At 39.4% G+C, this 70,100-nt stretch overlaps 7 protein-coding genes across 10 annotated transcripts; 2 read left to right on the forward strand and 5 right to left on the reverse strand.

The window, feature by feature from the left end:
• Positions 1-5,960: 5,960 nt before the first annotated feature.
• LOC121805580 (light-harvesting complex-like protein 3 isotype 1, chloroplastic) lies at positions 5,961-7,663 on the forward strand. Its single transcript, XM_042205491.1, has 3 exons — positions 5,961-6,432; positions 7,040-7,177; positions 7,258-7,663. Exons 1-3 carry the CDS (start codon positions 6,090-6,092, stop codon positions 7,497-7,499), a joined length of 723 nt encoding a protein of 240 aa, XP_042061425.1. The 5' UTR covers positions 5,961-6,089; the 3' UTR covers positions 7,500-7,663.
• Positions 7,664-8,463: 800 nt separating this feature from the next.
• Positions 8,464-14,292, forward strand: LOC121805084 (HBS1-like protein). 2 transcript variants are annotated; one of them, XM_042204861.1, is made up of 13 exons: positions 8,464-8,641; positions 8,755-8,916; positions 9,022-9,135; positions 9,687-9,851; positions 10,169-10,387; positions 10,628-10,705; positions 10,826-11,130; positions 11,211-11,321; positions 11,414-11,898; positions 12,409-12,574; positions 13,416-13,655; positions 13,735-13,869; positions 13,956-14,292. In XM_042204861.1, the coding sequence occupies exons 3-13, from the start codon at positions 9,033-9,035 to the stop codon at positions 14,085-14,087; spliced, it is 2,139 nt and encodes a 712-aa protein (XP_042060795.1). In that variant the 5' UTR covers positions 8,464-8,641; positions 8,755-8,916; positions 9,022-9,032; the 3' UTR covers positions 14,088-14,292. The 2 variants fall into 2 exon arrangements, with proteins under 2 accessions (XP_042060795.1, XP_042060796.1); XM_042204862.1 differs by lacking the exon at positions 10,169-10,387 and having other exon boundaries at positions 8,468-8,641.
• A 291-nt stretch (positions 14,293-14,583) lies between these two features.
• Positions 14,584-17,067, reverse strand: LOC121805085 (coiled-coil domain-containing protein 12-like). Its single transcript, XM_042204863.1, has 4 exons — positions 16,800-17,067; positions 16,413-16,545; positions 16,194-16,308; positions 14,584-14,840 (listed from the first exon to the last, which is right to left on the reverse strand). Exons 1-4 carry the CDS (start codon positions 16,943-16,945, stop codon positions 14,785-14,787), a joined length of 450 nt encoding a protein of 149 aa, XP_042060797.1. The 5' UTR covers positions 16,946-17,067; the 3' UTR covers positions 14,584-14,784.
• Positions 17,068-19,754: 2,687 nt separating this feature from the next.
• LOC121804678 lies at positions 19,755-24,306 on the reverse strand. The gene is made up of 3 exons (XM_042204309.1): positions 24,202-24,306; positions 22,540-22,897; positions 19,755-22,278 (listed from the first exon to the last, which is right to left on the reverse strand). The coding sequence occupies exons 2-3, from the start codon at positions 22,884-22,886 to the stop codon at positions 20,022-20,024; spliced, it is 2,604 nt and encodes an 867-aa protein (XP_042060243.1). The 5' UTR covers positions 22,887-22,897; positions 24,202-24,306; the 3' UTR covers positions 19,755-20,021.
• A 1,955-nt stretch (positions 24,307-26,261) lies between these two features.
• LOC121804679 (phytochrome-associated serine/threonine-protein phosphatase 3) lies at positions 26,262-32,614 on the reverse strand. Of its 2 annotated transcripts, none has more exons than XM_042204310.1 (10): positions 32,321-32,614; positions 31,825-31,971; positions 31,682-31,749; positions 31,227-31,284; positions 27,794-27,904; positions 27,506-27,556; positions 27,001-27,144; positions 26,778-26,873; positions 26,627-26,698; positions 26,262-26,545 (listed from the first exon to the last, which is right to left on the reverse strand). In XM_042204310.1, exons 1-10 carry the CDS (start codon positions 32,399-32,401, stop codon positions 26,462-26,464), a joined length of 912 nt encoding a protein of 303 aa, XP_042060244.1. In that variant the 5' UTR covers positions 32,402-32,614; the 3' UTR covers positions 26,262-26,461. The 2 variants fall into 2 exon arrangements, with proteins under 2 accessions (XP_042060244.1, XP_042060245.1); XM_042204311.1 differs by lacking the exon at positions 32,321-32,614 and adding an exon at positions 32,066-32,210.
• Positions 32,615-35,569: 2,955 nt separating this feature from the next.
• On the reverse strand, positions 35,570-40,671 carry LOC121802596 (ubiquitin-conjugating enzyme E2 2-like). Of its 2 annotated transcripts, none has more exons than XM_042202282.1 (6): positions 40,479-40,671; positions 39,964-40,093; positions 39,844-39,869; positions 39,259-39,348; positions 36,775-36,863; positions 35,570-36,076 (listed from the first exon to the last, which is right to left on the reverse strand). In XM_042202282.1, the coding sequence occupies exons 2-6, from the start codon at positions 40,086-40,088 to the stop codon at positions 35,948-35,950; spliced, it is 459 nt and encodes a 152-aa protein (XP_042058216.1). In that variant the 5' UTR covers positions 40,089-40,093; positions 40,479-40,671; the 3' UTR covers positions 35,570-35,947. The 2 variants fall into 2 exon arrangements, with proteins under 2 accessions (XP_042058216.1, XP_042058214.1); XM_042202280.1 differs by having other exon boundaries at positions 39,964-40,097; positions 40,479-40,669.
• A 14,059-nt stretch (positions 40,672-54,730) lies between these two features.
• LOC121802685 (probable pectate lyase P59) lies at positions 54,731-56,569 on the reverse strand. The gene is made up of 4 exons (XM_042202362.1): positions 56,276-56,569; positions 55,514-56,189; positions 55,179-55,418; positions 54,731-55,054 (listed from the first exon to the last, which is right to left on the reverse strand). Exons 1-4 carry the CDS (start codon positions 56,473-56,475, stop codon positions 54,827-54,829), a joined length of 1,344 nt encoding a protein of 447 aa, XP_042058296.1. The 5' UTR covers positions 56,476-56,569; the 3' UTR covers positions 54,731-54,826.
• Positions 56,570-70,100: the final 13,531 nt, after the last annotated feature.

Raw genomic sequence — 70,100 nt, forward strand, 5'->3', positions numbered from 1 at the left:
GACTAGTTTAAAAACTGTTGCCTCTTCCAACATGTAATCAGACCGAATAGCCCCCACCATCTCTTCAAAATTCCCTGCTCAACACTTCTGAAAAACTTAGCAGCGGGAAACGAAATCTCAAATTTGAGTCCACTCCCACCCAATTATTTTGGGCAAAAAGGTTGGATGTAATAAAAAATGAACCACAGTCTTTACTTCTACAAAACCTCATTGAGCGGCGAAAGGTACGACCGAATCTCCCTGAGGTGCGAGCGGGAACCTCCCCGTGCGGAGAGACGTTCTTGAATCTCGATTTAAGTTGTATCGTGGTGAGCTGTTGAAATTCAAGACACCCATGTGTGAGGAAACAACAACCAAAATTAACGGAGCAGATGCTATGAGCTGTGAGTCGATTGGGATTTTTTTATTCTAAAAAGATGTGTATGATTTGGTTAAGCAATGGAGTGATGTATGTAACAGAGGTAATTTTCGCGCCCGGTCGTGGCGGCCACTCCTCCGGCGTCGATCGCAGAGAGGCGTGCGAGAGAGAGAGAGTTAGGGATGGATTGAGGGGGTGACGATGATAATTTGGGGGAATTCAAATTTGGGGGAAATCAAGTTTGGTGGGGTAAAGTAGTCAAATGCTGAAATAATCTGAAGGAGTCAGAAATTAATAACACCTTCTGTGGAAGATTTACATCCAGTCAAATGCTGGTGAACAGTGACAGGCCATGTTGTTAATAGAGGGCTGACATGTTTAAAAACATGTCCACTGAACAATACGAAATATTTGGATTTGGGCTGTTAACACACTATATCTGCCAGACTGAAGCGTGATAACTCAGTCACTCAAATTTGCAGTGATTTTACACTGTTTTTTCCATGATACCCACAAATGCCCCTTCTCTCACCTCTCTCCTCTCACCCTACCACCTCATTTCTCTTTCCTTCATCTCTCTTCTGATGCTATATCTCTCTTCTGATGCTATGCAACCCAAGTTCACCTCTCCCATGGCGGGAGTGGTGCGGTGATACAAGCATATCTTCAATAATATCCTCATATCTTTATTAATTAGTTATTGATTTACCATATCTTTTCATATTTATTAGGATTATTTTCTTGTTCCTTAGGGTATCCATTATTATAAATAGTGAACATTGTTATTCATTTCGATCATTCAAGAATTATCAAATTATCTTATTTTTCTTTTATCGTGTTTTACTTTCTTTTACAACCCTAAATCTTGGTTTGATCGACGGGCAAAGCTCCCGCGACTATCGTTTATCGTGTTAAGGGAACTTCACCCTTAACAGCCGGTGACAACCACCGTTGCACCATGAGTGTTGCCACCGAGCTGGATATGATGAGGCGGTGATGAGACCAAATACAACATTTTTCGATTCTCTGATTTCATTAATTTTTGTGGGGCTGTGATTATTGCAATCGAGAATTTAAGCCTCTTGCTTCATCAACTCTTCCCTCTCCACGACTGAAAATCTGGGTTCATGTGATTTGGAACTTTCATGTACGCTTTTCAATTTCCTGTTTGATTTTGATCATGGTTCATGTAATTTGGAGATCTGGGTAATGTAATTTAGAAATCTTCGTCAGCCTATTGCAATTTTATGTTCGATTTTGTGTTTCATGGTTTTTGCTTCATTTTGTGTTTTATGGTTTCCATTTTGTCTCTTGAGACCATAGAAATTTGGAGTTGGATTTTGTGGCCAAATTTCTATCAAATTTCGCTATTGGATTCTTGGGAAAAAAAATTGGGTAATGAATCCTTAAGGGCATAGAAATTTGGATATGAAGCTGCTGGATTCTTGAAAATTTTCTATCGAATTTTGATTTTATGGCTTTTTTTTATTGACACTTGTTTATACAAAATATGATTATTGAACTAATAATAATTTATAGTAAAAAAATTCGATTATAAACATTATCTTAGTTCATTATACAAAAATTGATTATTGACCTAATACACCTTTTTTATCAAAATCCTAGGTCATATACTTGTTTGATTAAAAATTAGATACCGTATTTAAGATCCAAAAATGAAATAAATAAAGAGTATTTTTGTCCTTACAATTCATTATCTACAAAACTAATTTGTGTATCAAACAACATTTTAAAAAGATTATCTTCATACTATCTTACTTTCGGCCCGAAAATCCTATCTCTATCTAGTTTTCTTGCACTATACTATCATGACAATCAAACGAGCCTTATAGGCCGTCTCATTATAAGTGAGATATTTACTTTTATGACAAAAAAACAACACTCTATCCATTTTGTTTACTTTATTTCACTCCTAAAAGTCATAGACAAAAAAAATACTACTCCTTCCGTTTCTTCATAGTTGAGTCATTTTTTCATTTCGGGAAGCTCCTTCATAGTTGAGTCATTTTCATATATAGTACTAACATTTTTCTCTTTCTTACTTTGCTCTCTTTTACTTTATTCTTTTTACTTTATTCAATTTTTACGCTATTCTCTCTACTTTTTTCTTTTTTTCTACGTTTTTTATCTATTTATTTAACACACTCAACATTTTTTTAAACTATGTGTCGAAAAGTTTCGCCTCAATTATGAAGGAGCGAAGAGAAGAGAGTACTATGTCACGCGCTATTCATTGACGCAATGAATATTTAACACTCAAGTAGTAGTAAGGTATAATGATGAGGCTAAAATGAGGATTATTTAAGTAGCTAAGTGATTGACTAAGTGTTTACACAAACAATGAGGATTTAAGCTTAAAGTGGCTTCTAGGAGATCATTTGTTGGACTAGGCATGTGATCATTTGGCCATGGAGTTCATCCTAATGCCTTATCCTCCCATATCATTAACACAAATGAATGCAAGCACGCAACTCGATAAAGCAAATCAATCCAGGATAGTTTCCACAAGACATGTGACTTTCATACTCTCCTCAACTCAAGAAATCGGTTGTAATCACAACATACTCTTTCAAATAAATCATGCACAAATTTCATCAATCCTAAGCTTCAAAGATCAAGTAAAATCAAGCAAGATTTCCCAACCAGAAAGCCGAAGATCTAGCATGCACCCGTCAATTACATTGATTCAAAACACCTTAGCATACAATACACCCAAGAAACATGCATGAAAATCATTTAAACTCAAACAACCCCCCCAAACTTGAATGTTTCATTGTCCTCAATGCATGCAAAGAAGAACATAAAAAGTAAAGGGATAGAGTACTCCCTCAAACTTGACATGATATCCATAGTGCATTCGGGTGGGAGGGCGGGTGTATCTTCAATTGTAGGTGTACTCTCTCATAAGCTCCAATGTAATTGTTATCTCCATGTTGCTCCTACACGAACAAAAAATTAAAACAACATAAAAAGAAAAATACTCAATTCATTAAAATACATCGAAGGAAAGAATTGAGCAAACAAAACCCTCGATTTATTAAGAGAAAATAAAAAACTAAAAACTCATTGGGTTGCCTCCCAACTAACGCCTTTGTTTAAAGTCGTTGGCTCGACTTAGTCTTCTAGCTACAACTCTGAAACAAGAAAATAAAATGTTAGAAAACTATACAAAAATAAAAACAAAAAGAATCCTAATTAAATAACCAGTTGCCTCCCCGACAACGGCGCCAAAACTTGATGTGTAATTTTCGAGCTTTTATATCAATGGACTAAGAACACACAAGTTTAATTAAATAACTCTAAAATTAAAACCTTTATGCAAGAGTACAGATGCAATTGTAGTAAAAGAGTGTCGAACCATATGGAGGCGTAGGTTATTTAATTTGAGATTGATAACACAAAAATTAATAAAGAGATGATAAAACACACAACGATAAACAAAACACAAACTTTAGAAAATAAGATAAGAAGAAAGCATTGCTCCTATATGTCTCGGGCATATGAATTGGGATACTTCGATGGACTACTGCGATCAAGACTATGCATAAGAGGATTAAGTTTGTTTTACGCTCCATATCCGTTGAACACTTCAAGGGAATTGTATACCTAGGATTAACTGAACACGTCTCCAAGTTCTACTCACTAACCTATCACCACTACTAGGTCGCGTAACAAGCTTTAGATTAGTTTCTCCAATTGTCAAACACGATAATGAGATCATATTAACTTAATGCCCACACGAAAGCGCAGTAGACACCAAACTAAATTTACAGATAAAAACTGTCGATCCACTCGAGACTATCTCTCTGAACAAGTATCAAATCTCTAGTTCCTTGTATATGAGTATCGACCAAAATCTATGCTAAAGAGGCAATAGAATAATGGCTACAAAATTCTACCTATCTAGACGTCTCAAGATTAGTAGAATAATTAAACAATTCATAAACAAGAATCACACATAAATTAAACCGTAAAAATCATCAAAGTATCCACAATTCACCCTACAACATATTCGGAGCAACGAAGGAAATCTAGCCAAACATACTAAAATGAATTACACCAAAAGAACCGTGAACCGTGAACTCCATGGTGTTCTCCAACTCTAGATGATGGATGATCTCCCCCGAGATGGAGTTTGGATCGTTCCTTCCTTTTCTCTCCTCTTGCTTCTTTTGCCAATTTTTCGTCCAAAACCGTCTCCTTTTCCCCCATTTTCTTCTCTTTTCCCAAGTAAAACTGCCGACAAACTGCCATTTCGCAGTTGGAATTGATCCACCCGGCCGGGTGGATTTTTACGACAGAAAAATCACCTGGTTGGGTGATTGAAATACCACCCGATCTGACCTCCTTACACGCCTTCTGAATTTCACCCTGGCGGGTGGATTTTTTTTACACCCACAATTCCACCCGGCCGGGTGATGGACTCTGGAGTCTTGCGAAAATCGCCCGACCAGGCGTTTCGAGACTTAAATGCGCCCGGCCGGGCGTTATGCTTCTAGGCTCTTTCTGCTTTGCAGATTTCACCCGGCCGGGTGTTTTATTGAAACAAAATCACCCGACCGGGTGTAGCTTCAGGAATCCTCACGGAACAATGAACTTCCAGCTTTTTTACTTCCTAAACAATGATGAAAACACCATTTGATGAGTCGTAGCTTGTATAAATATATGAAGAACGAAGGGGAAAAATATGGAAAAATGTTTCGCATCAGGAGTACTATAATTATAAGTCGAAAAGAAAGGGGCTCATTTCGACGTAACAAATGAAATGTTTAAAGTTTAAAGGAAAAAGTGAAATGCCATGCTTTTATGGGATTAAAAGATAGATGGAACATCTTTTTTGGTCCACGAACTTTGACAAAGTATCATTTTAGGTCCGTGAACTTTGAAAATATCATTTGAGGTCCACCAACTATAGATTAATATCATGTGAAGTACTTTTTACTATTTCCAAGTTTTTTTGAACGAAAATACCCTAAATACCTTAAAGTGTATATATTTTTAATAAATTTATCATATACTCATATTTTTTTTAAATATCTTTACAATATATTTTTTACAAATTTTCTAAATATAATTTGACCTTAAATATTATCACTTAATTTTGTGACATGCAAGTAAAATTGTTTCTTCAATTTTTTATATTAATTTTTTAAAAATTGAATAAAGAAAGAACTTTTCTTTAATAATAAAAAATTGAATAATGACCTTTTCTTGCATGTCACAAAATTAAATGATAATATTGAAGGTCAAATTATATTTAGAAAATTTGTCAAAAATATATTGTAAAGATATTTATAAAAAAATATGAGTGTATGATAAATTTATTAAAAATATACACCATTTAAGGTATTGAGGGTATTTTCATTAAAAAAACTTTGAAATAATAAAAAGTATTTCAAATGATATTAACTCATAGTTGGTGGACCTTAAATGATATTTTCAAAGTTCACGGATCTAAAATGATACTTTGATAAAGTTTATATACCAAAAAAATATTCCCTCTAAAAGATATAGTACAGGGGTAGCTCGGGAATTGCCATTTATAAGGAGACAAGCAAAAGCTTCTCCGATAGCTATAATAAATAATGCTTCTCTCTTTCTGCGGCTCAAATTCTCCTAGAAACATCATTCCACATAATCTCAAAATCCCAGCTCCCATTTTGGCTTTCGCTTTCTTTCTCTCTCTCTGGTAAATCCCAATTTCTCAGAAATGTCGATGGCAATTTTCTCCCCAAAGCTTCCATCTTTCACCCCTCACTCTCATGCCAAAACCCATCTAGGTTTGAGGCCTAGTTATCTCCCCCTCAGACACCTCGAGAAGCTTCAATCCCCCTTGGTCTTGAGCTCCGATAGCGCCTCTGGTGTGGCTCCTACTGCTCCGGAGGAGACTTCTTCTGTGGAGTCTCTTGGCTCCAACGGCTCTGCAACACCGCCGCCGGTGGCAGTGGAGTCTGTCAATGGTTTTCAGGATGCTAGGTGGGTTGGGGGAACTTGGGACTTGAAGCAGTTTGAGAAAGATGGCAACACTAACTGGGATGCTGTCATTGATGCTGGTCCACTTCTCTCTCTCTCCAAATACACTCGGTTTATCTTAATTGTATCAGCTCTTGCTCTATTATTGTCTTTTCTACGTATCAAAAATCGAATCTTTAAAATGTGGGGATGAATAGGAGAAGGTAACCTCTCTTTGTCTTCAATTTCTTTGTGGTATTTAGTAATTATAGTTCTATTGCAATACAAGTTGATTTATCTAGTAAAGGTGGGATTAGTGAGCCAATGTATACACTTCAAATAAAGTAAAGATCGTATCTTGATTGCTAAAGAACTTTGAAGACAGACCTTCAACCCAATTGTTGTCTCGGCTTCAAATTTTGGAATTTTTGTCAGAAATGATAAAGTGATGAAATTCCCTTTTACATATGTTTGGCTTGTTGCCGTTTCAGTCCAACCATAATGTAACCATTCACTTCCACTTCTTTGAGCTCAGCTTAATCGCACAAGGAAGTATATTCAAAATTCCAAGTCATATGTTACTTCCCTTTTAAATGGTATCTGAAAAGCAAAATACTTGTGTCGGATTTAAATTACTCTAATAAGTTGGTCCCTCATTGATCAGCTGGTGATTAGACTCACCTCTTTCTGTCTCTTTGTGTATTGCAGAGGTGAAGAGGAGGAAGTGGATGGAAGACAGCCCGCAATCATCAAACAATGAAGAGCCTGTTGTTTTCGACACTTCCATTATTCCTTGGTGGGCATGGATGAAAAGGTTCCATCTTCCCGAAGCCGAGCTGCTAAATGGTTGGTTTGCACATTCATTTTCTCTACCTCAGGTTGTAAGAATCACTATAGGCTGAGCAAGTTGGTTGGCTTTTATGCAGGTCGTGCTGCAATGGTCGGATTCTTCATGGCCTACTTTGTGGACAGCCTCACCGGGGTAGGTCTGGTTGATCAAATGGGCAACTTCTTCTGTAAAACGCTGTTGTTTGTAGCTGTAGCAGGTGTGCTCCTTGTAAGAAAGAATGAGGACTTTGAAACCATCAAGAAATTGGTGGACGAGACGACATTCTACGATAAGCAGTGGCAAGCTGCCTGGCAGGATGAGACATCAGAGAAGAAGTAGTAGTTACTAGGGAGATTTTGCAGATCAATTCTCTTGCAATTGTGCCTTTGTTTACAAGTGCTTTTTCTTCTTGAATCGCAAGATTATGATTGTTATCCACTCATCTTATTTTGATTGCTCAAAGCTTCACTCCAAGAGTGTCTAACTTGTTTGAGCTTTGCTAAGATTCTCCCTATAATCTCTTTAAAGCATCCATCGAATTAAAGATGTTATGTTTTGTTCATGCTTTTTGAAAGCAAGAACTATAGGTTTCATAGTTTTTGGCTTTTTGCTCAAGTTCAAAAATCAAGCAAGATAAGTTAGAAATGTAAATCATGTTGTTTGTTGGATTGACTACTCATCAAGCTAAGTTTCAGCAGTGTTGTAAACTAATCGAGCTGAGTTTAATACTAAATGACTCATTTAAATAATCTAGTGTTCGAGTTCGCCTTCAACTCGAGCTTATGTCTAGTTGTTTGAACTCAGTTCGCCACCTAGTTACTGAGATTAGGCTTGCTAGTATCGGATTCGACCTTGAGCTCAAGCTCAAGCTCGAGCTCGACTTGTTTGATATTCGTAAATATGATGTTCAAGCTCGAGCTCATTAAAAGTTCGTGCGAAGCTTGGAAAGATATTCAAAATGCTCTCTTGATCATCATGTTACTAGCTTCTGGCCTACTGGAATTGAAAAGACTTAAAATTGAATGTTTGATTAGTAACTAGTGTATTGACTCGATTAACAAGATCACAAATTTAATTTCGTATTATCAGTTATGTGCTCATAGCATAAATTCTAATCAAAATATGGTAAGAATTTTAATTGTATTAGGATTCAGACTCTGAAAAAATTATAATCAAAATATGGTAAGAATTTTAATTGTATTAGGATTCGTACTTATTAGGAGTTTTCACTTATTATAAATATATATTCATATTACAAATTTATTGGAAGTTCGCTATTAGTAGAAAGATAGATTCTGGGAACAATCCATAAAGATAAAGTTTTATTAATATTTTTATTACTATTTCTTTATCATAAATTCGCATCATATTACTGCATTATTTCGTATTTGCAATATCAATTCTGAGTAAAATTGAGACAAAGAGGGTGGGGTGCAGAAGTGAACCGGAAAGCTTACTTCACCGCCGGCGAATTCGTCTCGGTTAGTTTCCATTTATCACCAATTGCAATTGCAGATTCACTTTTCTCAACAATCCTTTTGTTGCGTGATTTCAATTTATGGCGGATGACATTTTACCCTTTTCCCCCTTGCAGCGGTGTTACAACGATTGGCCACATTTTAGGAAAACTTCTTCTTTTGGAGGAAGAAGATGCCATTCAGCTCTAACTAATTTCTTGCTCAACTTGTTATATATTTTTAACTCATACCGCACAGACTTCAAATACTCTCCCTTTGCAATTTCTTCATAAAAATCGGTATGTTGGGAGCAGCTTTAAATCATATAAACCAATCATTCTTTTCTTGTTGTCTAATTCTGAATTCCTTGATGCCGGATTAACTTTTTGTTACTCATGTGGCAGGATTTGCGAACATGCCTCGCAAAGTGAACTATGGAGTTGATTACGATGATGATTATGAAGATGACTATAATGATGACTATGATTATGATTATGATGAAGAGGTTGAAGAAAACGGTGAGTCTTTTTTTTTTCTACTTTTTCTATGTTGGCTTATAAAAGTTTGGTGTTGGACTAATAATAGAGCATGTGAAGATAAGAGAGCTTGTTTCTACTCAACTAACTTCCAATTACAAATTTTGCTTTCTTTGTATCACCTGTCTTGCCCTTTGTTGTACACTGTAATAGGAAGGTGCAAGACCTGGTAGTAAAAGTTGTGCTCTAATGGAATTCAGTAATTAACTAAGCAGCAGTCATATATTGAAGGGTAGAGGCCATATGCATAAGTATTAGCAATTTTCTTTCAAGTTTTTACCCTGTGAAAGGAAATAAAAAACATGTTGCATCATTAGCAGTTGGTTCCTCTAGATTTTTCGAGTAAAGGTTGCATCTTGTGATCCAGGAATGCTGGTTTTGCTCCTAATGTTAGAAAACTATTTTTATTCTTTGAAGACATCTAATTATGTAGTTCATCTGAATTTCAATGATGGTATTCAGGTGCTTCTAAATTGATATAAGGTTCAATATTACTTTTTCGATTAAATATCCTCTTATTTGTTTCCTGATAGGTATCACAGCTAAGACGATGCCTGCAAAAGAAGTCGGGACGGCTAAGGTCTGGCGATGCCCAATTTGTACTTACGATAATGAAGATAGTATGTCTGCATGTGATATATGTGGGATCTTACGTAACCCTTTGGTCAAGAGCAATATCCAAATCAATGATGTTGCAGGTAGAACTGTTTGTAACATGTATTTCTCGATTTATATTTTATTTTTTTTAATTGTAATTGATTGTTTCGTAACTGAATCACATGCAATAAGGGAAGTGGGGCTGCCTTCTGGACTTTATCCTTTCCTCTTTTCAGTGCCAGTAGATCGTCAAAGTTTCATTGAAATCTGTTATGAGAAATTACTGATGCCACTTAATCTTTCTTCTTTTTAAATTTGACCATAGGCTAGTGTGGATAATAGTGCATCTAGTCTCTTTTCACCATAGGTGCTTATTATTTTCGTCAAATCCTTCATAGAGTAGATACTTTCCATGCAGTGGGCGGCAAATGCAAAGATTCTGGAGTATCTGTGATGGCCAAGTCTCTTTTTGCATCATTGCCGCAACATAGGGTCCAACCATTCATCTTTGAAGTGCAGGATGATGTTTCTTCCACAGATAACCACCTTAACTTCCACAAATTCAGAAATATGCGCAGCACTTTTTCGGAATTCAGTAGTGCTTTTAGTAATCAAAATCATAAAAGAGTTAATATAGGTTCGGAACATTTTGAGTCAGTTATCATCACTCGATAATCATATTTTTATGAAAATTATTCTACACACCGTTAGATGATTATCTGTACCGCAAAGATGAGGACTCACATCTTTTTAATCTGCTTCTTCTTCTTCTTCTTCTCTTTCTTTTCTTTTCTTTTCTTTTCTTTTCTTTTCTTTTCTTTTCTTTTCTTTTCTCCATCTGTTCTCACTCCCCTAATATTTCACTTGTTGTTGGCAGCCCCTTTCAAGTTTAATGTTCCTTCTCCGGATGATTTGGTGTCAAGTGGACTGCAATCACTGAAAATGAAATCCAAAGGTATATCTCTAGTAGTTAGGCTCTATAGTTGACACTCTTTTTGGCAAATAAACTGGCAGATTTTTTTTTCCGGACTAGCCTGTTTCATACAATAACCAAAATTTAATAAATCTTCCTCAGATAATCAGAGGGACACAACTATTCCCGTTGAACTGGAGTTGTCTGCTAAGGATCAAGAGTCCACTTCAGCATCAGTAACAAGGCAGAGAGGTAATGGAGTTAATGAGAAAGATTATGCTCCAACCAGTGGAAGCATACCTGGGATGCCTCATAGCAATGTGAATACTGAGGCTATGTCTTCCAAAACTGGAAAAGTAGAAAAGACTATTGAGAGAAAAACAGCATCAATTTCTGACTTCACTCCTGAGACATGGATGATCCCGGAAACAGTTGATGGTGAACTGAGCCAGCTAAATCTTGCGATTGTAAGCATCTGATATTATGTCGGAAGTCATAGCAAAACAATTTATTTGCGCCCAAAACTAACGATTTCTTGTGTACTCAGGTTGGCCATGTTGATTCTGGGAAGTCAACACTTTCAGGAAGGTTGCTTCATTTATCGGGACGGATATCACAGAAATTGATGCACAAATATGAAAAAGAAGCTAAACAACAGGTAATAGCATTACCAACTTTATATGTTCCAATGTCTCTATATTATATTTGTGGATATATAATTATTTTATATGCCCATTGTTATTTGACCAGGGAAAAGGATCTTTTGCTTATGCATGGGCATTAGATGAAAGTGCTGAAGAAAGGGAAAGGGGTATAACAATGACAGTGGGTGTTGCTTTCTTCACTTCCAAAAAATATCACATTGTGCTGCTTGACTCCCCTGGACATAGAGATTTTGTTCCAAACATGATCTCAGGAGCAACGCAAGCAGATGCTGCAATTTTAGTTGTTGATGCTTCAATGGGTTCATTTGAAGCTGGCATAGATGCTACTGGGGGGCAAACAAGGGAACATGCACAGCTGATTAGAAGCTTCGGAGTTGATCAGATTATTGTTCTTGTCAACAAAATGGATGTGGTGGGATACTCAAAGGAAAGATTTGATTTTGTGAAGCAGAAACTTGGGACATTTCTCCGCACTTGTGGTTTTAAAGAATCTTCTATTTCATGGGTTCCAGCAAGTGTCATGGAAAATCAGAACTTAGTTGCAAACTCTTCTGATTCACGGCTGTCGTGGTTAGTAGCTGCATTTGCTGTTACTTTGTCTCTCTTTTCCCAAGATTTCTTTGCGTCATCTGTCATGCTATGTATGCCTCTGAAATTATAAATCATTCTTTCACCTTTTTATTTAACATATTGTTTCTTGATACATCTATTTTACTCAAACTATTTTCGGGTTTCATCTCATGTGTATAAACCGAAGTAATAATACGTTGGACAGCTTGAATTCGTTATTTGGTATAAATCTTTTATCCATAACATGCATAATTTCTGAGCGTCGGTTGAGCCTAGAATCTACAGAGCTTCAGAGCATGGTATAACTGCTGCGTTTTCTATCTGTTGCTGGGAAAATAGCTTTTATTTATATAGTGGGTGGTGTTGTTAGATTTTTTAATTGCTGTACGACACTATATTATTCTGGAAATGTACTAGATCAGATGACTATTAAAATATTTGATATTCTGGTTGACTATATTGGATTGTTATTTAGAGCTGAGGCAACCTTCCTCTTATTTTGCTATGCAGGTATAGAGGACCTTTTTTGATGGATGCAATAGATTCTCTGCAACTTCCTGCAAGAGATTACTCCAAACCACTACAAATTCCTATATGTGATGTTAAGTCACAATCCCAAAGTCAGGTGTCTGCATGTGGGAAACTGGAAACTGGAGCTATTAGACCAGGACTTAAGGTAAGAGTGTTTTGTTTTTCTTTACATTTTGATGAAACTAAATCTTTCGTTTAGGGTGAGATATGATCCATTCAGAATTATGACAGCATTCTTCTTGAGTAACTCTATACTTCTCAATCCAGTGACATTTTGCACCATATTTAGGAGTGATGTTGTAATTTGACAATTACCTGTCTTGGTTAAAGTTAGACTGGAATAGGATAGGTTTCATTGTAATGGCACTTGTAATTCCATATCATGATTGGTAATATTAGAGATTGTTCATAGTAGAATGAAGGCAGTAAGAAACTTCAAAATGAAGTAGTTTAAAGTTTGGGACTCTAGGATTTTGATCTTTATGTCTGCTTTTAAGATATACTACTATAAAGTTAAAGATCCACCTATCCTGCTCCTAGGATGTTTTATTGAAGTGCTTAGAATATGTTATTAGGACCATACTTCCACTCTGCACTGGTTTAACCTCTTACCATTATAGTTGATTTGTAAGTTGGTCCGTGTTTTTTAAAATAGAAAATATATGATGAGATTGTTGATGGCTTCATTCATTAAGGGCTGGCATCATGTAGCTTTTTCAGTATTTTTCTTCTTTGCAGTATATGTAAGCTGTAAATTAGCACTGCCCTCGTTTCTGCTTTGCTTTGTGGCTTTTTATGTTTGCAATTTTTATTCTCTCTTCAGTTTTTTGTTCAGATGATATATCAAGTAATGGGAGGATATATGTGTTGTCAGTTCTTAGTATTTTGTTCCCTGCAATGAAAAGGAAACTTCTGTACTTGCATCTGTTTTTAGATACTTTGGTGAATGCAGATTTGCAATTTCCAATAATACATTTTGCCTACAGGTATTGGTTATGCCTTCAAAAGAAATAGCCACAGTTCGCTCGTTGGAACGTGACTCTCAGCCATGTAGTATTGCAAGAGCTGGTGACAACGTAACAGTGAATTTGCAAGGCATTGAGGGCAATCGTGTAACAGCTGGAAGTGTGATATGTCACCCTGACTACCCAGTTCAAGTTGCCAGCCAGTTGGAAATGAAGATTCTGGTCCTTGAAATTTCAACTCCGATTGTTATTGGTTCTCAGGTTAACATCAACAAACACTAAAATATACTATAATTTTGTAGTTTATATTGTTAAATGAGTTGACCACGATGTTTTTCAGTTGGAGTTTCACATACACCACGCGAAAGAGGCTGCAAAAATTGTGAAGATATTGTCTCTGCTTGATCCAAAGACAGGAAACGTAACAAAGAAGTCCCCAAGATGCTTGTTGTCCAAGCAGAATGCCATGGTTGAGGTTGGTGCAAAATTTTCTTTCTGTGACTTTGTGTCTCGTTTTGTTGGGAAGGGTGTGTTTTGATGTTTTGCACCTCGCCGTGGCAGGTGGCTTTGCAAGGTCCGGTATGTGTAGAGGAGTACAGCAGCTGCAGAGCTCTGGGAAGAGTGTTCCTTAGAGCTTCAGGAAGGACTATTGGTCTTGGTGTTGTGACTCAAATCATTAAGAGAGAAAACTAGCTTATGGAGCAGTAGTATTTTGTGACTAGTGTTGTGTTAGCTCACCACTTTTAAGCATTGGTGGGAAATTTTTGCACTCGGTTTCATTTTATAGTTTCTTGCATAAGTTGTTATTTCTTGTGAAATGAAATGAAGTGAAAGCGTTTTTGTTTGTTTCAACATTCACCAAAACTGTATTGAAATGAAAGAGTTTTTGTTTCTTAAATGCTGGTTTCAACATTCACCAAAACTATAGCTTGAGACTTCAGATTCATGTATAATTGAAAATGTTGAATTCTGCGGCACAATACATGATTAATTATTGTGTGGCATTCCACATTCCCTAAACATAGCATCAGCTGTATTTTAATTGCAGGTAACATGAGATGTTTGTATTTCCTAATCAAATTCTTGTACATTTATCATATTTCACAACGGAAACAGCACCAACATTGCAGACTTTGCTTTGGTCCTCAAACCCAACGATTGGGAGGAAGAACCACTTAAACAACAATCATAGCTAAAACCCCAACACCAAATTCTACTTCTTCTATTCCTAAGCTTCTTTCTTTGATCACAAACAAGCTTGGATGCAATCCACCAGAATCAAAAGTTACAAAATCTTCCCTTTTCATAATAAAAAATGTCTATTACACGAGGCTAGTTAAGTTTTTTCACAGTTAAATTTCAAAAAAACAAGGATAATGATGTCACTACATCAATCTTCTCCACCATTTTCTGTGGCTTCTGACCTCCTGTTTGCTTCCTCCCGTTCTGCACAAGCCACAATCAATAATGAGCATAAACATGCAATTGACAAGTAATACGATGATTATCATCTTCATGTTTTATTTTGCACAACAATGGTTGTGTTGACAGATGTACTAAAGGAGAGTGGCTGGGGTTCAACCAAAGTCTGTTGTGTTGCCAAAGGCACAACAAATGCTCAACAATGAATAGTCAAGGTTTTAAATGTGTTTTATGCCCAGAGGCATTTTCCAATGGCTCCACAAGGCAGTGCTGTACACCAAGGAGTAAATAATAAAAACACATGGAAATTATATCTAATGTAATCCTAGAAAGCTATTTTTCACTGATTTACTTTCTCCTAAGTCCAAGATACAGACGGAGCCTTATTTCCTTAATGCCAACGGTGAGAGAACTAGCCATGTTTTGGGCTGGAATGAATCATATCCAATCATCAGACCAATCAGACACTGTTTAGATATGATTATAAACCAAAATCTTAGAAGTTTTCCCAACCAAAGACATGGCCATATGTTTGGCTAAACAACTCAAGTGTTGCAAGCATGCTTCATTAATTATGTATGTATAGTAAGAGACTCAAAATCATGCTTTACCAAAAGTCAGCCATAGTCCATATGCAAAATTATCCCAAATAAATCTGCTTGTCATAATTATCTATCATGATAAAGTTGCATAGAGGCGATCTACAATGCCTTTCAGCAGTTCAACCATATATAATAATCTTACTGCTTACACACACACAACTAATTTGGATTATATTAATGTACACATGAGGCAGCTACACCAGAGAGGTCCTTTAACATAAGCTGATACCGCTTGCCTTTACTCCATAACATAAGCTAAAGCTACTAAATACAAACTCTGTGCCAGCTGAGTTGAATAATTTCCTCAAATCCTCCAAAACTCAACACCTAAAAATTTACTGCATTTTTCAAGTCACCATATCACTACTTAACTTAACTTCTTCTCCCTTTCCCTTTAGGAATAAATCATCATCCTCAAAAGTAAATCTAAGTCAGTCGATTCTGAAGCAATCAAACCACAAGCTCTGTCTGAGCACAGTTTCGTAACTTTTCTCAATAGTCCGATACCTAATCCTCTCAGCAAGCTTAAATCACAGCATTTTCTACAGCTAAAAAATTTAAATCACAAATCACAACACAAACAATACTAGTTTTAATGTTTTATTAATGAAGAAGCTAGTTGAGAAGTAAAAGAGACTTTTAGGAGAAAACTACGTAAATCCAAATGCACTTGGGGCATGAGACATGAAAATGTTAACAAGAACAAGAGAAACCATCTCAAATAACCAGTAAATTGGACAACCAAGGTCAAATGTCTAGGAAAAAGATAGCATACCCATGAGTATTAACATAGCCTTCTGAGTGCGCCTTTCGAGCTTGTCAAGCCGCTTCTGCACATCCCTTCTCAAATCCCAATTTGGTTTCTTTGGTGCTATGTTGAGGAAAGGATCCTATTTTATTTAAATCACAACAGTTAATATCAAAGGATAGTATATTTGAGAGGGAGCAAGATAGGGGATGGTGAGGAGTGATAAACTCCGTGAAAAACTACTACCTCTTTATTTTCCTCTGGTGGAGGAGCTGCCAGTACTGGGTCTACGAATTTAGGTAACACGGGCGGGGCAAGTTTACCCTCTTGCAATTGCTTGTCGTGAGGAAGGTAATTCCGAAATTTCATATTAACATTGCTAGGAGAAACAGAGATAAGCAGTCAGGAACATAGTCCAAACAAATTCTAGCAAAATACTAGTAGAAAATAGCAATGAATGGCTTCTAAGGAAAATTATATGAACTCATTCGTGGAATAAAATAAAGAGATAGACGAAATAGATCTAAATGAAAAAAAATATATGGCCATTGCGGTATTCGTCCTTCAAGGGAAGTGCACAAACCCTAATCATAAACTGTGAGCAGCAGAATTGAAGATTAGAAGGAATCTTACTCATTTTCTTCCTCCCCGGGATGATTCTCAGAAGCAGCATCGTCGTCGGGAGTGTTGAGGAGTTCCTGAGCAGCCCTAAGGGCTCTCAGCCTCTCTCTGCGAGCCGCCGCCGCAGCATCGAGCGATTCATCGTCTCCACCGCCCATTTTCACCGATCAAGTAGTATGCTATTAGGATTTAGGGGGGAAATTATGCACTCTTTCACTCAAAAACTTGGATTTATCAATTCCAATACCTCAATCCTAAAATCTAAAATCTAAGGCGTCCGCAATACAATCACTTATCTGTCCCTTAATTACTATTCATAGACTTCACTGTACTTTTTTACTTCATCTCTTAACTAAGAGATGAAACCTGCATCCCTTCGTCCCTTAAATTACTATTCATTTAATTTTATTTTTTATTTTTATTTCCAACTAAATTCAATTAAAAAAACACCCTTCATTAACAATAAAATAAATTACAACATAAAATAAAAATATAACTTAAAATTCAAAAAAATAAAAAAACCACTTAATTAAAATCTTAAAAAATAAAAATGACATAATTTAAAATACAATTTTAAAGAAAATAAAAAAACTACTCCGCCGGCGAATCATCCCCCGAAGGCAGTGGAGGTGCACTGAAGCAGTGAGGAGGCGGAATGCCAAGTTGTGCTGCCATAAACTCAATTCCGTTAAGATAGGCTTGGTATTGGGAGACGTCATGCGGGAAGTGTCCTCCATTGTGGCGGCCATGTACATGGACATAAGGGAGTTCGAGGATCCCCCGAGCCCGAGCCCACCTGGCTTGATTCGGCTCCGCCCCTCCTCCCTCTAGCCGCCTTCGCCGCATTTCTCCCTTGCGGCCGACGGCGCCCACGGGAGGACCCCTCAGCATCGTCTGCCGGGGCCTCAACCTCCTGCGAGGCAAACTCTTGTGGGGCGCTGCCCGAACCGCCCTCACTAGACGAGTATTGGCCACCTGCCGTGTGCTTCGTGCGCTTCGAGCCCGAGCTGGACTGGACACCGCCAGCCCACCTTTCCTCGTCTTTGACGACCTCCAAAACATCGACATATTTGAATTGTTTGCCGGTGTCGTCGAAGTAGACTCGCAAAGCCGACCTCAGAATGTCGGCTCCCGTGGCTCTGCTTTAGTAATGTACCGCTTCATTCTTGTGGATGGCGCAGAATCTTTTGACCTCTCTGTCGACTCGGTCAAAGTGAGCGCGGAGCATCTTATATGTGCGGCGGCTGGACCCCTTCGGCTTAATCTCGTGGTAGGCCTCGGTGACCTTTTCCCAGAAGCACTTCCAGGGTTGTTGATTCCCGACGATGGGATTGTACGAGACGCTGATCCAGGTGTTGTACACCGCCAGCGTTTCTTTGGGGCCGTACGGATGCCGGCCTAGATCCTCCTCCTCCTCCGCCTCCGCCCTGGAGCTTCCACCGCCTCCGCCTCCTCCCTCGCCTCGGCCTCCTCCACCACCTCGGCCTTCTTCCGGAGTGGGATCAACGGAATAATCCTCCCGAATCTGGGATAATCCCTGCGAATACCTCGGGGCGGAGCGTATGCATCCACATCAAAATGGGGTGGTTGGTACCCCCGGCGTCAATGAACCCTGGGTGCCCGGCGTCGACTAACCGGAACCACCACCGAGGACATTGTACATGCCCCCAGTCGTCGAACACGTTGATGTCGAACCAGCCGGAGCCGCCACCGCCAGAGTTTCCGTCGCCGGACATTTTGTGATGAGAGGTTAGATGAAAATTTGAGAGGAAATGAAGACAATTTGGGAAGAATAGATGTATATTTGTGTGTGAAATGAGGATGAATTAGGAGTATTTATAGAGTAAAAAAAATTTAAAAAATTGATAAAACGGTAATATTACCGGTTTTCATTTTTTATTTAATTCAAATTTAAAAAAAAAATGAATTATTGCGTCAGCGTGACGATGCCCACTCGCGGGCGAACGGAGAGTGGGCAGAAGAGAACGAGGTCCTCATATGGAGTCGAGTGGGCGTCACGCATGGCGCCGGAGCGCGCCACGTCGCCTCGTCGCGTGGCGAGACGTCTCGCCATTCGTCACGGCGGGACGGAACGCGAAACGGGCTGGGAACGAGACGGGGCACTGCAACGCGTCACGCCGCCGTCTCGTCCCTTCGTGACGGAATACCGGCCACCCGCGTGACGCGTTGCGGGTGGCCAAAATACTCCCAACTTTATTTTACTCCTTTTATTACAATGAGTACCAATGTTTCTTCTCTTTTCTTTTTTTATCATTATTTTTGGTAAGTGCAAAATTAATTCACGGAAAATTAAATTCTAACATTTGCACCTTTGAAAACATTATTTTTCTCATTATGAATAATCTTTCAAGATAATATAAATAATTACATTTAAGATACTTTTGTAATTTAATAACATTATTATTCTTTTTCACTTTTTGGGGTGATTACACCTTATTAATAATAATAGGGGTGAGCAAAAAATTTGAAAACCGAACATCCGAACAGAAATTTTGAAATTTAGTTCATTTTTTTTATTTTTTTGTTCAGTTGGGTCGGTTTAAAAATACAAAAAAATTCGATTTTTTGATTTAGGCAAAAAAAAACTGAATTATATTTTTAATAGTATAATATTATATATAGTCTATTAATTTAATACAAACCTATAAATATATACAGAATATATTATATTATATTATTGTTTTGTATGTTTATTTTTTTGGATTTTCAGTTTTTTAAAATCTCATATAGGAGTAATTTCGATTTTTTCGTTATATCTTTTTCTCTTAAAACTTTTCAGCTATATCTGTCACCATGTTTCCTCCTACAATATTAGATGAAAATACACTATACAACTCCACTATTTAGGTGAAGAATGATCATGGTTGGTTATTTACAGAATAACTAAAACTCGTCATTCGTAAATCTACATGATGCTTTAGTAGTTTGCCATCGGTAGACATTCCATTCCACTCAACAACATCATATCGAATTATCGATCCATCAACAATCATTTTTATCGATCATGTCAATGCCCTCAGCAACTAAACCACTAATGACAATATTCCTGCTTATACTTTCCATATAAATAAGATACCAATTGTCATACATGGTGAGGATCAAAGCAAGCCTAGCACACTTTATCAACCATGTCAATTACTTCTCATAATCAAGCTGTATAGGATATATATATAGGATGTACAAGATGTACAACATCTACACATAACAATAGTTCTATAAAGTGGCCTTGCATGAAGCCTTGTTGTGTCCAGGTTCTTTACATTTAGAACAAGTCACTGTTCTCCTATCCGGATCATCCATTTTACTCCGCTCCTTTAATTGATTTGGAGAGCAGGGTACCGGAGGAAGCACCTTCTCATCGTCATCTTCTTCTGCCATAGGCGAACCAATCCCAGGAATAGGATTTATGGACTTGGAATATATTGAGCGGTAACTATCTGAGGTGAAGTATTGTGAACAGAAGTCGTAGACGGACTTCCCCGAGCAGCTGAAAGCTGCAATAGCATGCCGACAGGGTAAGCCACTAGCTTTCCATTCTAGGCAAGTACAGTCCCAGTTCTGAATATTGACAACATGTGTAGAATCATCATGAACTTCAAATAGAACATCTGAGGAGATGAACACTCGAAGACAATGTGCGTCAAGAGCTGCTGCTTGTATCTTTTCTTCTTTTGATGGAGTCAGTCTTGTGGCCCATGTGCTCGACTCCATTTGTCGGCTATCTATTAGTTGGCTTATCATGTATACAAGTGCTTCTATCTTCTGCATTATAGTTGATTCTCTAATTTCTTCCATCAGCTTGCCATAGGGTTCTGCTACATTCTGTACAATATAGTTATATCGCTCACCTTTAAAACTCAAACACGTCCAATGTTCTGGCTCAATATGCATTACCCAATCGTATGCAATTGAAGATATCTGCCTGATTTCTTCTGTGATTCTTTTGAAACCACCTGGTCGAACAGCATGTGCAGCAGCCAAAAGTTTTCCAGGTAAAACACCCCTTCCTTCTCCTTGGAATGGACCCTTCAAGTTTCTCTTGAAACTTTCCAAAAGGTGATGAATGGAATAACCATGGTAAGCATTTTCAAATACCTCATGCACAGACTTTTCTAGGCCCTTTTCCCTATCTGAGACAAAGGTCAAGGGTAAAGAAGTTGATATGGCAGATTTTAACTGCTCAAGAAACCAATGCCAGTTGTCATCATTTTCACTATCAACTATGCTAAATGCAACTGGAAAGAATCCATCATCTGCATCCACTGCAGTGGCTGTTAACAAGCTCTCTTGGTATTTTGATCTTAGAGAAGTAGCATTGAGGAAAAGAATGGGACGGCAAACATTCTGGAAGCTTTCTACACAGGAAAGAAATGAGACAAAAAGGCGCTGGAGGATTTTCTCTTCATTAGTCTCCAGCTTGACAAAACTACCAGCATTTGTCTCGACTACCTTTTTGCAGAACCAAGGCAAGCGATTGTATGATTCTTTATATGAACCCTGAAGTTGCTCCCGGGCACCCTCTATCCCACGCCTTACTTGTGTATACTTCAACTGAATCCCCAAGTCTTGAGAAATGCTTTTAGCGATTTCTCGGGGTTTGTGATGTGGAGAATCTCGCAATTTGTCCTTGATAACACTTACCAGCAACTTCTTTGCTGGAAGGGCGTTCTTCCAAGATTCTCCCCCACAAGTATGTGATTTATTGAACTTCTTAATTCTAAATGACTGAGAAGCAGGAACCCAAGATGCAAGGATACTCCATGAACAGCCTTCCTCAACACATTTGCCACTAGCACGATTTGAGTCATTTTTCTTCAACTTGTAGACAAAGCGGTGAGCTATAGCATACTTTTGAAGGGCCTCTCTAAACTCTCTCACACTTATAAAGTCCTGTCCTACACCAGTGATGCAATCCTTCCCCGAATCAACTAAATTTTCTGGCATACCATCACCAGGTAAAGTGACTGTAGGTGAGCTGTCAAGATCATTTGTCACTCCAGCAATATCTCCGGAGTGTTCCAAGTCATCAATGGCAGCTAAAATATCATCTCCTTGGTTATTTTTTTTCTGCTTTCTCCTGTTCACATCAATATAACTAGCAGCAACACCAGTTGGATCATGAGCACCAATCATCCAGGAGGCAGTGCGCCTCCTCTTTTTGACAGTATCTGCTGGACTATCACTCATGTCTAAACCTACTGGACTATGACGAATATCAGAATTGGCATCTAACTGTGGCTGATAATCACAATCATGGTCTGCACAATGTCCAGAAGACACAGGTGAAGTTGTATCTGTTTGACCTGGACTTGAGCTTTCTGCATCCTTATCAGCTGCTGCAGCATCAGGTGAAGTTTTAGCATCACAAGCCACATTAGCCACATTTTTAAGGTTACTGACATTGGGAGAAGCAGGAGCTAAGGGTCCAGGATTATGGTTTACTGTCTCAGCGAGTTTCACACCACTGTCCCTGCAGTTATCATTCATATATATACTGTAAGCTTATTCAAGAATACTTTTACCAGCAAGGTGAAGTGTACGATTGCTAAATTGTAAATTGAAGCCAAAGAATTCAAACACTAGAAAATGAAGGATGCATAAATATCGACATGCATGATCTCTACAGACATCAACTTCATAGGATATTGCAGTTCAAGACAAAATAGACTAAAATGGAACATTTATATTGCTAGAAAAGAAGTGAAAGCTAAGAAGCACCATGCTTGTGTACCTGCTCATGTGTATTTTATACGCATCATGGTCAAATCCATCTTTTCCATTAACAAAGATATCAGCAGTTACTGAATTCCCATGATAATCAATCATTCGCTTCAGGTCTTTGTCATTTCTTAATGTAATGAGATTTCTCCTATTTCCTGGGAGGAAGTACTTGATAGAAATGGTATTCAGATCCATATTAAACATTTCAGCTAACGTTAGTTTTAGGCCATTGAACAGGGTTTCATGATTGATATTGACAGCATTCGCCTCTGACCCTTCATACGACAAGGTGCCATCATCCTTGGTTATAAACTCTCCTCCAGACTGGCAAATCAGTATAAGCTTCCCCTTTACCATGGCATGTATTTCTGGAGATCAAGAAATGCATTAGACAAAGAAGGAATGCTTGCATATATGTTCTGTAACTTCTATTTTCTGTAGCAATTCCCTCACTTAAATTCTATTGCAAGTTTTGCAACCCTTCCTTCGGAGATCCAAAAACAGCAATTGAAGTCATATATTTACTTTATCCTTTATGATCATATATTCATTAACTTATAGTCCCTAGCAGTTTCCTTTCACTGTGCACTCAACAAACTCAACCACCAAATGTATGTAATATCAAGGATGTCCATTTCCTCTAATTATCACAAAACATGCAGTTAGTTGGTGTATCAGTTATATGACAAAGCTATGTTGATATTCATATCTTGAGGCATTAATTTACAAAGAAAATAAGGGTTCTGCAAAAAAAATTGAAGTAATGCACTTATGGTATCCAGATGTGCCATCATGAAGAAGCCAGGAAATATAACTGCTTCATTCAAATATGTACAGACAAATGTGCAAAGAACAGGAAGGAAGGAAGGAAGGAAGGAAGGGAGGGAGGGAGGGAGAGAGAGAGAGAGAGAGAGAGAGAGAGAGAGAGAGAGAGAAGTGTTCACCCCCTCTATATATGGAGAAATGGAGATATGAGAAGATGAAAGAGCTCAAGAGTATTGCACACCACAACATAATCAGAGAACAGGCACCACTCAAAAACTTTTATCAGGATTGTAGGAGCATGATGAAATTCTATTCCTCATGTTCACATTTACAGTATGCAAATAAGTCATTTTTCATGTTACCGAAACAAGGACAATAACTACCAATTTACAGCTTATAATATCTTACAAGTCCCTTCCATCAGCATAAATTTCTATTTAGACACAAAATTTGGTATCTTTGTGCCAGGTGATCTAAATTTTTGTGGGATGATTTATTTCAGAAGGGGCAAACTATATTTTTTCTAAGGATATCATAATCATCAAGCCATTAGCCGATATTTAAACACCAAAATGCGTAATCTAGACACATGCATATAAGGATATTCCAAGTAAAAGTAAAAACAACTCGGAAAGTTAAAGAGCAATGCGTTGACAACCGAATCATAAATTGAATTGAATGATAAACGATCGGCATTACCTCAACAATGCAACAAGATACTGAGAAACGAAAATTAAACTACATACAAGTCAAACCAAATCACGGTCATAGAAAATGACCAGAATAACAGCAGGAAACTCACGAAAACAAATGCAGGAAAAATAATTGATCTCTAACAATCAATCAGTTGATTGGACATCAAATAAGAAGTAAACTGTAAGAAAATTGATGTTGAGCAGAAATTAACCTGTGGAGGAGCAAACAGTGATTGGAGAAAGGTTGAGGCAGGGTCACCGGGCACGCGAATGAAGAAAAACCCTAGAAATGGGGCCAATTTCTAATTTGAGATGGATACCTGCTGCATAATAAAAATAGCCTTAGTTGGAGGGCTACTTTTCTAATTATCAGAAGAAAATGGATACCTGCTGCATAATAAAAATAGAAAATGAATATATTTTGAAATAGAAAATCACTGATTTAGAAAAATGAAAAGTAATGTTGATAGGTAATCAGAACCTTTTAGTATATTAATGTGTAATGAATTTTTTTTTAGATTAAAGTTCAATTTTGGTCCTATTGAACTTATGACCTTTTGCTCTCTAACATATTGTTTTGGTACCTTTTGGTCCGAAACAAATTATTTTAATCTAAAATAACCATTTTCCGTTAAAATTAACCGTCAAAGTGTTTGACCAATTTAATAACTTAATTATAATCTAATTAACTTAATTAATTTAATACTCCTTCCGTTTCTTCAATGCTGAGAGAAAACTTTTCAGCACAAAATCTAAGAAAAAAATGTTTAGAGTGTAAATGGATAGATAATTAAGTGGAGTAAATTTGATGTTTTTATACTCCCTCCGTCCCATAAAAATATGTGCATTCCATTTTCATTCGTCCCACAAAAATATGTGCATTTCATTTTTGAAAAGTCATATCAATTTAATAATGTAGGTCCCACTACCCACTAACACTACTTTAACTACTATTTTGCTCATTTCTCTTACATTACCATACAATTCTTTTCATCTCTCTTACTTTACCAATTTTGTCTTAATTCTCGTGTCATACCCATTGCCCATATTTTTATGGGTCGGAGGGAGTATTTAAATTTCATTTGTATAAAAATTGAATTACATGAAAAATTCTTTGATTTTAAAACTGCTCATTCATAGTTAATTAATCCTAAAACTCTTGTTTCTTATAACAGATTTTTTTCATAGCTCTCTACTATAAACTTAAATTTTGGTCATACACTTTGACGGTTAGTTTTAACGGAAAATGGTTATTTTGGACCAAAACAATATATTTGAGATCAAAAAGTACCAAAATAATATGTTAAGGATCAAAAGGTCACAAACTTAATGTATGAGAACAAAAAAGAATTTTAGGCCAAATGTAAAGGACCAAAATTGATCTTTAGTCTATTTTTTATATAAAAATAAACTTATTTAATAGAACTGACTAAAATAGCAAAATAAAATTATTTTATAAGAGACAGATAGAGAATAATGTAATGTTAGGCAAAAGTACTTGTTTATGAAGAATGAAGTAGTATATTGAAAAGGTATGATTTTTATGATTTTTATTTAATGACAATGCAGCTTTTGTATATTACTTTCTCCGTCCATGTTACAAGTTCACACTTTGATATAACACTTGTTTTAAGAAATATAGTAGAAAATGGACGAGAAAAAGATTAATGGAAAGTGAGTCATACTTTTATATATTAGTATTAATTTTATAATGAAATGTGAGTGAATAAAATTGGTGGAATGTGGGATCTATTATAAAAAATGCTAAAATATAAATGAGATTTTTATTGGTGGACGGAAAAAAATAGCAAAATGGAAAGCTTATTTATGGATAAAGGAAGTATGTAATTAAGATTTCATTAGAATATTTATAAAATTATCTTTAATTCAATATATATTTTATAAAAAATATTTAAATATATAGTACTACTACTTGACTATAAATTGATGGCCTCATCTTATATTAGATATACACAAAACTTACGCTCAAGGAGTTAAAAAGAAATCATTAATAAAATATTGTTGCTTTGGTTGTTTTGTTTTTCGAATAAAAATGTAGTAATATCCACGTTTCTCGCAGTCAAATTATTGATTAAAATAGATTTAGATTATTGATAAATTAAATAATTCAATAATCTAAAGATCAAATTGAAAGACAACCAACCAACTAATAAATTTATTTTGTTATGAACCAGTTCATATATGCATTTGCAGTTCCCTACTTTTTTTCGAACTAATATAAATATTTGAAATATGATGGTATTGGCAGTAGTGAGCATAGAAAAAGGAGCATTAAAATTTAAAAGGATAGGGCAAGAGCTACAGATCGTACATAACCTATTATTTTAAAAAGAAATGTTATAAATAATCCAGACAATGAAAGCAGCTTAAATCACTCAAAACTACCTAGGAAACACATGAACATTACATATGGCAAGTTCTGTCAAGCTTGAATGGTGGATGAAAACAAACTCAAAGGAAATAAGGTACTCCAGTTCTGGGTCCTCGCATTTGGTTATTCTCCTCCGTCTCGGTGAAGAACTTCACTTCTCTTTCCTAATCAAATACCAACAATGATCAAATTGGCGAGTGAAAGAGAGAGTAATAGAGCAGATCAGATCAGAGGTTCACTACTACCATATTCTCATTGAAGCTCAGAATGGATGCAACGTTGCCACATCGGTAACAATAATTTGGTGCAGACCACACCTGCATAGCACACAGCATAAAGAAGTAAGAAAACCCAACAGTGGGAAACAATTTCTATGGATGTAATTTAGCAACTCACTGTCACAAGCCCCTTGTCTTGAAACATGTATTTCAGACCTTCTTGGACAAGTTGGTGGGCACGGCATACCAGATCAAGTTTGTTAATATGATTGAACTGCAAAAAGTAACAACTACATCAACAAGATTTGCATTTCCAGACTTTCCATACAACCTAATCTTACAAAAAGGTACTAGTAATTTTTTTATATCCTGACTGCTTTAAGCACATTTAGTGAACTCACCTCAGAAGTAACCCTGGAACCAAAAAGCCAACCTGCTCCTCGGGGACTAACTGCCCATGTCTCAATATCTTCAGGATCACTCCACATTAAATCACAGAAGGGCCCTTCATGGGGGATTTCACCGTTCCGTTCAATAACACGAATCTGGCATGAAAAAATCAGCACATGAATAATTACACCGAGCAACAGAGACAGAGCTCATTCAGATACCAAATACTACTGCGTTAATCAGAATAAAAAGTTTATCAAAATAGATGAGAAAGCTTCGTAGAAACAAAAAATGGAAGGCCACTCCACTCAGAAATATATGCAGCCATCTCGCTGAGCAGAAAAAAACATGAAAACTCTAATAATGCATGTCAACATTGAATGCAATAATTTTTTTGCCAAATTATCTAGCCCTTTTCTCACAAGATAGCCTATCATCAAACCACTTTGCCTCAAATCTTCTTGTGATGAAATATGCCCCCAGAATAAATAATTTAGAAAATGATCATGGTTGAACCTGATCAATAGTTCTAACATCTGGGGATAGGCCACCATGCACACAAAGTACCTGAAACGCAAGAAACATAAATGTCTGATTACCAAACGAGTAATCAACTAAAACCAACATCAATACTGGGATTTTCTGAATATGATGAGTTTTTTTGTCGGGGGAAGATCTGAAGATAAGAGGCATGTAAAATAAAATAATTATACAATTCAATGGATAATATGGGTGAAGTTTCACAATTTAAAATTGGTTCTATTCCCCGGGGTGGGGTGTGAGGACAAGAGATATATTCCATACCGTCCCATCAATTATCGCAGATAAAGTAAGATAGTCAAAAACATCAGTGCAATATCGCCAAGCATTTGCATTCCCATATTTCCTCTGGCATTCATCATAAAATCCATAAACCTGACAATAACAGGAAATGTTGAAACTCATGAACATTTGGCAATTTGCAGTTATAAGATAGACCTTGTAGAAAATAATAGTTTGGCTTTAGCAGAGAAACAACATTAAAAATGGCACCAAGTTGCATGTAGTTGAGTAATTCATATCTAAAACAACTAGGTGTAGTATGATTCAAAGATGGTTAAGAAAATTATAGTGTATATGAAATTGATCAGCATAGCAGAATAATGCCACAAGCATATCGAAAGGATTTGAGATCCTGGACAATGTGATATTCCAGTGTTTTATGAGCATTTTTCCTAAAGGAGCCGGTAAACATTTCAATAAGACATTGCCAAAAATTAAAGATATCAATTATCAATAATTTTTTCCCTGTAATCCAAATGTTGCAAGAGAGAACAAGAATTATCTTTATCCGATTCTTAATGCAAAATAGCATATGTTCATCTCCCTTTTCAGGGGCTGGCAGAGTCATGTCAAATAGAACCAGTACTACATGTAGAGTAACAAAGAACTCAAAGTAAGCTCTGTATCTATAGATCAAAAACTGCTACCTGATGTTTATCTGCTTTTTTATGAAAAATAGAAAGAGTGATGCACAGAGGCCTACCATCAACACCAATTCTTTCCTGAAGGACAAGTTTCTAAATCCCCCTAATATAATTGATTCAAGCACTGTGATTTCAACCACATATGATGATATCACACAGACCTTAGTATTCCAAAAGGCCTACCATGAATTGCATAGATTACCTAATTACAAAGATTATCTTTTTCCAACTTTGATAGTTCAAATATGTAACAACCCAAGCCCACGAGTAGGACAGAATGATGATATGGTGCTTTCATCTCCATTATTCCAGAAATTGTTACGTTGATCTATGTTAGGTCCATGAGACACCATGCCAATTCATTGGGGGTAGATCAAGGTGTGAAGAGTAATTGTAAACTATAGGATTTTCTTGTTTCAGTATAATTATGAATATTCTGATACTCCCTCCGTCCTCAAAAAATAGACTAATTTTATCATTTGGGGTCGTCCCCCAAAATTAGACCAAGTCTAAATATGGAAAGTTTTCAACAAATAATAGTCCTACACATAATTTATAATGTGGATCCCACAACCCACTAACACTCCTTCCACTACCTTTTTCCTCTCTCTCTTTTACTTTTTCTCATCTCTCCCTTACTTTACCAATTGCACATTAAAGCCCGTGCCATTTACAAGTTTGTTTTTTTGAGGACGGAGGGAGTATTTCTCTATGATAGGGAGCTGTATGAAAATGGAACACATGTCATGTAGTTTGTGACTGAATATAAGAGTTAATAATTGTTAGTGAATAGTTTCTGACTGAATATAGGTGTTAATATCTTTTTAAGAATAAATTTCTCTTAATAGTAGTTTTTTTTACTGTTTCTCAATGTTGAACTGTGGCATTTTAAATATTGTAAATTGTAAATTCATTGTTCAAAACATTTCCAAACTGCAGACAACAAGCTCTCTCCTTCCCATGCCTAAGCAAATAACTAACTACATATATACAACTTCCTACCCATGTTCGCCCACGTTCTCCTGTTGTTACTAATATGAATAATAGACTCTTTTCATCCCCTGGTGTTTGCACAAGGACATCCATCAATGTTTCAGAGTGTGGATGCTCCACTTGTTTCCAAAGCATACTCTAGACACATTAGTGGATCTTCCTAATGTTACTGGTAAGAAAGATTTTTTCATAATTGGTTTCTCCAACATCATATCTTCTTACCTTTCAAGAATGTGACTCCCCATCCGTTTATGTGAGTTTGACACACCTTTGACGTGGCTAGCTTCTAGATTCTTACAAGGTTTTTCATTACCTAACATTTTAGTGCATCAATGCATGGGAGCGTCAACTCATGCTGTCATGCCTCAGTTTAACAGTCCAGGTCAAAGTGTTATAAACGGTATTTGATCAACGTAGGGGTAGTGGGTTACTAATCTTACACTAGAAAGAACAAGACAAGGATGTTGCACCTCCAGATTGGGTGAAGGTAATGGCACACATTTACTGGATAGTACATGTTTAAAGAGCTTATAAATGGGTACGATTGGATACTCTAGCAACTTGATCAAATTATTCTGGCAAAGTAAGCATGAATGCTCTATTATGCCTTTGCATTTTTACTAGGCCCTACTCCTGTGAATTAAGGTGGTAACGCATGTTAAAATACAAACTTGAAAATTGAAATATAAAATTTGAATGGTATTAGGACCACCTCAAGGGAGCTATCCATTGACGTGGCAATGTCCCACATATACTGCAAACTAGATATTAATAAATGTATATGAGTGCAACAGTTGCTTGAAGAAATTTGGTTGGACCATTTTACTAAAGAAGCTTGCTGTGTTGTTGCATTGTTATTGGGCCAAACACATGTTGGTCAAGGACACTACTATGTTGTTCACAATCAACAATTAACTCGTTTCAGTAACCTAAACAATAACAGTCTCCAAGAGCTATATACAAAAGAGTAACATATACACTACATCATAAACGAAGTAGACTTCAATTATCAAATCAAAAGTAGTACTTTCTCCATCACCAAAAAATAGTCTCATAATGAACAATGCAAATTTTAATGCGCAATTGGTAAAGTAAGAGTGAGAACGAGAAAAAATGGATAAAGTGAGTGAGAGAGAAAGTGGTCGAAAAGTTTCCATAAATAAAAAGGGACTAGTTTTGGTGGACGAATTAAAATGGAAAAATGAGACTATTTTTCATAGACGATGGATTATATAGTTTTGCGGTATTTTTCTATGCAAAATTGCCTACAAAAGAACTCAGTAAAGCCCCCACACTAAACCTCCAAGATGACTAAATATCAAAAGTTCACATCTAAAATCCAAAACATACTTTCCAAGATTATTTATAAGACTCAATCCCAATCAAAAATCCCAACACAGATGATCAAAATATAGAAACTAATCTCATTTATCCAACTTGACCATTCAAACCAAATTAAAGTACAAACAAGACTTGATCAATCCCATAAATCCAAAGTTAGAGGATAGATACTATTTGTATTGCTCCCATCTCCTAACCACAAAACATCCCAAGATAGACTTAACACTATAAAAGCAAGATAAATTTTCATATATATCAACAAAGAGAGTAAAATTTTGATAATGATTAACACTTGCCTTCTTCCATCTTCAACATACTAGTATACATGGATGCACTATCAAATTACCAAAAGTTATGCTGTTCATTTTCTAGAACTTAAAAATTTAAGTACATGGCAAAGGAAAGCATAATCACTTATGAGTTTAGAGTATAGATACCTGTGTTAGTTGCCTACTTTCGTGATTTCCACGGAGGAGAGTAATGTTAGCAGGATATCTAGTAAATAAGAAAAATCACAAAGATGAGTAATCTGAAAATCTCATTTTTAAAAGTAATGCGGTAACATTGTTAAATACTGACTGCCTATAGTCTGAGAGGAATTTTTGCAATACTTCAGCATTAAGTTATTCTAGAAAATAAGTAGCACAAAAATGTCATAACTATAGTGTGTTATTCTTAATTTCACATAACAGTACTACAAAACAATCACAGCCAGAATTCCAGCAAACTTGCAACATTAATAATGCTGATTACAAAATCTTGACAAAGTTGTACAACACGTATGCAAAGCCACAGTATCAGAACTGAGATTCATGAGATGAACAGACTTGCAAGAATGATAAAAATGTGCCATTACTGATTACCAATTTACTAAATTTCATATTCTACATACCTTGCTTTGAGAAGCAAAAGAATTGTGAAAACTTCGAGACTATTGTAGCCACGATCCACAAAATCTCCCTGCCAAAGAAATATGTAGTTTCTTTACTTAATACAGTCAAATTGGCAACGATAGACATGTACTACGATATCTACCATAAATATGTAGTTTGTATCCGGTACGTGACCCCCCGTCTGGAAAAGTTTCATTAAGTCATGAAACTGCCCGTGAATATCCCCACATACTGTGACTGGGCTATTGACAGGCTGAACGTTTGATTCCTCGATCAGTATCTCCTTTACCTAAGATTTAGAATATAATATAAAAAGGATCCATCAAATATTGCACAATAATTATTGAATCCAACATTTAGACCTGTTATATTACAGTCATAACTGAAAGATTGAAAGAAGAGACCCAGCTACAGATTTCAACCCCAGAAAGACAAAGCTCCAATCTGAAAATACAACTATCATGCTGAATATTGAACCAAGGGCCACATCCCAATCCTAAATGAAGGCTCAATCTTCTCCCAATTGTTCAACCCATCGATCAAAGAATCACTTAGTTATTAAAGAACTAACTTGAAAAGAGTACTCATAATATTATGAAAATATAATAAAAGAAAGAAAGGAAAAGACGAAGTAATACGTATTCGCAGAGGAGCTGGAGCTCATCTTCGGATAAGTGCTGGCTGTCTTTCACCTTTGCTATCCACTGGTCCAAATCCATTCCTCAAAATTCTGTTTTCTCAATTAAACTGCAACAAATTCTCCCACAAATTACGATCAGTCAATAGCAGCAGCTTTATACGTAACCCAAGATGATTCTTCCTAACGGCTTCGTTAGCCGATCGGACACCGTGGCGGGACCGGCGGAGGTGAACGGAGAGAGTGAGAACCACTTGTAGTTTACCAGATCCACTCAAAGCCCTTATGCCACAATGACATTCAAATTCACTGTTCCGCAAATCTTTGCTTATTTTCAAAAATGCCCCTAAATTTTCAACTTAATTTAATGCTCTACCCAAAGTTTACATGTGTCACATTTGGACGATGTCATTATATTTTAAGATATGAAAAGTTTGTTTCTTTGCCACAAAATTTTATGACTATGTAATATGTAATGTTGTTGTGTAAGTTAATGAAGAGGAAATTTAGTAATAAAAAAAATAGAGATAATAATATTTTCATTTGGGTTATTTACATGTATTTACATTTTTTGAATACAAATACAAAAACTTTGAATTTTTCTGATTTTTTCCTTAAACAAAAAAAATCAAAACACATTACTATATGGCTATGAGTATAGTATAACCCTAATAATGTAGGATGAAAGGAGTAATATTCAAATTTCAGTCTCAATATTGATCTCACACTTATCTTTTTAATTTTTTCTATAAAAACGAATCACATTTCTTTTTTAGAATAAATTCTCTATCACATTATTATATAAACATATATTTTCTCTCAACTTAACATACAAAATATATCCTTAAATCTTAGGTCTATCACTCACATGTGACATTTATTTTGGAGGGAGGGAGGAACAGTTTGGCAACATAGCAATATTAACATCTTTTGAAGGCCCCACTTTGTTTTTATAGTGATAAGTGAACAAAAATTTTATAGGACACATCATAGTGGTCACGAATCCAAAATTTTTGATGTAAACATTAACAACTATACCACTGGCCCAACATACACACATATACCTCATTTAGAGCATCTATCTTCAGTGGTCGGCGGACAAGCAATGACACAGCCATAGCTCAGCCATGCCACATCAGCAGCACTAAATTCCTCCTGCCACATCAGCTGGACAAGCAATTGGACAAGCAATAGCCCAGCCATAGCCTTGCCACATCATCAGCACTAAAAATAAATAATTAAACAATCATGCAAAATACGGAATTAAATTTACGACACATATACGGGAAAATTCTCTAATAATATTAAATTTTTAAAAATACATTACTTAAAAAAAAGTAAAAAAAAATTACATTACTTAAAAAAATCCTAATCCACGCACAGGCCAACCCCTTCCGGCGCCGCCTCACTCCGCGCCGTCGTCGCCGCTATCCGGGACCCCCAAATCTGCGGCATCTGAGCCCGCGTCAGAGCCCCCACCTGTGCCGCGCCGGGATTCAAATCCTGTCGCATACTCACGAGCACGGCGTGAAAAAAAACTCTTCTCCTCGGGGTCAGTTGCATTCTTCCATTGATCTATGACTTTGATCATCTGAGCCCGCGCTTGTTGACGCGCCAAGAAGACGAGGTCGGCTGTCGAGCTGCCAATAGGGGGGATGCCGACTGGACCTCCTAGGACCTCTGGCGAGGGCGTTGCGCCCGTCTTTGACCAACCGGGCGAGTGCGGCGAGTAAACGAGGGAGGGGACGGGGTCTCCTGAGCATCTTCGGGGAGGTCGTGGGAACCGCCGCTGCTACCTCCGGCGTAATCACCTGAATAGTTCAGGCGCTGCTTCTTCGGCCAGCCCGCGTCGACACCTGCCCGAAACTTCTCGGAGTCCATTAGCACCTCGTAGCAGTTCCAGTATGTGAAGTCCTTGTAAAGCCCGGGCAGAGGGAACTCTTTCTCCGCCAGCCTCCTGCAGTCGTCGTCAGTTTGGCCACTGGACTTCATTCGGATGGCGTTGGTGTACAAGCCCGAAAATCGGGACACCCCAGCCCGGATTCGGTCCCACCCCTTCTGGCACTCCTCCCCGCTGCGTGGCCTCCCCTCTGGGCAAAATGCCTTGTAGGTTGCTGCTATTTTAGCCCACATGTTAACGATCCTCTGATTGTTCGAGGCGAGAGGGTCATCGCAAACACTCACCCACGCCTTGGACAGCGCGACATTCTCCGCGTCTGTCCACTTCCTCCGTACCTCCGTCTGCGACGACTCGCCGACCACCTTCTTCCCCTTCTTCTTCTTGGGCGCGCCCCGACCCTGCCCCACGGGAGTGTCCGGTGCCCCGAGATCTATACCCAACTCCTCTAAGGAGAAGGACTCAATCCCCTGGAACTGCGTATCCGCTGGGGTCGATGTGTGCGAAGCAGCAGTACCAAAATTAAAGCTGGGGCGATAGACGTCAGAGCCCCCCGGCGTCCCCTGCCCCCACGGTGTACCCTGCGTCCCATGCATCCCCGCCATCCCCGGCGTCCCGGGTGCCCACCCCGGCATCATCGGCATCCCGGGATGCATCCCCGGTCCCCCCTAACCCCCCGGCATCCCCTGCCATCCCGGGCATCATCTGCTGCCAAGGGTACATGTTGTTGTAGTACCCGGGCATCTGATTCCATCCACCTCCCACGGGGACCGCGGGAGTTAGAGACCCGCTCGACCCTGAAGTTGGCTCGTTGTTGAGATCCATTTCGCGTTGTTGATCTTGTACATAAATTAAGATAGAGAGAGTACTCGTTAAAACAAGTGGTGCGAATAAAAATGTCGTGCAAATCGCGTATATATAGTGTTTCAAAAAAAAAAAATCGCTCGTCAGTTCCTAGCCGATCGGGAGGCTGCAATAGCGGCGAGCCGATCAGCGAGAGAATCGGCGAGCGCCTGAGAATCGGCGTACCCTCGCCGAAATTCTCGCCGATTTGACGCTCGCCGGCTGCAATAGTTCGGCGAGCGCCAAAAATCGGCGAGCCACTCGCTCGCCGACCACTGGAGATGCTCTTATAACTAACTTCAGCTGTGAGAGAAAGACCAATTTTAACAATAACAATGTTCACGACTATTTACTTGAACTAAGATCACAACTTGGGGTTACAGAATAAAAATTTCAGCAATACGAATAACAATTTCAGCAATACTAGTCACTTGAACAAAGAAAGAACAAACAAACAAACAAACAAGAAACTTCACAAAGGTGACAAGCAAGGCTAGCAAGGGATTTGAGTAGTCTATCAACCACAGCTATATTTCAAAGGGGTTTCAGTATTTTCTATCGATCATTCCACCATTTAACTGGAATCTGAGAAAATTAATGGGCAAACTTATAGTTCCAAGTTGTCCCATGCAAATACAATACAAGATATGTTTATGTACATAAATGCTCCTGGAGCATCAGAACAAAGATAGAGACAATTCATAGTCCTGAAAATAAGCATTTAAAAAGATCATTCATAACAACAATTTTCCAGCTATGGAAGTTGCTAGCTTAGAATTGCAGTAAAACAGACATTTCATGACAGAGAACATCATCTGCCAGGAGAGGGGATTGGAAACTGAGCTCATCAATTACCATCACCTGTAATACACACTTCAGATAGTAGGGTTAGTCAGCTGTCCAACTCTGTTCAACAATTTCTCGCACCTTCCTGTTGTATTCACGTTTGTTCTCACTAAACAACCTTGCAGCTTCAGAGTTTGCAGGTGAATTTGGATTTGGATCGCAAAGCAACGACTGTTATACAGAAATGAAGAGTTCAACTGATTTATATATCCCCAGTGGGAGGAACACATTTAGCATGAGCATATAGTTTCCAGTGAAAATAACCTCTATGCATGCTTTTAATGCATCAAAGCTTAGCTATGTCCCTAAAAATTTTAGTTTCTTTCATAACAAAAGAAATTATTACATTTGTACTTCTTACCTGATACTACTGATGTGCATTGTTAAACTAAAAATGTCATGAAGCACACAGAAAACAAATTCGACTCGAATTATTCGAGTTTCGCCTTAGAACAGTTCAAAAAACAATCACACTTTTAACAAAACAAAATTTCCCATCATTTATTTGGACAAAGAACATTTTTTTAATCGGTTGGAACGTTTTATATGCAACTAAACTTCAAAACAATTGGAATGGTGGATTTTAGATTAAATTAGAATCATTAGATTACACCAAAAAAAACAATTTACTTTATGAACATAAAGCTTATATTAGAGAAATAGTATAACCTTATAAAAGACATAATAATCTACACGTGACTAAAAATCTATTCATCTTGCACAGCCCAATTTATAGCTTCTTAAAGAAACCTCCCACATTCGTTTCAGTCTCTTTGTCATTTCATTCTTTCAAAGATCAAACGCTCTACTATTGATGGTCCATTGATTGATCGAAAAAGAGACAGCAATTATTTTCCCTACTACAGTACCTGGATAGATGTAAGTATAGCAGCTACATCATATATAGGACTCCACTGATTTTGCAAAATATCCAAGCAAATGCTTCCATCTGCATAAACTGATGAGGGAAAGTACATCAGAAGAGCAAATATGCCCAGCCATAGACCTACTTACTGTTAAACACGAATGACCAGTTAAGCTGACAACATAAAAAGACAAACAGATGGAGTATTCCATGGGAATGTAAGTTTCTATAATATGCATGGCAAAAACACATCCATCAACTTATCATTTTAGCTCAAACATATTTAAAAGTTAACTGGGATAAAAGTGTCAACCGAACAATTGGCTAACTCTAACTGGCGGCTGACAAATTAGCTATCACTGAAACTGTAACAAAATTGATTGGCCATGGTTAGAGGATCTTATAACCAGCATGTTTTTCACATTTCTTTCATTTTTAATTACATGTATTATATATTTTTTAAAGTGTAAGTTAAAAGTTATACTCTTCCCTCCCATAATTCATGGCATGAATTCCTTTTAGGCCAATTCATATAACATGGCATGTTTTCTTTATAATTAAATCACCTTAATTACTGAAACATCTTTATATAATATAAATTCATCACTCCACTTTACACCATTTTTTAACTCTCCTAGATATATATGCCAAAAAAATGTGTTGTAAATAATGGGACGAATAGAACATTTCATAAGATGTAAAATACTTAAGTTTATGAAATGTATATAATTTGAACTATACTATTACTATAGGCTGTTAAGTAATAAATGTTGTCCAGTTTGGTCATTTCGGCCCGTCCGTGAAATGTTGTCCAGTTTTGTCATTTCGGTCCGTCCGTGAAATGTTGTCCACTTTGCTTTTTTCTATTATTGGTAAAGTGACTTTACTTGCCACCAACTCATTACACTCACATTTTATTATAAAACTAATATATAAATGAGGGGCCTACATTTCACTAACCTTTTTCCACTCACTTTTCTTCACATTTCTTAAAACCCGCGCGGAGTCAAACATGGACAACATTTTGTGGACGGAGGGAGTACAAAGAAAAATCCAGGCTATATTTGTAATTTTTTTTTGTTCAAGATAAAATATTACCATGAGGTCAAAGTTTGTGATTAAGATCGTTGATTATTATTAATTAGTTTTTTCATTGGGTCGAGTTGTTAGAGGTTCATTAGAGTCGGCGTTATCATAAGAGTTAAAAGTTCTATACATTAGGGTTCAGCCTGCGTTTCACTTTCAGTTGTTGAATTCATTGAGAAATACAATTAAGGTTCAACAAATAAGTCCTAGCCTCTTCGAAGGAGTAGCCTCTTCATTAGGGTTCAGTCAGTTCATTATTTATATGGTTATGTTTCCTACATTTCATTTGTTTCTTTTTTTTCCGTTCTTTTCTACAAACCACCTTTACTCTGTCAGTTCATAGTTAAATATTTATAGGGCTATGTTTCTTACATTTCATTTGTTGAGAAATATAATTAAGGTTCTGCAAATACATTGTGGCCCCTTTGGAGGAGTGGCATCTTTAGAGAGGAGAGGAGAGTTTACATTCTTTTGTTTGTTTCTTTATCTTATGTTCTTTTCCTCCACAAGCCCACAACTTAACAATAACTTTAAGATTGGATTGGGCTATAACTTAACAATAACTTTAAGATATCTCATCATTTTCCTTAGCAGAATGTTTGTTGGAACTTGGATTCAGCATATAAAATGCAAAACAAAAAAAAGGGAAGGCATATAAACATGAAATTATAGAAATGGGTAACTTTGCAAAATACACATACATAGAGAGAGATTGAAAATACATTAAAAGAGATAATAATTACAAATCCACCAAGTATAAAAGACACAAGCTGGACAGAGAGAATAAGAAACCAGAATATAGACACTGTCTCTTGCACACTGTACTAGCAACGAATAGTCAAGTGCTAACTATGAGAATTTGCATAATAAATGAAGAAGCATTGCCACTAATACTCAGCTACGAAGCATATAAGTGTAGTCAGATGCACAATTCATGCATGACAAGGTACATAAACTATTTAGAACTCAAACTCCATATTTCTACTAAATGATTAACCTAATACACGTCTTTTAAACTTTATAAGAGATTGTGTATTTTCTCAATGCAGGGAAATAACAGATTAAGCCACTGAAGGATAGTTTTGCTGAAAACCATAACAGCAATCAAATACTGTAGTTACAAACTAAAGCGAGCACACAACAAAGAAAAACTATCCAGGCCCGGCCAATATTTTTTATAGGGAATAGTCAACTATATCTTTAATTATTTACATATCAGGAGTAAGAAATTTATGCTTGCTACTAGTAACTAGCTCTCGAACAATTTACAATTTCACAATGTCCACTATCAGTCTTGACTTAGGAAACAATATAATGGGACAACAGCAAGGATAAAAGTAAGCAATTACAAATGAAGTCCTTTACAAAACTACCATATCCATAAATGGTTGAATTAACTTACTATTGGGGTGAAACATTCGGGATATAAATCGAACAGTTGGGGGCTTGTTTGGGTAATCCTCACTGAACTGAAGAGTCAGCTTAAATGTGCCTGAACACAAACAGTACCATCATCAATGCAAATAATGAGAAAAACAAACGATGCAAAAAAGAAAGAACCAAAAAAAATCATGCTACACAAGTAATGTAAAGTGGAAAAAACTGTCATGCTATGATTATTTATGATATAATGACAAAAACAAAATATAAAATTATATAATCATTATTGTAACTCTCTCCCAGACTAATGGAAAACAGGATTATGGAATGAGATTAATTATAAAGGAAAAATAAAAAAATCCTAACGCCTTGGGGATCTACATGGAAAACACAATTTAAGGGAAAAGAAAGTATCGTACAATTTCACACGATTTTTTTTACTTTTTTTTTGTACTTTCCCCTCCACTGTATCATGACTGATAACAATCAAGCAAGCACTAGAGCAGAGAAGTTAACATACGCATTTCAAAAAATGTATAAATAATTAGATAAGTGCATATTCAATAACATCTATTTAGAAACAAACTAGAAGAAGTAATCTTCTTACCTCCATCCCAAGGAGTATCATCTGGGCTGTAATTCAAAGATAATAAGAAATATCAGTGACAAATATAGTCCGACTCCCTCGTTATCAGTTAGTACAAAATGATTACTTCACATTACATACCCAAATATTACTGCATTCCAGAGCATAATGTTATTATCATATGGAGCCCCGCTGATGCCAGCGGGAGGATCATGCTGCAACCGCTTGAAATCTCTCATCAATCGCTTCCTAGCTGGCGTTGACATCTTAACTGCCTGCAAGTAACACAAGTCAAATACACCATTTCCCCACTGATGGTAACACCCAGCTTCAACCCAATGTAATTTCCTTAACAATCAAGAGCTGACAACAATTCGAATTATTAAATTTTATACAACATCCCTAATTCAAAGTCTACCAAATTAATTTTTCTTTAAACGAAGAACATTTCCAAATAATAAGAGAAAGAAATAACAAAGAGACCATTTTCCCACAGAATGGAATACTTAAAAACGAAATTAACCGTCAAGAAAACCAAAGATCCTAGATTCACGAATCCGTGGCACAAGTATACATATCTACACAAGTCAACGCCAAAAAATCTAGGGTTCCTGTGCAGTGCAAATAATGAAATCATATGGGAAAAAATACGAAACCTGAAATTGAGAAACGGCAGTAGAAGTTTTTCCCTCTGGCTATATATTACAGAGGTGTGCAAAACAGGAAAATTAATCTGCAAAGTTAGGGATTCTGCGCCTGAGATGTAAGAAGATGTACATGAGAGGGATTGAGTTGGCGTGATACGAAAGCGAAAAATATGTGGGAAATTTGTACTCTCTTGTCCTATACAAATAACGCATATTTCATTTTTCATTCGCTTCCATATAAATAATTCATATTTATTTATAATAACATTTATCATTTATTTTAATTTTATTATTTATGAGTCACACCATTCACTACACGTCACTACGCAAATTAAACTACTTTTTTTCATTCTCTATTCCTTTCAATTATACATTAAAACTCGTATTAACTCAAATGACCTACGTGGAAATTCTAGACTCTTGATGGCAGCATGTTGGATTGTTGGTGTGCATAGAGGGATATCATTTCGGCTTAAATTTCATAAATGAGGTCTGAATAACCCATTAAATTTGGAGGATAAGATTGAAAAATTTTTTATCCGAAAAAATTGCAATTCGATTAGCTTGACTGACCCGGAACCCGGCGGATTATATGCCTATGTGCAACTATTATCTACAGTAAATTCGACATTTTATTAATGACTTTTATAATATAAATAATAAAATAATTTTAATAAAATAACTATTTTATATTTAATACACATATTTGTTAAATATTTATTAATATAATAATAGATGAATAAATTATCAAATTCAATTGAAATATTTTGAATCCTAAAACATACTTTAAAATTTCTTGAAATGTGCAAACTTCATTTCAATATCTGGCTTACGATCCTTAGGAATATACAATTGATCGCCCATATTCTCATTAACATACTAATAGATTAAATTAAAAAAAATCAACATATGTACGCAGTAATAGCAATAAGAGTAATTGACAAATAATATTACAATACTCTCAAAACTGAAAGTTATTTTTTTTTAAGTTTTACACGATCAGTTATTGTTAAATTAACATACAATCACATCAAGTCCAACAATTGTTATATGTTCTCATGGCGATGATCAAAAGAACTTAAAAAACTTGAATTTATAGTCTATTAAAATAAATAAAAAAATTGCATTCATAATATTAATCTAGAACAAATATATGACAAGGAATTAATGAAATAAATATTACCTGTGTTAGTGGGATGTAAAGTTTTGACGTAAACAAAGTAATAGTAATACTCCCTCTGTCAAATAATCTCAAAATTTGTAAAGAGATATGTTGCAGAAGAAGACAAAGACGGTCAAATTATACATGTAATGTTTATGATGAATCGGCGAATTTTTGATGGTGATAAATGCAAGTAAAAATACGGATCACGACACAGAGAATTTACGTGGTTCGATTTACAGAGGTAAATCTACGTCCACGGGAAGAAAGGAGGGCAGAGTTGTATTGCTTGATCTGTTTTCTACAGCTTACAAATACAGACTTGCTATTTTATATTTTTATCTCTAGAGAGCGAGAGAGTCTAACCCTATCTATCTGATCTAGGTTCTATTTATACATTGAACCAAGATCGTGGCATGCAGCACCATTTACTAGGTAGTGGATGTCGTGGAGATCGTGGCGATCTTGCATGGGTCCACTATCCTGCATGAGTTAATGACTGCTTGACACCACTAAATAGATCGTGGGTGTAGTGGAGGTCGTGGAGGTTCTGCATGAGTCCACTATCTCCCAGTTCGGTCGAATACTGAGACCGAACTGCTGAACTATTGCCGAGCAGCTTTTGCCGATCTGAGAGTAGAGCTTGAATGGTCGGCTTTTACCGAGCTGTAGGCTGGGGCCGAACTCTTTGGTAATGCCGAACTGATTGGTCGGCTTGTACCGAGCTGTAGGCTGGGGCCGAACTCTTTGGTAATGCCGAACTGATACTCTTCCTTGGGCTTTGGGCTGACGGGCTATCACTGCTATTGGGCTTGTTTAGTCCGTACTCCATCACTACCCCCCCCCGAAAAGCGAAGTGAATCACTTCGGCGAAGCGAGTCACTTCGGCATTCTGGATAAAGGTGCGGGGTAAGTTGATGTTTGTCCTCGGTCTTATGAAGTAAACTCTTCTTTGACCGGACTTGGTCCTTGGTCTTATGAAGTAAACTTCTTTGACCGGACTTGGTCCTTGGTCTGATGAAATAAACATCTTTGACCGGAATCGTCTTTAGTCTGATGAAATAAACATCTTTGACCGGACTCGTCTTTGGTCTGATGAAATAAACATCTTTGACCGGACTCGTCTTTGGTTTGATGAAATAAACATCTTTGTCCGGACTCGTCTTTGGTCTGATGAAATAAACATCTTTGTCCGGACTCGTCTTTGGTCTGATGAAATAAACATCTTTGACCGGACTCGTCTTTGGTTTGATGAAATAAACATCTTTGTCCGGACTCGTCTTTGGTCTGATGAAATAAACATCTTTGACCGGACTCGTCTTTGGTCTGATGAAATAAACATCTTTGACCAGACTTGGTTTGTGTCCTAATTTGGCGAGTTTTGTCGCTCGGATCGGACTTTCCGTTGTCCTAATTTGGGGATCGGACTTTCCCTTGTCCTAATTCGGCGAGTTTTATCGCGTGGATCGGACTTTCCCTTGTCCTAATTCAGGCAAGTTTTATCGCGTGAATCGGACTTTTGTTGCAGTTCGTTTCAGACGGAGTGCTTGATTCTTAAGCTGAATTGTGGTCTTGTATCCTCTTTAGAAGCTTGGACTTCACAATCGTTAGCTTGCAGCTCGTTTCGGACGAACTGCTTGTTTAAGCTGAATTGTGGTCTTGTATCCTCTTTAGAAGCTTGGACTCACAATCGTTAGCTTGCAGCTCGTTTCAGACGAACTGCTTGTTTAAGCTGAATTGTGGTCTTGTATCCTCTTTAGAAGCTTGGACTCACAATCGTTAGCTTGCAGCTCGTTTCAGACGAACTGCTTGTTTAAGCTGAGTTGTGGTCTTGTATCCTCTTTAGAAGCTTGGACTCACAATCGTTAGCTTGCAGCTCGTTTCAGACGAACTGCTTGTTTAAGCTGAATTGTGGTCTTGTATCCTCTTTAGAAGCTTTGACTCACAATCGTTGGCTTGTATATGTTCTAAGAAGGGGATCAGCCTTCGAAGAACAAGATACCTCAGTAACATTTGTAAGAGACGACACGCACATAGACAGACAAAACGCACACAGACAAAACGCACATAGACAAATAAAAAAGACAAGCACAAAGACTGACTGACCGGACTGTCTCTTACAAATGGAACTTTTTGAGGGTTGGGAATGTGCCATGTTCGGGGTACCTGTTCTCCTGACATGTGAGTTAATTTGCAAGACCCTTTGCCGAGGACTTCTGACACCCGATACGGACCTTCCCATGTGGGTTCGAGCTTGCCCAGCTTTTCTGCTCGGCTTACTTCGCTGTTTCTCAAGACGAGATCTCCCACTTGAAATTGCAGCTTCTTCACCCTTTGGTTGTAATACCGGGCTACTTGCTCCTTGTACTTGGCTGCTTTTATGCATGCCAATTCTCTTCTTTCTTCGGCAAGATCTAGCTCGGCTCTCAGTCCGTCGTCATTCATTTCTGCTGAGAAATTTAGAGTTCGGGGACTGGGTATGCCGATCTCCACCGGAATCACGGCTTCAGTGCCGTACACAAGACTGTACGGAGTTTCACCGTTGGAGGTTGTGGGTGTAGTTCGGTAGGACCATAGGACTTGAGGGAGATTTTCTACCCAGTCCTTTGGCTTGTTCTAACCGAGCTTTTAACCCTTTCACCAGGATACGATTTGTTACCTCCGTTTGTCCGTTTGCTTGTGGATGAGAGACCGAAGTGAACCGCTGTTGAATATTCAGCTCTTGGCACCAATTCTTGAACGTCTTGTCGGTGAACTGAGTCCCGTTATCCGAAATGAGGATGTGGGGTATGCCAAATCGGCACACTATGTTCTTCCAGACGAAATCCAATGCCTTCGAGCTCGTTATCGTAGCTAATGGTTCAGCTTCCACCCACTTCGTAAAGTAGTCCACGGCAACGATAAGGAATTTCATTTGCCGAGGAGCTTGAGGAAGTGGTCCCACTATGTTTATGCCCCATTGCATAAAAGGCCAAGGGCTTTGCATAGTGGATAGATCGGTCTGCGGTATCCTTGGGATATTTGCATGGATTTGGCACTTCGGGCATGTCTTGACGAGCTGCACTGCCTCTTGTACCATGGTTGGCCAATAATATCCCCATCTCAGAACTTTTTTAGCTAAAGCTCTGGCTCCGATGTGGCTACCGCACGATCCTTTATGAACTTCTCTGAGGATGTAGTCCGTCTCTTCCGGCCCTACGCACCGCAATAACGGCTGGAGGTAAGACTTTCTAAAGAGGACTCCTTCATGAAGTTCGTACCGAAGTGCTCGGCACGTGATCTTCCGAGCTTCTCTCTTATCCTCGGGCAATTGTCCTTGATCCAGATACTGCAAGATCGGCGTCATCCAGTTCGGCGAGCTGGATACTGAATGTACCTCGGCTTCATCAATGCTTCGATGCATTAATTCTTCCGCCTTTGAGCTCGGATCTGAGGCCAACTTACTTAAAGTATCTGCTCGGCTATTTTCCGCTCTGGGAATGCGGATTATCCGAAAATAGGAGAAACTTCGGCTGATGCTTTGCGCTTTGTCCAAATACTTCTTCATTCTCTCGTCACGAGCTTCACTTGTACCCAACATGTGATTCACTATGACTTGTGAATCACAATGGATTTTGAGAGACTTGATACATAGACTTTGCGCTAGCTTGAGTCCGGCAAGGAGGGCTTCGTATTCGGCTTCGTTATTAGTGGTTGGGAATGAGAACCGAAGTGAATAGGTTACCTCGTGTCCATCGGGAGCGATAAGCAGAATACCAGCTCCACTTCCCGTTTTATTCGAAGCTCCATCTACGAATTCGCTCCAGCAGTCCGGCGGCTTTTCTTCGGATTCCAAGGGCTGTGCTAGTTCGGCATTGGCAGAATTTTTCTGTTCGGCAATGACAGGGATTGCTTGATCGAACTTGGCCTCTGCAAGAAAATCTGCCAAGGCTTGTCCCTTGATGGCTTTTCGAGGTAGGTACTCGATTGAGTGTTCTCCCAGCTCTATGGCCCATTTGGCGATTCCGCCTGATGCTTCTGGCTTGGTCAAAACTTGCCGAAGAGGCAGATCGGTTAAGACGCATACCTTGTGAGCATAGAAGTATGGCCGCAGTCTCCTTGCTGCATTTACTAACGCCAGAGCAATTTTTTCCAGAGGTTGATACCTTGTTTCTGGACCTCTTAATGCTCGGCTTGTAAAGTAGATGGGAAACTGCTTTAGGCCTTCTTCTCGTACAAGCACCGCGCTAATGGTTTGATCAGATGCCGCTAAGTATAAGAAAATCACTTCGGCATCTGTTGGAGCAGAGAGAATTGGAAGCTCGGCTAAATAACTTTTGAGCTCGTCAAAAGCCTTTTTCTGCTCTATGACTTCAGAGACGATTTAGTCTTCTCGGCAGGGAGAGCGTCAATAGTTAGGATTACTCCATCATATTGCGGCTCGTTATCGTCTTCGGGATCCCGTTGCCTTTTCGGATCCTGAGGAGCGCAGTTCGCACCTCCCTGCTTTTTGTTCCTTTTCGGCTGCTTGCTTTGGTATTTTTTTAACGTCCCTGCTTTCACAAGGGCATCAATACCTGCAGCCAAATGTTGGCACTCCTCGGTATCGTGACCGTAGTCTTGATGGAAGGAGCAATATTGATCCTGAGGTCGGCGCGCGGCCGATTTCGTCATCCGCCTTGGCTTTTCGAACATATCGGAATGTAGTTCGAAAATTTCCGCTCTTGACTTGTTTAAGGGTACGAACTGAGCGGGCGGCTTCTCAGGATTGAGACGTGGTCCCAATCTGCCTTGTACCGGTGCCCTTTGAATTCTTTCAAAAGGAGTTCGGCGAGGAAGCCTCTGGTCGCTATGATCGGGCTTCTTTTCGTCTCCTCTAGATGAGCTGTCTAAAGACCGTTTTCGACGGTCTGCCTCATCGGCACGGGCGAACTGGTCCGCAATGTCCCACATCTCTTGAGCTGTTTGCGGACTGCATTCCACGAGCTTTCTGTAGAGAGCTCCGGGCAGGATTCCATTTTGGAATGCCGAAATGACAAGTAGATCATTGAGATCATCTACTTGTAGGCATTCCTTGTGGAATCTCGTCAAAAAGTCGCTGATCTTTTCGTCGTGACCTTGACGTATAGAAAGCAGCTGAGCCGAAGTGATCCGGGCTTCCGCTTTCTGAAAGAACCTCCTTCTGGCGTTCCCGATGAGCAGCTCGGGGAACAGCTTGCACATATGGACCTCATTGAGACCCTGGTTCGCCATATTATATTGATAGCGTCCCAGGAAGTCATGAGGATCCACCAACCCGTCATAAGTCATTGACGGTGTCCGGTAGTTCCGCGGCAAAGGAGTTCGGGTGATATCGTCCGAGAACGGAGTCTTTAATGCTCCGTACATGGCGAACCCGACATCTCTTCGGTACGGAGGAGATGGAGTTCTCCTGTGGTTCCGGTACCGAGGAGGAACAGGAACATGTCGGGGTTGAGGATTCTTCTTCCTGGAAGACACGGCACTACTGCGGTAGTGACTTTCATGTCTGGATGAGGAAGGAGAATCCACCGTTTTCGTCTTCGGCTCTTGGCTCTTTTGCAGGAAGGCTAAGAACTCATCCTGCTTCTCAGCCAAGAACAGCTTGACAGCCTCATTCAAATCAGGCTGCTGGGAAGACTCGGTGTGTGGACCTTTTGAGCGGCTTGTTCCTTCATTGTGAAAACTGGAAGTAGATGTCTCCCGAGGCTGTTTTCCGGACCTGCGGGCTGGACTAGCTTCCTCATGGTTTTCACGAACGGTATTACGGGTAGTGTGTGATCTGGTATGCATTTTTTTGGGGTGGAAAGAGGGTCAAAAATTCGCTTTATCACAAATTTTGTTCTCTGGTTCCCACAGACGGCGCCAGTGATGAATCGACGAATTTTTGATGGTGATAAATGCAAGTAAAAATACGGATCACGACACAGAGAATTTACGTGGTTCGATTTACAGAGGTAAATCTACGTCCACGGGAAGAAAGGAGGGCAGAGTTGTATTGCTTGATCTGTTTTCTACAGCTTACAAATACAGACTTGCTATTTTATATTTTTATCTCTAGAGAGCGAGAGAGTCTAACCCTATCTATCTGATCTAGGTTCTATTTATACATTGAACCAAGATCGTGGCATGCAGCACCATTTACTAGGTAGTGGATGTCGTGGAGATCGTGGCGATCTTGCATGGGTCCACTATCCTGCATGAGTTAATGACTGCTTGACACCACTAAATAGATCGTGGGTGTAGTGGAGGTCGTGGAGGTTCTGCATGAGTCCACTATCTCCCAGTTCGGTCGAATACTGAGACCGAACTGCTGAACTATTGCCGAGCAGCTTTTGCCGATCTGAGAGTAGAGCTTGAATGGTCGGCTTTTACCGAGCTGTAGGCTGGGGCCGAACTCTTTGGTAATGCCGAACTGATTGGTCGGCTTGTACCGAGCTGTAGGCTGGGGCCGAACTCTTTGGTATTGCCGAACTGATACTCTTCCTTGGGCTTTGGGCTGACGGGCTATCACTGCTATTGGGCTTGTTTAGTCCGTACTCCATCAGTTTAGGTTATTAAAAAATAGCGAGGAAAGAAAATAAAAAATAGGAAAATAAAATAAGATAAATTAAAAGATTATCGCTGACATGGAATAACGACATAATAGAAAGAGAATATGGGTATGTGGCAAGTAGAAATAGTTGGAGAGATGAATTAGAACGAAAAGTTTATCTTGATCTATGAATGTAGGGAAAAACCTGGGATTCCTCCTTTTTCATTGGGAAAATTTGTTATGCTTTTTGGATTAGTTTTTAAAGGTTTAGCTTCTAAACATAATTTACACCTTAATGAAGAGGAACGGCTATGGTGAAGTTTGGGACAGCCTATATTCAAGGACCAAGGTAGAATTTGATATAAAGGTTTGAATCAGATTATTTCTCCTATTTTCAAATGATCTGTTCAGAATTGTTTGACATGTATAGAACAATGAAAATTCTGGTTTAGAAATTTTTAAATCAACTTTGATGGGTCTATTAGTGCTCTGAATAATTTGGAGAATTTTGGAGTTCATATACTATATTAATAAATTGTTATAACAATACAACTATAAACTGTCATAGTTTTCATAATGTGTACTGTCTTTGTACCTCTTATCCGAATTATTGAGAGCACTTAAGATCGATGAAATCTTGATTGCATGAATTCAAAATTAATTATAAAGTGTCTAGTTATTCTCTGAATTTTTTGATTAATTAAAGAGTACAAATACTATTTATAAAAACTGAGTAGAAAACGTTGTCATAAACTGCACCATTTTTATAGTCTGTTGGAAAATGGGAATATCACTTAAACTATTAGGAATCTTGGAGTGAACCTTGTTGGGGTGTAAATTCAACTTCTGGGGGAATCTAATAATGTTAAGTTTAGCCTCCTAAGTATTTTGAATAAATACGACACGTTCATTGGAAATCAGTCCAATGCCATGGTTATATTGAAAGGTTTAACAATTTTAAAACATTTATTTTTAAATTCCTTAAAAGTTTGTACTGTGAATAGTAATAGGATATTTGCTAATTTTTATTTGAAAGGTTTAATAAGACAAAATGGATAAATAGTGGATATATATTATAAATGATGACATAAAGAAAGTATATAATTAATATGAGTCGTTTGTTAGTAGTACAACAGATGAAGGATTATCAACGGTGGTCGCAAAGATAGGATAATGGTGGAAGAGAAAAACAGTGCGAACTAACTGAAATGTAAAGGTGGTAAAATGGCTTATGCTCATAAGTCTGTCAGGTAGCATGCTCAATACTTAAAATGCCTAATTCTCTTATGTGTTTTTATGTGATTATTATGTGACCTATTGTCTTGGTAAATTTTAATGAATTATGTGTGAAAAAGAATTATGAAGTAAAATACGAGAATATGATGAATTGTTGAATGATTTGGTAATGAAATATGAAAAGGGATGAATGTGAGTTTGTGTTATGCCCTATTTGGTCAATTTCACTGGGTTATAAGGTAGTATATTCTGCATTAGGTCTTAATTTCCTGATATAGGTCTACGCAATTGCATATGTAATAGTGTGTGCTAATTAGTAATACAATATATGATATGCACATGTTGTTGAATCTGGGATGGTTTTGAGAGAGTTGGAATTTAATCTATGAATTTAATATGATATGGTATGAAAATATATTGTTGATGTGTTATGTTGGAAATAGTTGGGAATAAGTATTGAGATGAAAATGAGTATATTTGATTGTGTTTACGCCTCGTGCTTGAGTGTATTCTATGGGTACAATTGGCATGCCATAGGACAGTAGCGCTGCATTATCTGTGATCGCCCGTCTTCTGGATGACCGAAGCGAGGATCATCTGACATCTGATTTGTTTGTTATCTGATCCGTCTGATATGCACCCTCATGGGTGGTCTGATTATCTGTTTGCACCCTAAATGAGTGGTCTGTGCGGAGTCCTCTCGAGGATAAAATCCGCGTCTGCATCTGATTCTGATTCCGATTCCGTTTTTGATCTGGTCCGCGTACCCTAGTCTGTCACTAAGCATTTATGGGGCTATATATGTGTTTGGTTATGTGAAAATGTTGGTGATCTGTATATGCGTTGGTGTGTGATGAGGTTCGTTTCATGTATGTGTTCCGTGGCAAAACTGCACTCAAATCCAGGAACTAACGTCTGTTTTTGAGCCAGGTGTGTGTGAAATCTGCCATTTTCAGAAGAAGGAACAAATCAGTTGGGCGGAAGCACGAATCAAGAAAAGAAGAAAAAAAATTGCGGCATTGAGCGGATCAAGTCAAGAATCAAACGGAGCCAGCATGAGTTCGCATTGGAAAATAGAGCGAGAGACCCCACCACAAAATGTAAAGGGCAGGAATGACATTTCACAGAGAATGGTACCCTAGGGACCAAAGCCCTACGCCTCTCTATATAAAGGAAGCCCAACACATAAAGAAAAGGGAGTCCCAGCCGTAGTTAGAGGGGGACTCACAAGCTTTCTTAGTTAGAATATCTTTAGGAATTCAGCTCTCTTCTAGGGCTGAAATCGGAGCTCTTGCACTTCATCTTCTTGATTTCGTCGCACACACACACACTTAGTCCTCGCTTAGTTTAGTTTAGTCGGTATTTGGTGGTAGTTTCTTGCATTTTTAGCTTTCGGTTTTGTATTCCACTCCGAGAAGGGGTGATGAAACAATTTACTGCTTTCTTTGTTTGTTTTCTGTCTACTTTTGATGTTATTGACGATTTGATGTTTTTTATTTAGTTAAGCTAAAGTTGTGTCCTCATTTCCAGCTTCGGTGTTATGTTTCATGCATGCTATTTCTGATCTGCTTTCGGTTTTCTTTTTATTTTGCATATCTTAGCTCAGAAATGTCTTGTTCTGTTTTGATTTGGGTCAACCTGTTGGACTTTTACTAATTAAATTGAGCCCCAATTTAATGCAAATCCAAACAGAATATTATTATCAGCCACTATAGTAAAATAATATTTACTGCCCGTCCAATCCCAAATTACAAGTAATCCGGGCTCTACCTCTTTCATTTATTATTTTCTGTGTTTAAGATATAAATATTCATTAATTAATTTAAGTCTGTTATTTGACTTTTAATTAATTAATATCTTTATCCAAGAGTTGTCTAGTTCAAAATCTTTATTTATAATTCTAGAATAAATTCCAACCGGCCGAGTTTCTGAATAATAAAATATTTTTCGAACACCTCTTGAGGATATTATCAAATTGGACTCACACAACACACGATTAATCGCAATAACAATACTAACACCTCTAGACATTGATCACCACTACCCAAGATATCAGGATTCTTGGATTGCGAAAAATCCGCACCATTTGATAAATCAAAGTAGTGCATAATCAATGTCGCATACTCAATGTTATGTCAACAATGATTAAGAAATAATAATCACCGAGACCTCGTCTTTCAGTAAATAACAAGAAAGACTTCTCTCAACTGTTAGATCCTTTAGTGATATGCCACACAAGTGTCGTTTATTTCCTAAGGTAAGGAAACATGTGGACTGACACTGCAACCTTTAACGATAGGTAGCCAAAGCCTATCTAGGTTGTGAAATTCTATTTCTCTTCTACAAATGACCGACTGCGTCACCTTCTGTGAACGTCGTTCACGACCAGTCTACTGTGCAGAAGAATTAGATTTGTTTGCTTCTTATACATTTAAATGTTTGAGAAACATCTCATAAATGCATAAGCAAACACCAATGCGATAAAAACAATACTTTTTCTTGCCTTGGGTTAAAAGTGGATTGTAGAGTTTATTGTATACAAGCAATTCTATCCATGCACATTGCTTGAAATATACTTTTCAGTATACCAATCCTAACACCAACAACTTGCTTCTCTCGTTGAATATTTTTCCAACATCAATTTTTAGGAAAACATAAAAGACACAAGCTGATAGGAGTTTTATATGGGTAAAATTATGCTTCCTCTAATTTACATTTATCAATTTACATTTATCAAAACTGCATCTAAAATATTATGTAGTGAAACATTAAATAGTGATTTATAGTTTTTTTTTCTTTTGTTGGTGTTAATTTTTTTTTTTGTAAAAAAAGCGGGCAAAGCCTGAATACAAAAACAAAATCAACAAATATAAGCAACACCTAGTCTGTCATGTACCATCCAGCTATATATAGAGGCCCGACAGAGGGACCTCGAGCTTATGAACACCATTTACACCTCTATGATAGGAATAAGGATAATGTGATAAAAGACTCAGGCTTTGCAAGTGTCATTAACATCATCCATCAGTTTTTAGAGCTAATGTCAAGTGCAATCTGATTAACTATAGCAAACCAGAAAACAATAAAGAGTACATAGAATATCGGATATTATGGTATAAAATGTCTGCGTACCTAGAAATTCAACTATACTATGCCCAAAAAATTCTAATAAGAAAACAAACTTCAAACGTACCTAGAAATTCAACTATACTATGCCCAAAAAATTCTAATAAGAAAACAAACTTCAAAATTATTTTCACCAACTATGGACATCAACCTTTTCCATGTGCATAGTCATTATTGTCTTGACGATTATGTGCAACCGATCTGAAATTGAAATATGAGAGTAAAATAATGAAGTGAAATATATTGGTTACTAAAACAACTATAATATATACTCCCTTTGTTCGCTATTAGGAGTCCCATTTACGGGCGGTACGAGTTTTAAGAAATGTTAAAAAAAGTGGATAGAAAAAAGTTAGTGGAATAGGGGTCCCACTTGTATATATTAATTTTAAATGAAATATGAGTGGAATGAGTTAGTAGAAGGTGGAACCCTGTTACCATTTATGGTAAAAATGAACCGAGACTCCTATCCGCGGACGGACTAAAATGGAAAAACGGGACTCCTATTCGAGGACAGAAGGAGTAAATCATAAAATTCAACACTTCACATACCCATCGTGTAAATTTGGACAATTAAGTTTGTCATGTGATACTCCACGAAGCTCACATCCATGACAAGCCCTAGGCTTTGAAATTGACTTTTCTTTTGGCGATAGCATTCACTTACCGCATCCTTTTGTTCTTATTCCGGAACGATTGCCAATTTTTCTTGATTTATTTGCTCTTTCCCCTTGACTTCCATCTACGGTGGTTGGACTACCACTCATCTCTTTGATTTTACCATGGATATAATCAGGTTGTGCCTCGTTGTATCAAGGCGCACCTACCCTTCATATTTCAATGTTTCGTTGGATTTTTTTTTGCTTAATTGACATCAATGAATAAACCATTACATTTGACGTCTTTATGTTTTGAAAATGAGTTAAATGCAGTTATTTATGTGTCATAAACATAATGCATAATTGACTTATACACGCGGGAACATATTTGTAATTTGCTTCATAGCAGACTCTATTCATTTTTGAAATGTTATTGTTATACCTATGTAGGAATGTCAATTCAATCCGAAACTCACAGGTCGGTCCAAATAATCCGATAAAATTAGAGAATTAAGATTATAGTTTTGTAACCGGAATATAGAAATGGACTATTAGGGCGAACCCAACCTGAATGGGTTGACAGGTTAAGTAGACTGACCCGGTCGAGTTGCGGGTCAGCCCGATAGATTTCCCCTTCCAATCAAAATTTTCTCATTTTTTCCGCGAGAGAAAATCCGAGGAAAAAATGTGAAAGGTGATTCGTGAGTTTAACAATACAAAAAATCTTATCCATCTCTCAAACTAAACCACATAAATAGTTTGACTTTGAACTAAATTATAAATTAAACAGTAATTCTAACAGATCCTACGTAAGATAATTTGCCGTTTTTACATTTCTATTAGTTCTAATACATTAGAATCATTTGAGTGCGGCGGATCCATAATCGGAAGGGGCAAAATAAAATTTATCAGAAACTAAACAGAAGGGGGAGGGGCAACGTCGGAAGCTATTGAAGGGGGCGTCTATGGAAAATTTACGTCCGGGTCCATGGTAGTGGGTCACCGGGGAGAGGCGGTCGCCCCCTTCTGCCCCTCCCTGATCCGCCACCTGTTTGTAATTTAATAGTAGTTTGTTTGCATTTAGTGAATTAGTACGATATTGAGTGGTTCAATTAATTACATATTCTGTAAAGTACATAGTGGAAACATAAGTTTTAATTGAATAAGAATTGGAACTAAGCATTGTTAGAGAAATCTTTTTGTCCCAATTAGCATAACGAGCCTGAAATTTGAAGGGTTAGGATTAGGATTAGAAAAATTTTAATCAAAAAAATAATATCCGAATAGCTTGAACCCGAGCGAGAGACATCCCTAGTTATATGGTATTGACCATGAATGTATCACTTACATTTCTATTTGCCTCCATATACACATTTACATTAGTTGAATTAACACTTGAATCACAAATTCTGCATCGTATCTAATATACAATTGCATCATATCTGATAAACAATTGCAGTAGACGGATAACTAATTGAATCAAAAAAAGTTTGAATCATGGAGTATCTAAAACACAATTTCATTGGGGATCTTAAACAATTGTGCATTTCCAAAAAATATAAATTCGGATCTTACAGAATCAAGACATGAATCTCCGATCTAAATCGCAAAATCGAAATTCTTACATTGATATAGGGAATATGTTATATAGTGACAGCATATTATGTAGTTCGTGCGAATACTAAATTAAATAAAGCGTGGTTTAACAGGGTTCTCCTACAACACAATTAAGTGCGCCTGCAAATCTAGTAATTTCTGCTGTATGTATACCTGGAGCCGCCAGAATCTTGTCATAAAGTTCAGGATGCTTCTTAGTCCAATCTCTATCTCCTGATTCGATAAAATACGCCCCTCTCAAAAATAGGTCGCCTTCTGATATCCATGTCCATGTCATCCACTCTGATTCTGGAGATTTCTCCCTTTTTGTCACCTACAATGATTTCAACATCGTGGAGTAACTTCTAATTCTTGATTTGGTGATGCATCTCATTCTAAATTAGAAAGTTATAGCAATTGGGTTTGAATGTGAATACATAATAAGTAGAGTTCCGTACCTGTTTGGCAAAAGGATGATCGGCAACAAATCTGTTTCCCTGGCTAATGATGGTGGGATGACTGCTTCCACCAATGGCATACATTTTCCAATGAGTATAGTCATTGTTAACAACATGAAAATAACCAAATCTGCACCTCGGCATTCTCTGCACCATTCTTTTCCCAAAATGGTTGAAGGCTACCGTAACTTGCATTTTATCATCATAAGTAGCCATATCATTTGCACTAAAGAGCAATGCCTGTCAAAAATTTCACAAATATATATGAGATTTGTTTGAGATATATATTCATAGTAATTCATGTCATTGTCAATCCATATGATATGCTCCTATACCTCATCGTGATCAGTGAAGTGGCTGTTGGTGATGCTGATGCCCGTGGATCCCTCGATGGCGTCAATAAGGCCATCGCTGCAATTCTTCATTGAGACATGATCGATCCAGATATTCTGTGACCCAAAGATGGAGATGCCGTCGCCATCGCTGACAGTGCGGAAGCCATAATGGTCGACAGAGTCTCTAATCATGCCGCCGCTCTTGCTGAGGATGTCGTGGATTCTTATGCCGTGGATGATGACGTTGCTGACAAACTGGATGGTGATGCCGGCGCCATAGGCAATGTCGACTCGGACGCCACGCCCGTCAATAGTCTTGTCGCCCTGCATGATCAGCTCCTGCTGGAGGACGATGAGCATGTTGCGCTCGAAAATGATCCACAACGGCTCCTTTTGGATCACAGCGTGCCGGAGGGTTCCCGGCCTAGGGTTTATCATGTCTTGGTCGGTATGGTCCGTCACCACATAGATGGCGCCGTTCTTTCCGCCTGTGGTCTTGTATCCAAACCCTAACACGCAGTCCGCCAACCTAAACCGCCTCTTCGCCCATCTCGGCCGACATCTCCAGCAACGGTCGATTGGGTTTGTCGCCATGCACGGACCCGTGTAGCCCCTTAGTAGCTCCCTTCGACTGCTATTTTCCTTTGCATTTATTTCTTCCACTTCTTTTACTGCCCTGCACAAATGCATCACTCCAAATAACAAAACAATCTTTTTCTATTTCATTTTCCTATATAGAAAAACAAATACTACTCGGCTTACTTGTTGGCATGAACATTCAAATGACTAACTATGTGTTCCGGGACGGGCTCATAAGTCTCAAGTGTTCGATTCCATGACTCCTCGGATCGCTTCTTCCATACCTCATCCCATTCTCCAATATTACCATTAACGATTTCTAACATCCAACCAAAACCAAAAAACACCATTAACAACCATGGATATATCTTTATTTCTCTCATTTTCTTTTTTATCTGGCCTACAACTTATCTTGATCGAACTTCGGGTTCAGACTCTCCATTAGCTACAACATATATGTTTCGAGTTCGAGCGAGGTTCATGTGCATGGACCTTTTGGAGGTACGAAACACAAGTAGTGTCAAAAATTAAGAATAAACTAGTATTTGTGTATAATAGAAGATGATATGTGAGCGAGAGTTTCTAAGGTTGAAATCAGGTAATGCAGTTTTCAACCATCAGTCAAGGTTTACTCTTCCTAATATAGAGACGGTGGGGAAGTTTTCTGTTGGACAGATTGTTGCGTTGCTTCACAATTGTTTTGACTATTTCAATCTACTCCAAACTATATTTATATCACCCCATAACTGAAATTTTTTCATTTGGTAACTTCAAACAATGATTAATATTATCATTTATCTTATATAATGCCACACCCCAAACTAGAGATTTTTTATTAAAAAAATCCTCAATTCCTACTAAGTTATTTTCTTGAGAATTTGCAACAAAATAACTTATCGCAACTCAATACTAAATCAATGTGGAATTTGTGGAAGAAAGAGCTCTCAGTAGTACTTCCTCTCTCTAGAACTTTTCTCTTCCTTCTCTCTAGAAGTGAAAAGCTAGAACTGGCGGAGTTTCTCTTTCTAAAAACTTTGGAGGGGGCGGCTGTCACGCCGCCCCCTAGCCGCACCTCCGGCCGAAGTACACACTACACTACCCCCTCCCTGAACCCTTTCTGATGGTACTCCCCACTGGAGTCGCCTGAGTTTCTGAGGACCTCCGCCACTTTGAGTAGCTCGCAGGGAGGTCCGGCCGATTTGTTGGAGATCTTTCTCCGTCCCTTCTACCTTGGGGCTACACGTCGTTGCTGGACAACTGCATTAAGCTCTCTACCCAGTGGGTTGTCTTCCTCAGCTATACTTGCTGGCGTTCGATGAAGAGGATGTCGACGATATGGAGGTGAGCTCTTTCTTCCCTCCAAGACCGTCACTCCTTGGTTTTGGCGACAAGGCGGAGGCCCCCGTACAACGAGCGCCAAGTGTGTCGCCGACAGTCTACTTACTCGTCGGCGTGCACAACCCCGCTCCTTCTAACAGTCCCAACGCTGCTCTAGCCACCTCTGGTTTGGCTGGTGCTTCGGAGCCTAGTTGAAGAATGGGAGTGTTCATTTTCAGACGACTCGGTTCTCAAGGTTTAAAGCTCACCGGAGATTGTACACCGTGACCGGAACCCTGCGTTAGGTGGAAGTTCTCATTCTAATACACGCACCGGCGTTCCAAGAACGGCACTAAAGCCGACCTAGCCACATTGGAGTCAGTTTGAAGATCCGTCCATGAACCTGCTGCCGTGGCTCCTACTCACACCCAGTAGCCTAGGTGAGGTCCCCTGTTAAGGGTTTTCTGCCCTCAACGTTAGTTGCCGGAGACGAGTTCGTCACCGACGGAAACTGATATGGCAGTCGCGGGCTTGCCCCGTCGATCACGCCAAAATACTAGGGTTTGCAGAAAAAAATTAGAACGCAGAGTAGAGGAATTTGGATGCTATTTCTTGTGAATGAAGTTAACAATTCCCCTATCTATATCTAAGGACCCTAGGGTTGATTCGACAATACGATTCGGGAAAGAATCAACGAAGAAAACCCGAAAAGGAGCAAAAGCCCGACTCAACGTTTAATAATATCTTGCGTTTACATAATTAAATAACTCTCCTAAAATAAACCAAACAAAATAGGCGAAAAGAAGCATCCTAATATCTCACGTAATCCCCAAAGCGATTTGGCGGACATGACTCCCTTCGAGGCCTCGCGCTTACGGTCGTGGCCTCCGAACTTGACAACTCTTCAACTCTCGTCTCGAACACCGGCTGCTCTTCACTGCTGTCGTTGCCCTCGACCACCTCCTGTCCACCTGCATGTGTTGGGGAAGATACCGTATCAACTCCCCCCTCGATAACAATCTCCTTGTCCGCAAGGAGTAGCTCCGGAAAACGCTTCTCAATCATCGACATCGGCTCCCAAGTCGGGGACTGGCCCTCGTCGTCCGCCCAGTGCAACAGCCCCTCGTCAACCGCATCACCCTCACGCCATACTGTACGTCTCGCAGCCAATTTCAGAGGTCTAGCCATGGGGCTTCCCCTATCAAAAATCGTCGGAAATGCAGTGATCTCGACCGACGTTCCCTCCACAAAAGGGCGTAGCAAACTCACGTGAAAAACGTCATGGATCCGACTCCCCTCCGGCAGCCGTAGGCGATAAGCCACAGGCCCTATGCGTTCCAACACTTCAAAGGGGCCGTAAAAGCGGCGTGCCAGCTTCGACGACAACGGGCAAGCGACGGAATGCTGCCTGTATTGCTGCAGCTTAAGCAACACGCGATCACCCACACTATACTCCACATCGCGTCGATGCCGATTTGCCACGGTCCTCATGCGTTGTTGCGCCCTTTCTAGGTTCTTAGGCAGAGCCACGATCAACTCCCCCCTCTGTCGAATGACCTCTGCCACATTCGGAGGAGTCGTGACCGAAGGTGCGGCCAAAATCAACGGCGGTGGTTCCCGGCCATATAGGGCGTGAAAAGGAGACGTCCCCAAACCGTCGTGATGGAAACAATTTAGAGCCAATTCCACCCAAGGTAAGAAATTGCTCCACTTGGCAGGGCGATCGGCTGTAAAAGCTCTCAAGTATTGTTCAAGGCCTCGATTGCGCACCTCGGTTTGGCCATCCGATTGCGGATGATACGCCGTCGTGAAATGCAACTTGGTTCCACTCAATTTTAACATATTCTCCCTTACCTCGTTCAAGAATAGAGGATCCCTGTCGGACACAAGGGTTTTTGGAAACCCATGATGCTTCACCATCGTGTTAATAAAAACGTTAGCCACACGCCATGCATCAAAACGCGACGGTAACGGTGCGAAATGGGCGTATTTTGACAGCCTATCCACCGCCACCATGATCGCTGAATACCCCTGATAAGGCTAATTTCATGCATGGGTCTAGGGATTTAATTCGTGATTTTACTAGGACTAACGCACGTTTTAAGCCAGGTGTGTGAAGGAATTCGCCAGGTCCAGGAAAGAAGACCAAAAAATCACAAGGTCGAGGAACTGGCGATTTAGTGAACAATTATGAAGAGAATTGCTCGACGGAGGAAGCTCCAGAGTTGAAGGGTAGAATAGGGATTTCTACGAAGACTCAAGGGCTATGTCCGCATCTATAAAAGGCAGAAGTATGCAAGCTGGAGGGATCTTCTCGGGGGAGACCTCACCACAGCCTGTTGCTTAGTTCACTTTCCCACACACACACTTGATACTAGTTTTGAGGAGATCTCAGTTCGCACGTTCGGGTTTCATCTTAGCTTCCGATATGGTGTAACACCGCTCTTGTTAGGAGCGAAGAAACAATTTATTTTCCGCTTTCCGCATTTTACTTACTCTGCCGAGCTTCGTTGTTCGAAGCTCGGTTCGCTGTTTTCACCGAATAGTTTCTGGTTTAAATGCAAGTTTGATTTTCCGTTATGACGATTGTGTTGATTTCTGGTTTGATCGTTTCGCTTATTGAGATTTTGGAGTTTTAAATTGTCTGAGTTGGATGCGTTTCGCAGCTGTTTACTGAGTTATTGTAGGTTAATGGTCAGATCCGGGAGATTGGAGTTGGATTGTGGAAGAATTTTGGTTGGATTTGCTGGATTTGTTGGTTGTTGGGTTCGGATGTCTTGGATCCGGAGTGGATCAAGTATTCTGACGTGAATCTGAGTAGTTTCGATCTGATTTTCATGCTTAGTTTACGTGTTTTACTTTCATTCCGTCTAGTGTACGCAGATCTGATGTTTTTCCGAGTTGCAGCAAGATAACGACGACCAAATCTCTATATTCTGTCGAATCTCGCTTTTGCTCTGTTTTGTTCATCTGCAAGTTTAATTCGGTTGAGAGGATGCATTTTGCTGCGAGCTAGCGTCAGAGTTTGTTAATCTGCAGTTCTTTCCGTACTTGCCATTTTTGGAATTATGGTCCCCACTTTCAGTCATATTCTGTTTAGCTAGATTAGGTAGTTGTTTACACTGTCTAGGAAGTGGTTATGTTTCTTGTTGTCGAAGTCTGAATTTACAAGTTTAACATGTCCTAGGTCTAGCATTTACATTTTCTGCCTAGGTCTAGAGTTAGTTTAAAATTCTCAACCCTTTTGTTGCGTGGCAGTAGCCATTTGTCTGTCCAAAGTCTCTGAGCACTACTTTGCGAGTCCATCTCTGTGGGATCGACCCCACTTCCCTATACTAATTCATAGTATTCGGGTTGAGGGATTTATATTTTTTTGAAGGGGAGTCGATGTGTGTCCAACGACCAAGCACTTTATGTTCTCTTAAGTTCCTAGACCTTGTGCTCTAGTGGATTTAAGGAGCGTGGTGTCTTGACCAAGCGCTTCCACCGGAGTAACTCGTCTGGTTGGAAATACGGTCAGTTCGTTTGGAAGATCAAGGATACAGCCTCCACCGTGACTACCAGATCAGGGTTCACGACGGGAGATCCGTTCCCGACTGAGTTTTTGAGTGACGAATCCTGGGAATCTTCAGGACGAACAGATCCGGAGTCCCCACCAGAATCGGAAACAGAGTCAGAAACAGGGGAGGAAGAGGAAGTTGAGATGGCACACGTAGCGGACCCAGATCCAGAAATAGGGTCACTAACGGCTCATCTCGATGGAGAGCCAGCACACGCAATAGTGATGAACCCACGTCAGAGATCTATTGAGATCAAAACGAATGTGTTAGGTGTCTTGCCAACATTTTCTGGGCGAAGGAGTGAATGCCCGTGCGAGTTTTTGAACGAGTTTAGCAAGTTATGTGGCATTCAAAAGAGGCCTAATGATGCGACAGAGGAGGACTATCGCTTGCGCGCGATTCCTTTCACTCTAAAGGGGGAGACAAATACATGGTTGTTGAGATTACCCCCGGATTCTATCCGCACCTGGAGGGACTTTAAATTGGAGTTCCTAGATTACTTCTTTCCATCCAACAAGACGAACGCTCTGAAGAAGGAGATAGTGGAATGCAAGCAGGATTACGATGAGTCATTGAGCCAATACTGGTCAAGGTTCAAGGGATTGCTGGACGCATGCCCGAATCATCGGATGATAGAGGCAGAGACCTACTCTCTGTTTTATGAAGGGGCAACTCCCGAGTCTAAGGATTTGATGAACTCCTCGAGCGGGGGGAATTTTACAAGAAAGAGAGGAAGTGAGGCAAGAGAGATTTTGGGAAGATTAATCGACGCCAAGAAGGCGTATGACAGTACGAGGAATGCTGTGAGAAGAGGCTCTGTGAATGCATTGAGGGAGCAGGAGGATGACAAAGTTGAAGCAAAGATTGATAGGCTGGAGAAAGCCTTGCTGAATGCTATCGAAAAAACTAATACAGCCGCACCAAAGGAAACGGCTAAGTTGTTCGGTCCAGTAGATAATCAACTCCAGCAATATTACGGACCTCAGGAAGGTGATTACCAGGCCCAGGCGAACGCGATGGGAAGTTGGAATCCTGATGGAAGTTGGAACCAAGGAAGACAAAGAGATGCACCCTGGAGGAATCACCCGAACTTTAGATGGTCTGAAAACGAGCAAAGCCAGCCAGCACCCCAACTGAGTATACAGTCCGCACCGCAGCCCGAGAAGCAGGGTAACTGGAGAAATCATGAGGGGCAAGGAAATTGGAACAACCGTAATCAAGGAGATCACTCGACCTGGGGAAACAAGAATCAAAATTATCAAGGAAATTCTTATGTACCACCACATCAAAGGAATTTCCAAGCACCTTACCCAGGTCAAGGAAGTAATTTCAACAACAATCCAGGAGGTCAAGGGCACATTCGCCCAGGCCAAGGAAGTGGAACAAACCAAAATATAGGGCCAGGCCCTAGTCAGCCAAGCTCTAGACCAAGGAACCTTGATGAGATGGTTCACGACCTCGTTAGTTCCCAGCAGCACATTCAGAACAATTTACAGTCGAACAATGATGTGGTCCACAAGCTTCAGGATGCGCAGCAAGAACAGAAGGCGGCAATGGATATGTTGGCCAAACAGTTGTCTCAAATAGCTACTTCCTTGAGTGATATGCGGGGAAACGAGGGCAAGATTCCTGCATCGGTAAGACCACCTGACAAAGCCAATATTAGCCAGATCACGCTGAGATCTGGGAAGGAGTACGAAGGGCCGGTCATGAGGTACAGAGAGGTCACGACCCCCATTAAGGATAAGGAAACAGAGGAAAAAACCACTGAATCAAGAAACTCGGTTGAAAGCAACCCTGCAGTTAGAGATGAACTTCAGGCAGGAGATTTAGAGAAACGGCTGCCCAGGACAATCGAACCATTTTTCCTAGATCCAGAACCGGAATTGGTAGAGAAAAAAGGAGTCGATGAATCTTCAGCAGGTGAATGTTCCGGAACCGGGAAACGACCAAAACCTTTCCCAAACCGAGGAGAGGCAAAGAAAAAGAAGGATGAGCCAGTGGATCTTATGGATATTTTCGGGAAACTGGAGATAAATCTACCCTTCTTACAGGCTTTGAAAATGCCAGTTTTCAGCAAGTTCATCAAAGAGTTTATAGCTGGGAAGGCTAGACCTAGTGGAAAAATCTTGATAGGCGAGAATGTGTCCGCGGTAATTCAGAAGCGGAGGATGCCTTCGAAATGCAATGACCCAGGTATGTTCACCTTGCCTATTTCCATCGGCGATGTAAAAATTGAGCATGCTATGTGTGACTTGGGAGCATCCATAAATGTGTTACCCCTGTCCATATACAAGAGGTTAGTGGGAGTAGGTATGGTGGATACGAAGGTTTTGATCCAATTGGCGGACAGGTCATGCATCTGCCCTGAAGGAGTGCTCGAGAACGTAATAGTCAAGGTACACGACTTCCTGTACCCGGCTGACTTCCATGTGATTAAGATGAGCGATAATGAGTCTGTAGAGTCTGGCGGAGTATTATTGGGGAGACCTTTCCTGCGAACTGCTAAGACTATCATTGATGTCTTTGATGGTACTATCTGTCTCGATTACAATGGGGATAAATATACATTCAGCATAGATGAGGCAATGAAGAAGCCACTTGATGTTGAAAATTTGCATTCTGTAGATATCATTAACCCCTTGGTCCAGGAATACCTCGAGACTGAATTAATGCAGGGACAGATTGAGAACTCAGAGATGAGTCATGCTGTTGATAGGGAGGTGGCCAGTTGGTGCCAAGCAATGAATACGAGCAAGTTGTCAGATGAAGAGCTAGCAGAAGCAATTCTGGAATTTTGCACCAAGCCCGAGCTAGCCAGATCGAGGGAGACACTTTATGGGGTAAGCAAGGAAAATCTTCCTGGATCGACTAAGGGGATGACGACTGGAGCAGCAGAAAAGAACCCCCTGCCTCAGGAAAAAGATGTTCCCAAGAAGGAGTTGAAAACACTTCCGCCAGGCCTAAAGTATGCTTACCTTGAGGCGAATGAGACTTTTCCGGTGATTATCAACAGCAACTTGATCAAGGAACAGGAAGAGGAGCTGCTGAAAGTCATCCGAAGGAACAAGAACACTATTGGTTGGACACTTTCTGACTTGGTAGGGATTAGCCCTGATCTGTGCATGCATCACATTCGATTAAATGAAGGAGCGAAACCCTACAGAGACCCTCAACGCAAATTGAATCCCAATATGAGGGAAGAGGTATTGAAGGAGGTATTGAAGTTGTTATCCCTAGGAATCATTTATTCCATACCAGACAGTGAATGGGTTAGCCCAGTACACATGGTACCCAAAAAGTCGGGAATCCAGGTTGTCAAGAACGACAAGAATGAGTTGGTACCGACCAGGCTAGTCACCGGTTGGAGGATGTGCATTGACTACAGAAAATTGAATGAGGCAACCAAGAAAGACCATTTTCCCCTTCCGTTCATTGACCAGATGCTGGAGAGATTAGCAGGCAAGCAATATTTCTGTTTCTTGGACGGATATAGTGGGTATTTCCAAATTTACGTGGACCCCGAGGACCAGGAGAAGACAACTTTCACGTGTCCGTTCGGAACGTATGCATATCGGAGAATGCCGTTTGGCCTTTGCAATGCACCAGGCACTTTCAACGATGTATGATGAGTATTTTCTCAGACCTGCTGGAAGATTACATCGAGATCTTTATGGACGACTTCACTGTATACGGGGATTCATTTGATTCATGTCTGGCGAGCTTGGATGTAGTGCTGAGAAGATGTCAAGAGAAGCACTTGGTTTTGAATTTCGAGAAATGCCACTTCATGGTCCCTGAAGGAATTGTCCTGGGGCATGTAGTATCGGAAAGGGGCATACAGGTGGACCAAGCAAAAGTGGACGTGATATCAAAACTGCCCCACCCGACAAATCAAAAGGAAGTGAGGGGATTCCTAGGTCACGCAGGATTCTACAGGAGATTTATAAAGGATTTTGCCAAAATTGCTCAGCCACTCACTCATCTGTTGCATAACGATGTTGAGTTTGTTTTTAATGAGGGGTGCATTAAGGCTTTTCAGCTGCTGAAGGACAGATTAGTATCTGCCCCCATCATCAGAGCACCTGATTGGGGTTTGCCGTTTGAAATCATGTGCGATGCGAGTGACTATGCAGTAGGGGCGGTGCTAGGTCAAAGAGTTGACGGAAAAAGTTACGTGATTTTCTATGCGTCAAAAACGCTAAATCAGGCCCAGAAAAATTACGACACCACGGAGAAGGAAATGTTGGCAGTCGTGTACTCTTTTGAAAAATTCCGACCATATCTGCTCGGGTCGAGGGTGATAGTCTTCACAGATCACGCTGCGATAAAGTACTTACTGGCAAAGAAGGAGTCTAAGCCAAGGTTTAAGGGCAGGAAGCAGTAGTAACCAGACCCAGGAATAAAAAGGAGACGGTAGGAAGGAGAAACTCTCATAACCCGATGCATCAGTGGAGTAACTTTAACTTAAGAGCGATCCGATCCTAACATCCCTGGTGAGGAATGAGTGATCGAGTGAATCTAACAATTGGGAAGTCAGAAGGCTATCTTGACGAACTGACAACTTGACTAGACAGAAGAAGGGAGGGGGAGGAATCTGAGGCTGTAAACGCTTGGATTGACCTTAAACTTGTGGGGATGGCTGCTAGGAAAATACCAGTTTATGCGCTTATGTGTTTTCTTTTCTTTTGTGATTTTTATGTGTTTCGTGTTGTAGTTGTCTAGGTCTAGGAGTCTGTTTTGTTTGTAGAATAGTACTTGGGGGGGGGCGTGCATTGAAATTCGCCTTATTTCTTTTTCTTGTCTTTCATACTTGAGGACAAGCATGGTTTAAGTGTGAGCAGTTTGATAAGGCTAATTTCATGCATGGGTCTAGGGATTTAATTCGTGATTTTACTAGGACTAACGCACGTTTTAAGCCAGGTGTGTGAAGGAATTCGCCAGGTCCAGGAAAGAAGACCAAAAAATCACAAGGTCGAGGAACTGGCGATTTAGTGAACAATTATGAAGAGAATTGCTCGACGGAGGAAGCTCCAGAGTTGAAGGGTAGAATAGGGATTTCTACGAAGACTCAAGGGCTATGTCCGCATCTATAAAAAGCAGAAGCATGCAAGCTGGAGGGATCTTCTCGGGGGAGACCTCACCACAGCCTGTTGCTTAGTTCACTTTCCCACACACACACTTGATACTAGTTTTGAGGAGATCTCAGTTCGCACGTTCGGGTTTCATCTTAGCTTCCGATATGGTGTAACACCGCTCTTGTTAGGAGCGAAGAAACAATTTATTTTCCGCTTTCCGCATTTTACTTACTCTGCCGAGCTTCGTTGTTCGAAGCTCGGTTCGCTGTTTTCACCGAATAGTTTCTGGTTTAAATGCAAGTTTGATTTTTCGTTATGGCGATTGTGTTGATTTCTGGTTTGATCGTTTCGCTTATTGAGATTTTGGAGTTTTAAATTGTCTGAGTTGGATGCGTTTCGCAGCTGTTTACTGAGTTATTGTAGGTTAATGGTCAGATCCGGGAGATTGGAGTTGGATTGTGGAAGAATTTTGGTTGGATTTGCTGGATTTGTTGGTTGTTGGGTTCGGATGTCTTGGATCCAGAGTGGATCAAGTATTCTGACGTGAATCTGAGTAGTTTCGATCTGATTTTCATGCTTAGTTTACGTGTTTTACTTTCATTCCGTCTAGTGTACGCAGATCTGATGTTTTTCCGAGTTGCAGCAAGATAACGACGACCAAATCTCTATATTCTGTCGAATCTCGCTTTTTGCTCTGTTTTGTTCATCTGCAAGTTTAATTCGGTTGAGAGGATGCATTTTGCTGCGAGCTAGCGTCAGAGTTTGTTAATCTGCAGTTCTTTCCGTACTTGCCATTTTTGGAATTATGGTCCCCACTTTCAGTCATATTCTGTTTAGCTAGATTAGGTAGTTGTTTACACTGTCTAGGAAGTGGTTATGTTTCTTGTTGTCGAAGTCTGAATTTACAAGTTTAACATGTCCTAGGTCTAGCATTTACATTTTCTGCCTAGGTCTAGAGTTAGTTTAAAATTCTCAACCCTTTTGTTGCGTGGCAGCAGCCATTTGTCTGTCCAAAGTCTCTGAGCACTACTTTGCGAGTCCATCTCTGTGGGATCGACCCCACTTCCCTATACTAATTCATAGTATTCGGGTTGAGGGATTTATATTTTTTTGAAGGGGAGTCGATGTGTGTCCAACGACCAAGCACTTTATGTTCTCTTAAGTTCCTAGACCTTGTGCTCTAGTGGATTTAAGGAGCGTGGTGTCTTGACCAAGCGCTTGCAGTGATCTATTTCTGTGCACACGTGTTAAAAAAAACCTCGTTTCAAATGGCGCCGTTGCCGGGGATGGATGGCGTACTTTGTGTTAGTGCCTAGAGTTTTTGGTGTGAATAATTTTAATTTACTTTTTCTTTCCGTTTTCTTTGTAGTACATGAGCAGGAGCTTCCACCGGAGTAACTCGTCTGGTTGGAAATACGGTCAGTTCGTTTGGAAGATCAAGGATACAGCCTCCACCGTGACTACCAGATCAGGGTTCACGACGGGAGATCCGTTCCCGACTGAGTTTTTGAGTGACGAATCCTGGGAATCTTCAGGACGAACAGATCCGGAGTCCCCACCAGAATCGGAAACAGAGTCAGAAACAGGGGAGGAAGAGGAAGTTGAGATGGCACACGTAGCGGACCCAGATCCAGAAATAGGGTCACTAACGGCTCATCTCGATGGAGAGCCAGCACACGCAATAGTGATGAACCCACGTCAGAGATCTATTGAGATCAAAACGAATGTGTTAGGTGTCTTGCCAACATTTTCTGGGCGAAGGAGTGAATGCCCGTACGAGTTTTTGAACGAGTTTAGCAAGTTATGTGGCATTCAAAAGAGGCCTAATGATGCGACAGAGGAGGACTATCGCTTGCGCGCGATTCCTTTCACTCTAAAGGGGAGGCAAATACATGGTTGTTGAGATTACCCCCGGATTCTATCCGCACCTGGAGGGACTTTAAATTGGAGTTCCTAGATTACTTCTTTCCATCCAACAAGACGAACGCTCTGAAGAAGGAGATAGTGGAATGCAAGCAGGATTACGATGAGTCATTGAGCCAATACTGGTCAAGGTTCAAGGGATTGCTGGACGCATGCCCGAATCATCGGATGATAGAGGCAGAGACCTACTCTCTGTTTTATGAAGGGGCAACTCCCGAGTCTAAGGATTTGATGAACTCCTCGAGCGGGGGGAATTTTACAAGAAAGAGAGGAAGTGAGGCAAGAGAGATTTTGGGAAGATTAATCGACGCCAAGAAGGCGTATGACAGTACGAGGAATGCTGTGAGAAGAGGCTCTGTGAATGCATTGAGGAAGCAGGAGGATGACAAAGTTGAAGCAAGGATTGATAGGCTGGAGAAAGCCTTGCTGAATGCTATCGAAAAAACTAATACAGCCGCACCAAAGGAAACGGCTAAGTTGTTCGGTCCAGTAGATAATCAACTCCAGCAATATTACGGACCTCAGGAAGGTGATTACCAGGCCCAGGCGAACGCGATGGGAAGTTGGAATCCTGATGGAAGTTGGAACCAAGGAAGACAAAGAGATGCACCCTGGAGGAATCACCCGAACTTTAGATGGTCTGAAAACGAGCAAAGCCAGCCAGCACCCCAACTGAGTATACAGTCCGCACCGCAGCCCGAGAAGCAGGGTAACTGGAGAAATCATGAGGGGCAAGGAAATTGGAACAACCGTAATCAAGGAGATCACTCGACCTGGGGAAACAAGAATCAAAATTATCAAGGGAATTCTTATGTACCACCACATCAAAGGAATTTCCAAGCACCTTACCCAGGTCAAGGAAGTAATTTCAACAACAATCCAGGAGGTCAAGGGCACATTCGCCCAGGCCAAGGAAGTGGAACAAACCAAAATATAGGGCCAGGCCCTAGTCAGCCAAGCTCTAGACCAAGGAACCTTGATGAGATGGTTCACGACCTCGTTAGTTCCCAGCAGCACATTCAGAACAATTTACAGTCGAACAATGATGTGGTCCACAAGCTTCAGGATGCGCAGCAAGAACAGAAGGCGGCAATGGATATGTTGGCCAAACAGTTGTCTCAAATAGCTACTTCCTTGAGTGATATGCGGGGAAACGAGGGCAAGATTCCTGCATCGGTAAGACCACCTGACAAAGCCAATATTAGCCAGATCACGCTGAGATCTGGGAAGGAGTACGAAGGGCCGGTCATGAGGTACAGAGAGGTCACGACCCCCATTAAGGATAAGGAAACAGAGGAAAAAACCACTGAATCAAGAAACTCGGTTGAAAGCAACCCTGCAGTTAGAGATGAACTTCAGGCAGGAGATTTAGAGAAACGGCTGCCCAGGACAATCGAACCATTTTTCCTAGATCCAGAACCGGAATTGGTAGAGAAAAAAGGAGTCGATGAATCTTCAGCAGGTGAATGTTCCGGAACCGGGAAACGACCAAAACCTTTCCCAAACCGAGGAGAGTCAAAGAAAAAGAAGGATGAGCCAGTGGATCTTATGGATATTTTCGGGAAACTGGAGATAAATCTACCCTTCTTACAGGCTTTGAAAATGCCAGTTTTCAGCAAGTTCATCAAAGAGTTTATAGCTGGGAAGGCTAGACCTAGTGGAAAAATCTTGATAGGCGAGAATGTGTCCGCGGTAATTCAGAAGCGGAGGATGCCTTCGAAATGCAATGACCCAGGTATGTTCACCTTGCCTATTTCCATCGGCGATGTAAAAATTGAGCATGCTATGTGTGACTTGGGAGCATCCATAAATGTGTTACCCCTGTCCATATACAAGAGGTTAGTGGGAGTAGGTATGGTGGATACGAAGGTTGTGATCCAATTGGCGGACAGGTCATGCATCTGCCCTGAAGGAGTGCTCGAGAACGTAATAGTCAAGGTACACGACTTCCTGTACCCGGCTGACTTCCATGTGATTAAGATGAGCGATAATGAGTCTGTAGAGTCTGGCGGAGTATTATTGGGGAGACCTTTCCTGCGAACTGCTAAGACTATCATTGATGTCTTTGATGGTACTATCTGTCTCGATTACAATGGGGATAAATATACATTCAGCATAGATGAGGCAATG

Source organism: Salvia splendens, chromosome 5 (genome assembly GCF_004379255.2).
Source record: "Salvia splendens isolate huo1 chromosome 5, SspV2, whole genome shotgun sequence".
NCBI classification, from domain to species: Eukaryota; Viridiplantae; Streptophyta; class Magnoliopsida; order Lamiales; family Lamiaceae; genus Salvia; species Salvia splendens.

Bases quoted from the DNA above. Each gene is read 5' to 3' on its own strand.
- LOC121805085 (XM_042204863.1), bottom strand. From the start codon at position 16,945: ATGGGCGGTGGAGACGATGAATCGCTCGATGCTGCGGCGGCGGCTCGC. The intron at 16,309-16,412 runs GTAGTAGTTTTT...TAAATAAAATAG, and splicing joins CACCAGAGGAAAATAAAGAG to GATCCTTTCCTCAACATAGC. The intron at 14,841-16,193 runs GTATGCTATCTT...TGGCTTGTGCAG, and splicing joins GGCTATGTTAATACTCATGG to AACGGGAGGAAGCAAACAGG.
- LOC121805580 (XM_042205491.1), top strand. From the start codon at position 6,090: ATGTCGATGGCAATTTTCTCCCCAAAGCTTCCATCTTTCACCCCTCAC. The intron at 6,433-7,039 runs GTCCACTTCTCT...TGTGTATTGCAG, and splicing joins GGATGCTGTCATTGATGCTG to AGGTGAAGAGGAGGAAGTGG. The intron at 7,178-7,257 runs GTTGGTTTGCAC...GCTTTTATGCAG, and splicing joins CGAAGCCGAGCTGCTAAATG to GTCGTGCTGCAATGGTCGGA.
- LOC121804678 (XM_042204309.1), bottom strand. From the start codon at position 22,886: ATGGTAAAGGGGAAGCTTATACTGATTTGCCAGTCTGGAGGAGAGTTT. The intron at 22,279-22,539 runs GTACACAAGCAT...TGATAACTGCAG, and splicing joins TATAAAATACACATGAGCAG to GGACAGTGGTGTGAAACTCG.
- LOC121804679 (XM_042204310.1), bottom strand. From the start codon at position 32,401: ATGGATTTGGACCAGTGGATAGCAAAGGTGAAAGACAGCCAGCACTTA. The intron at 27,145-27,505 runs GTTCAACCATGA...TTTTCATGCCAG, and splicing joins ATGTTAGAACTATTGATCAG to ATTCGTGTTATTGAACGGAA. The intron at 26,546-26,626 runs GTAGTAGTGAAC...GTATTTGATTAG, and splicing joins TGAGCTTCAATGAGAATATG to GAAAGAGAAGTGAAGTTCTT.
- LOC121805084 (XM_042204861.1), top strand. From the start codon at position 9,033: ATGCCTCGCAAAGTGAACTATGGAGTTGATTACGATGATGATTATGAA. The intron at 9,852-10,168 runs GTAGAACTGTTT...CTTTCCATGCAG, and splicing joins CCAAATCAATGATGTTGCAG to TGGGCGGCAAATGCAAAGAT. The intron at 13,656-13,734 runs GTTAACATCAAC...GATGTTTTTCAG, and splicing joins CGATTGTTATTGGTTCTCAG to TTGGAGTTTCACATACACCA.
- LOC121802685 (XM_042202362.1), bottom strand. From the start codon at position 56,475: ATGAGAGAAATAAAGATATATCCATGGTTGTTAATGGTGTTTTTTGGT. The intron at 55,419-55,513 runs GTATAGGAGCAT...AATTTTTGACAG, and splicing joins ACTTCACTGATCACGATGAG to GCATTGCTCTTTAGTGCAAA. The intron at 55,055-55,178 runs GTACGGAACTCT...AAATCATTGTAG, and splicing joins ATCATCCTTTTGCCAAACAG to GTGACAAAAAGGGAGAAATC.
- LOC121802596 (XM_042202282.1), bottom strand. From the start codon at position 40,088: ATGTCAACGCCAGCTAGGAAGCGATTGATGAGAGATTTCAAGCGGTTG. The intron at 39,870-39,963 runs GTATGTAATGTG...TTTGAATTACAG, and splicing joins TGGAATGCAGTAATATTTGG to CCCAGATGATACTCCTTGGG. The intron at 36,077-36,774 runs GTACTGTAGTAG...TCTGTATAACAG, and splicing joins CTATACTTACATCTATCCAG to TCGTTGCTTTGCGATCCAAA.